Genomic DNA, 68,864 nt, shown 5'->3' with positions numbered 1-68,864 from the left:
AATTATAGAAATAACGTTGAGCGTTATCGTTCAACGTAGGTCTGTTTTTCTATGTGTAGGTTAGGTCCCAATTGAGATCCTGAGCATTGACTTCAGCATCTATTCAAGATCCCAAACTCAACAATGTTTGTATAGATTCTCTTTGTTGGTTATATGGCATGTACCTAGGTTACGTCAGTTTTGATATTTTGCTATGTTTCGAGGATACTAAATTTGAAAGTTCAGTATAATAGACATAATTACATGGAAGTAAAAATTGTATAAAGTTTATTTTGTGGTTTAGTATTGTATAAAATATGTATTTGTAAATGGTACTTGTGGATAGGAAGTATGTTTGAAGCCTTAAAGTTGATGAACTTATATGTAATTTATCATTAGTGTATAGTTGATTAAAGCATTATTATTCCAGGTAAATTGCATTATTTGGCTAAAAGTATGGTATGTTTATGCACATAAGTTAATTTGGATATTTACAGGTTGAAATTCAATTAGGAATTGCAGAAACAGTAAGTGACATCGTGACGTCAAATATATGTCGTTGCGACGAGAAATGACTTATAATGTCACGGCGTGACGAAAGACACCGTCATCTTGACAAGGCCAAAATAGTATGCCACGGCATGAAGAGAGACTCCGTCGTCTCGACGAGGCCAAAACAGTATGTCTCGGCACGACGAGAGACTCCATCGTCTTGACGAGGCCAAAACAGTATGTCACGATGTGACGAGGAATTCCCTTACGTTGCAATATCAACGTTATAATTTGAATTCTTTACAATTCAATCCTAAAATGATATTGGGTTAGCATTAGAGCTTTCATAAGCTCGTATAAGACCCAAGAATGATTATTTATCGTATTACTTGCTTATATTACTCGTATTTGCATGTATAATGATATGAATTGTATTTAATTTGGTCATAGTTACTTTGGCAATGAATGTGACACCTTGTAACTCAGACTCGGCGATCAGGTCGGATATGGGGTGTTACATGACACACACCTATTGTGCTTTTTTTTATATTTTATAAAAGTAGTTAATTTTCAGTTTTGGTCTTTCTAATATACTTAAATTTAAAATTTAATCCTTATAATTTAATTTCCAACATAATTTAGTCTCTATAGTTTTATAATATTATCAATTAGTTTAATATTTTTATAATTTAATTAATTAGTTCAAATAGTTAATATCCTGAACTTTTCAATCAAAATGTTACGTGGTTATATATAATTTGAAAGTAGGTTTATAAATAAAAATGTAGAGATGTTAAATTCTTGAAAATAAAAGTAAGTGGACTAAATTCTAAATTTACGAAATGGTGAAACTTAGAGTTATGGTTGTTTGAACCGATTGAAATATCGATTCGGAGAGAGGCATTAGACCAATTGACCTACAAACCAATATAAACTAGTTAAACCAAGTTTTAAAAAAAAACGGTTGAACTGATTTTCCATTTAAAAAAAAAACAAGTGGTTAGATCAGGTTGACTATCAGTTCAATTCTAAAAATCTTACTTAAAATATATTTTAAAATTTAAAACATTACTCTATAATTTAATAGAGATAAATAATCAACTCAACTTGTATAGGTGGTTATGTTGATTGAATAATAGAAATCGCAACTAGTAGTTGGCGTTGATGGCAAAATGTCCGTGATTCTAAAACGGGGCATGCAATGAATGTTTCACATGCATTTTCTTTTCCCTATTGCGCCAACTCTACGCTAGTCGTGATCCCTATTAATTTCCCAACTTTTTCATTTCTTTGGTACATAAAGGTCCGATAGATCAAGAACTTCACCCCAATCAAAATGTACGCTTCGATAATTATGATTCGTTGCGTTAAAAATATCATTAAAATAATAAAATTGCTATTGGTGGAATTTGAATCATATCTTTGTTTAAAAAACTTTGTTTTAATTTCAAATGGATTTTTAGGATGAAAGGTGAGATATAGAATTTTAAAAATGTTAATTGTATCATTTTAAATGATTGTAATTTAACTCAAATAATTTTATTCTATCATCGTATAAAGTTTTAATAAGTATCAACAAGTGTTGGTTATTTTTTAAATAGATGATACATAATCGTCATTTAAAATGAAAAGACAATGATTTTACTTTTAGAGTTACAACAATTGTAAAAAATGTTGCATTTTCTTTCATATAGATGTTGTGCAACCTTAGAATAAATTATCGTAAAAGTGTTGTGTTTTTTAAGCAACAACATCATAATGTTGCAATAACTATAAAAAATATTGTATTCTTTTTAAATAAATGTTACCTTTTAACAATAAATATTATTACTGGCAACATCACATTATTAAAAAGAAGAGAAAGAAATCAGCATCGCTTTTAAGTTTAGGTAACAACCATCGTTGCATAAACTCTAATACAATGAAATTGTCCGTTTAAGCAACAAGTTGGGAGCTTTACATAAAGTAATGTTTGTTGTACATTTTAAGAATGATGAACTCTAAAATAAGTGGCTTCTTTTATTTATGACCCGTAATTATTTAAACAAAAACTATCATTATTATTATTATTCCTAATTAATGACAAAAATAAATCAGAAGAGTCAAAACATTTAACTCAAAAGTGAATGCACATGTAATATACTCAAGCAATTACATTTTAAATTTTTTTCTTTTTTAATTCACACAATCATCTTACAATAACAATTAAAAATAAACTTCGAATTTCGGTACTTTTTGTATGATTTGATGGACCTAGTGAAGGAAAAACCGGCCTATGTCAAGGCAGGGACAAAGAGCAGAGGTCCATCAGCTGAGCTTTGGACTGACCTTTCTCCTACCTAAGCTAGCAGATACGGGTTGAATTGGAATAAATGCTAGACAACCTCTTTGCTTTTCAGTTTATTTATTCCATTTTCATATGATTGCAATATTACGATTTTTAGTATTTATTTTTTGATATAATACATAAAATTATTTATAGCCCTTCCTCAACCATTAAATAAGAGAATAATACGTTTTAGTATACTCAAATTCACGTTCTCTTATACTGACAATAATACCAACTAAACTAAAACTAAATCCGCTACTTTTCAGTTTTCTAATTATCACCCGTTGGTGATTAAATAATATTTTCTCATTTTATTTTATGCTAGTAATAGTTTATTAACTTATTCTCCTTTGCTCTCAAAATTCTTGCTATGTTATAGGCATGTCCTAATTTATTATTCTTATTTAAATCAATCTAAAACCTATTGTATCAATTATTATTGGTGGGTTGAGATATCATTCTCCTAAGAAGTCGTGAATCACACTGACATAAGTTGTCAGTTACAGTTTGATTTACTTAAAACTTTAATTTTGTCAATGCATGGACAACACTTAAACTTAGTTTAATAGAAAAGATCAAATAATAATGATGATGAAGATTTTGCTAATCTAACGTTAAGTTGCAAAATTAGTTTAATAAATTCATCATTATTCATCTCCATGCTTTCATTATTTTTCATCATGGGCAATCAAAATAAATGTAATTTCAACTTAGGTATTATTGTTAATAATTATTTTAATTTTAGTTATCCAACTAAAATTAGTGATCAAAATGAAAATTTATTAAAGTTAAGTTATTATAATGAGTGTACAATAACATTGAGTTAATGAAAGTGACACAACAAAAAATTATTAAAATTAGGTGACTAAAATGAAAGTAGTTGTTAATGGCAATACCTAGTTTACAATTTTTTTATGCTTAAAATAAAACTTATAAAATTAAGTAACCAACTATATAATTTACCTAAATAATAACCATCAACATATTTATAATCTCAAGTTTAACATTTATAACTTTTTTAGGGTAACTTTCTATTTTCTCATTTTCATATATCGTGATCTATACTACTATATAGCCCTAAGTACTTCTTTTCATGACAATTGTCCTTTCCTATTTTTGACATGAAAAGATTATGGTCAAATTTCATCTTTAATCCCTTTACCTTTTTGAGATTATATTAGAATGGTTAATTTCAATTATGACATTTATATTTAACTCAAAATAGAAACCAAATATCTATACTTTAGTTTCGACATAATTTGACACCTCAATTCTTAAAATGTCATTAGTTAATTTAAATACTTTATTTCAATTAAAAGTTTATGTGAATTTTAAGAATTGTTAACGCTATAAAATTCTCTATTAAATTCAGTCCATTATAGCGTTGTTTTTTTATTTGGATACCACGTGGGTATCTTTTTAATTTCAAAATGTCACAATAGCAAATTTAGCAAAAGAATTATAACAGTGTTAACAAATGGACCTAAATTTTAATTTTAAAATTAGAGGACTAGATTCTTAAAAAAGTATAGAGGTTAAATTCTAAATATACGATGGGTGCAATAATTTTTTCGGATAAATGGTGATTTTATTATCCAAAGAAGCATGATTCTACTACATTGAAACATCAAAAACCTTAAACCAACAATAACTCCTATGCAAACTACTCTAGTATATTCCAAACTGTAAATAATTGAAAACTAACTACAACTCTATCATGCTTTTACCATTAAGTCGAATTGGAACTAGAGGTGATCATGGGTTGGGCTACCCGGCCTGGCCCGACGGCCTGCCCGAAAAATGGGAGGGTTCGGATAAAAATATAGGCCTAAAAAAAGTTTTTAAACAAATATACTTTTTTGGTGTTGTAAAATTTAATATGGGCCGGGCTCGGGCTTAGAAATTTTCTTTCGGGTCGGGCTTGGACAAATTTTTAAGCCCATATTTCGGGTCGGGCTGGGGCTGGGCCTAGAAAACGGGCATAGAATTTTGTCTAGGCCCGGCCCGACCCTGCCCATGATCACTTTTAATTGCAACAAATTCCTTTATAGAATACAAGATTCCACTCTCATTCCTTTGTTACCCCCTAAATTGACTTCTGTTATGTTCTTCCCAAATCAAGTACACATACGTACTCCAAGCAGTCCTCAATATAATTGTAATGTGAGCCTTCCCTTTAAGCTTTGTATAAGCCTACTGTAATTCCCTTTGCCAATCCATGATCTCTCTATCAATCATGCATAATCCAAGAATAGATTTCCATTTGCTTCTTGAACATGAGCATTCAAATAAAATATTATTCCTGGTCTCTAACTCACTATTACATAACTTGCATTGTCTATCATTGATAATTACCCAACTGAAAAAGCTTGACTTTTGTTTGAATTCTTTCTAAAATGACTATCCAGGTAACAGCTGCATGTTTTGGGATATGTAATGAGAACCAAATCAGTTTATGCCATTGTACTTTGCACCTTTTCTCTCTAGCCTTATTCCAAATTTTACTTACTGAAGCCTTATTTGGATTAGAAAACATGTTTTTAAATTGAGTTGCTTCAGCTCTCATCTTGAAAAGCTTCCTCAAATACCTGTTAGAGTAACTGCTAAAACAGTTAATTAGTTAGATAGTTGGTTGATTGGTTCAGGTTAGTTGAAGTCTGTTTGAGGTAGTTAAGTACGTTACTAGCTTCTAATAATAGACTGGCTGTGTATAAATACATGAGGAGCGTTTGTGTTCAAGATAATGAAATGAATATACATCAAGTTCTATAGCTTAACATGGTATCAATTGTTCCATTCTTTTTCCTGGGATAGTTTCTTGAGCTTCTGTGATCTTCATGGCTCTACCTTCCAGTCCGTCTGTTGTACAGTCTACTACGCTAGTGATGGCTTCGAATTTTTCTGATAGAGTCGTAGACAGTTGATTCTTTTCGACCAAGGGAATCAGTGTTTTGCTTGATGACAATAATTACTTGTTGTGGTGTCAACAAGTTCTTTTAGCAATCAAAACATATAAGCTTCAACATTTTCTTGACTCTCGCACTATGCCTCCTCCTCGATAGGTTACGGATGACAATGGAGTTTTGCAGGAGAATCTTGAGTTTGCTCGCTTCGAACAGCAAGATAGTGCTCTGGCCTAATGGCTTCTCTCATCTGTAAGTACGGTCGTTCTACCACTCTTATTGGGCTGGATACTAGTGCTCAAATCTGGAATGCTATTATTACTTTGTATGGCAGTAAAACCATATCTCGATTGATGTTTTACAGATAGGTGCTCTATTCTCAGCGTAAGGGTGATCTTTCTATAAAAGATTTTTTAATGAAAATCAAAGGGTATTGTGATAATCTTGCTAGTTTTTGGGAGGTTATTAGTGAGCATGAACATGTTACTGCCATTCTTAATAGGTTGTCACCTGAGTATGAGTCGGTTATTACAATTATCACTACCAGATAGGTGCCTTACAATGTGCAGGGTGTAACTACTATACTCCTTGATGCTGAAGTACGACAACATATTACAGTACTTGAGACTTCTAGTTCAGCTAATTTGGTGTCTCATTAGTCTTCAACTTCTGCGGTTGACAGTATTTCTGCACTAGTCTATCGTCCCTCCTCAACTGCTTGAAGACGATGGCTTATGTGGATGACAGTATTTCGTGTATGGTTTCAAAAAGTAAAACAGTATCTAATGAATCACTTAGGGTTTCGTGCGTCGAAAGTTAATCTTTCATTATTTATTCGAACCTCCTCCAGGCAACTACTGCTTCTTATGGCTTATGTGGATGACATAGTTGTCATAGGTAGCTCAATTTCAGATGTAGACAAAGTGATCCAACAACTTCATGATAAGTTTACTCTTAAATACATGGGTAGACTTAATTTTTTCTTGGGCATTGACGTACAACACATGTCTAAGGGACTTTTGCTTGGTCAAAAGAAATATGTTCTAGAGATACTTCACAAAATAGGGATGACAAGAGCAACACCCACGCCTACACCCATGGTCAGCACTCCCAAACTAGTTGCGTCAAATGGTAGTCCATCATTTGTTGATGGTCATCTGTATCGGAGTGTTGTTGGCATGCTTCAGAATCTATGTGTTACATATCCTGACTTAGCATTTTGTGTTAACAAACTCAGTGAGTTTATGAACTCACCTAGTAATACTCGTTGGAAAGCTGTTAAGCTAGTGTTGAAGTACCTCATAGGGACTATGGACCATAGTTTGTTCTTCTCAAAATGACTGTTTGAGCTGGTGTGTTACTCTGATGCTGATTGGGCTGCTTCTGTTGAAGATCGACGCTCTACCACAGGGTATGTTGTTTATCTAGGATCTAACCCGATTGCATGGTGCTCCAAGAAGCAAGCCGTAGTGTCCAGGTCCTCATCTGAGGCAGAATATCGTAACCTAGCTAATTGTGTATCGGAGTTGCTATGGGTAAAGCAGTTGTTAGATGAAATTGGTCTGTCACCTTGTCAGATACCAGTGATCTGGTGTGATAATGCTTCTACAGTCACCATGGCTGCTAATCTCACACATCATACTAGAATGAAACATGTAGAGATTGATCATCATTTTGTTCGTGAGAAAGTCTTTGATGTTGCATTGCAGGTCAACTTTGTTCCGTCTGCAAAACAAGTTACTGATGTCTTCACAAAGCTTGTTCCACCAAAACAATTTACTACATTTAGACAAGACTTGTAAGTTCGTTCCAGTGCTGTTGATGATGTTGGCTGTCAAGTTTAAACATTCAAATAAAATCAAGAGAATGTTAGAGTAACTGCTAAGACAGTTAATTAGTTAAATAGTTGGCTGATTGGTTCAGGTTAGTTGAAGTCTATTTAAGGTAGTTAAGTAAATTATTAACTTCTAATAATAGACTGGCTGTTTATAAATACATGAGGAGCGTTTGTGCTCAAGATAATGAAATGAATATACATCAAGTATTATAGCTTAACAATACCAACTTATCTTACTTCTGCATTCAAATTGCCAAAAATCTGCATCTTTAATGATGTAATGTAACATCTCACACTCTACTCGGTCACCAAATTCGAGTATGTAATGTCACATTACGTTGACGAAGTAACTCGGGATAATCCATTTTGTAATCATGAAATTTGAAACATAACATAGCATTCAACCAGTTTAATCATCAACCAGACTCGCAACTATTCATTTGTAATGATTAAGTTTCAATTTAATTACTATACAAAGTTAAAAAAGGTCAAATGTAGAGTTAAGACTCGAATTCAAACTCAAATGTCAAATTTTAAATTCATGTCTAATCTTTGCAATAACTAGTCGACAATCTTTTTCAGTTAACTTCATAGTCACTAAAGGGACCCCCAAATATCTAATAGGCAACCTCCCTAACTTAAACCCAGAGATTCTCTAATATGTTCTGACTCTATGGGCTGAATACTAGTGACAAACAATTCACTGTTTGTTGCATTCAACTTCAAACCATAAAGCAAATAGAATTGTGATAACACACTTTGAACTGCAATGATAAAATCCAAAGTTCCCTTACAAAAAGTCAATAAATAATTTGCAAAACATAAACAAATCATCCCAATCCTATGACATTTAGGATGAAAATTAAAAAATTCCTTTTGCCACAATAACATCAAGAATCTTGGAGAGGATATTCACAAATGAGAAGACTCATGATCTTGATGAATATACATCTTTCTTCTTCAAAGTTGCTTGGTCTATTATTGATAAGGATTCCATTGAAGCTATGTGGCACTTTTTCTCACTTCACTCATGCTTCTTGCTTTTAATGTTATTATAATTATTTTTGAGTATAAAAACTTTAAATATATTATAATTTTTAAATTTTTATTCTATAATTTAATTAAAAAATAAATAATTAAATTAAAATCATACTAGCAATAATAACTGAGCCTATTATTTAAATAATCAAGCTTAGTCTTCAAGAATAAAAGACCTCAAGAATTGTCAATTTGGTCGGTGGGACAGAAATGTATATAAACCAAGTATATATAATTTTCCTTAAAAAAATTGTATAATTTTGCCAAATCCAATGTTTTGCATAAAATTAATCTATAAGCTTCGTGCAAGCTCTTACACCCATCCCCCAAAGCAAAGCAACAAGCACGTGACTCGTTTTAGCTTTTACCCAAAACATAGTTTGTGTATATATACTAATGAATCATCACAAATAAATTAGAATGTATTTCCCAAAACATTTAAATTAAAAATATTTAACCAACATTTACATAAAAAAGAAAAGAAAGTAAGCTCAATCAATCATATTGGAAATGATTCAGAATGATTACATAGAATCATTTATTTGAAGTTTCATTTAACATCTATATTTTATAAATCCATTTACTCATTCTCTTTTCCTTCAATCCAAAGCCATATAGCCCCTTGGAATTGGATCTACCCCACATCACAAAAACCAAGCGCATAAAAATAAATATAAAATCGGCTGTATTAGATTTATATTTTCTATATACACGTGTCAATCGGATTCAATACAAAGCTTGTCTGTCCTCATATTATCCACAAAAATCCAGGAGCCTCTATATGCCAATGTGGCCGGCGATTCTTTCCACGCCCAAATAGGATCGGTTCAACCACTCCGGCCACCGCGGCTTGAACTTGACGAAACGCTCCCTGAACTTCCGCTTCCATTGAGCAGATCCGACCAGTAGTTTCCCAAATCATCAGGGGTATATCTGACAAGTGACTCAACCCACATTTCTTTCCTAAGGTGCATTCCTCCGTACGTCTCGTAAAACTCCTTGTAGATCGGTACTATCCGTCTCGCCAACGAGATTTTGATATCATCTCGGAGTCCCGGGTCGGGTACGACCCAAGATGTTTGTTTCGTATAGGTTTCTTCAAACGCCAAATTAAAATTTCTGAAATGGTCTTTCACTTGATCGACTGGGATCTCAGCCGTTGGATTTTCAGGCAGTGAAGCAAGCACTTTGCTCCATCCCATTCTCTCGTAATTCGAACAGTACTGTTTCACTTTTAGTTCGTGCTTCGTCACCCATTCGTCACCGAGAAGAATCTTCAAGTTCGATTGTCGAACTTTCCCGACGACGTATTGGAGATTATTTGCTAAGAACAAATAAGAAAGCGAGACGTCTTTGTACATCGCGGCTTTCCCGTCGAGTTTACAAAGCATGAGGAGGATAAGCCAAGCTAACCGGACTGAAACCGGCGATGAAATGCTCTCCTCGTTGTCGGGGCTGCCGAAGAATGGCTCTGGTAAAGGTGATGGAATCGTTAACGGCCAATCTGCGACGATGTCGGAAAGAACCTCGGTGTAATCGGCTAGGAAAGAGATGTAATTCATGACGTAGCGTGTCAGAGGGTGGATCCCCCCGCCGGGAACCGTAGATTTGGATGGATCCTTTTGAATTGCCGTTTCGAAGCTCGTTAACATGGTTCTAACGGCGTCTCCGAGCTTGATTAAGGAGTTTACGGCGGTTGATCGTAGGGTTGAGGTTGATTCGGAGTTGAACATTGATTCAACCTCGGGCCAAAGATTGGAAACCGCTTCATATAAATCCAAGAAACGGAACATTTTCTCTGGTGTTTTCTTGCACTTGGCTACATTTTCCGGGAACTCAAACAGAGCTAATGCTCCTTCTTTCGAAATTTCTGCGAAACAAGATTCCCCCATAGCAGTGGAAATGGAAAACACTTGATCGCTGAGGATTCTCTCTCCGGGAAACAGCGTTTTAACAGCCACTTTAACAGCATGTAACCAATTCCTGATTTTAACCTCCAAAACTTCCCAATCCATCTTCTGAACTTTCTGTAAGTTCAACGTCCTGTCAACTCCGAGACCGTGAAGAGCTTCATCGACGAACGATTTCCGAATAATTTTATAAATTTTGATACATTCCTTGGCGTACCCAGCTTTTATCATGGCCTCTGCAATGGCTCTTAAATCCTCCACTGCAGCTAACGACACTCTCTGGGCTTCTGGGATTGAGTCATTCTCGTCCCTTGACTCGTTCTCAGACTCATCTTCTTCCAAGTCTGAAAAACTGGACCTGGAAGCCGATGGTCTAGAGGATGACGAGTGAGCAGAAAAGGATTCTGGGTCAAGATAAAACCGGAAAGACTTAAAAATCTGGTAAAACTCCTTCTCGAGCCGTTTCATGGCGGTTTGCATAAGTGCTTGAGCTCGGACAAGCATTTCGGAACTTGCTTGGTGTGAAACCAAGTACTGCATAGCTTTTTGCAGACCCTTAACGGAAGACAAATACTGTTTCGCCTCTTCCCTGTTGTCATCGGAGAAAAGGGAAGCGTTGCTAGAGGAGGAGTGGTTGTCGGAAGAGGAGTCCCATTTGGTGATGATTAATTCGGCAGCTTCGATGTTTTCTTCCATTAAAGACTCGGAAAAAGTAAGGTGAAGTGGAGAAGCAGGTGGAGTCATCCTGGTAGGAGAAGGTGATGATTTGAAGAAGATGGCCTTCATCCCTTTTCTTAGCGTACAATACAAACCAGCCCTTCTTCCAAACAAAGATGAATGGATGGAGTTCAAAATTAGACAGGGAAAGTGAAATCAAAGATGTTTGTTTTTGCAGAAAAGTGACGATGGGAACAGAGTATATGGATATTAGGGGGGTAATATAGAGCGGGAGCTGTAGGAAGGAAAGTGCCAAGATATGAGGGTTGCAAGGGCGGTTTTCAACCTGGGGGGATCAGAAGGTGAAACTGAGAAGGCGGCGATGAGTTAAGCATTGGACGCGGTGGAAAATGACATGTTAGATTTTGTATTGCTCGCTTTTCTTGTATTCTGAAATTTGATGCGTTTAAGAGGATGATAATGACCCATTCTTGCGTTTAAATATTTGTAGTTGAGAATCGTAGAATAAGCCAATAGTTTCCAGAGTTGAGGGGACTCAAGATCTTCGGATCTCTGGACAAAGGGTACTTTTCTTATTCATTTATTTGAAGTTACGAATTTAAGGAGTTATCAAACTCTGAAACCCGCGTAGGACTAACCTGTTCGCATCTAACTGGAATTCTGATTGAAGTTCGGAATTGGTAACTTTCTTCATCAGCTAATTAGGAATAAGCTATATGGAATGGTAATTTTCCTCATCACCTTTTTAAAAAAAAATTTCACTCTGAATCTATAAAAATCAACCTTGCCACACAAATTTTCAATTGAGCCCATTTATTATTGAATATTTATATACTCTTAATTTATTTCTAATTTACTTATGTAATATGATTTCTTATGCAACTTTATATTAATTGAAATATGATATAATTATCACTAATTTACATTTTAAGAACATGACATAATTATCACAAACTATATAGTTTACAATTATATTGATACACTATTAATATTTATCCATTTCAACAATGTTAATATTTGCAAATAAGGAACTTAATAAATTTGTTTATTTAAAATTTTAAAACATTCACTAATTAATTTCCATTATAGATGTTTTAATTCCTTGATAATAATGTTTTATTTCAATAATTTCACCCAATAAAAACTAAAGTAATATAAATAAATAAATACTTAACAATAAAATGTGTCATACTTTTATTTATCATTTTATACATATCAGTTATTACCTAAATTTTATCAAATATTTTTACATAAACAATTAATAGAATCAATTAGTTAAATCAATAACTACAAACAGCTATCAGCTACCGACCAATTGAAAGGTCTTACACGAGATTCATCACTCAGTCATACCGCATTGCTCGTTCATCCACCTTTTTTTTTTTTGTTTCCTTCTTTCGAATTTACCTGTCTTCTATTACTAATTCTTGATGAGTTGCAATGAAAATGAAAGCCATTTATTTAATTATATTCATCTTGTTCTTTTCTGGGTAAAGGTCTAGAAGATAGAATTGATAAGTATTTTGTTTTGAATGACTCCAAGGCAGAGGTTTTGTTTTCACTAATAAAATGCCAATTAATTTTGAAAGTTTCAATTTCATTTACTGGACCATGAAATTCAATTAATAAATCAAAGAAACAAATACCCCAGTATCTCGTATATTATGGGATTATATTGGATGCTTCGTTAGTATACGAGTCTTACATTAATAATGAGTAAAATAAGAAAAAGTCGAAGAAATTTCAATTGTTTTCCTAAATTAAAATAATGGTATATCAATTGTTTTCTTTTATCAATATCACTAAACACTGATTTATACCTTTTAATATAATATCTATTTATGTAATTTAAAATATATATTATTTATTATATACGTTTTGGTAGGTTGAATGCAGCTGATTTATAGTTTGTAAAATTCTCTTGTTCATTTTTATTTTATAGTTCATATTCGAGTTTCTAATTACCTTTCTTAATAATATCATCTTTAAAGTCATTAAAAATATACCATTTTTATATTAATTTCCCGATGTTGATTTGCCTTCAACTTGTGGAAGCATTATTTAGCACGAAAACTGAAAAACATCAACTTCACACCGAAAAGAAGGAAAAAAAAGATCTACATTCTCATGTACTGTAAATTTTACTTTAGGACTTTATATAAACAATAATATGTACATTAGGGTGGGAAATTTTGTGTATTAGTTTTCATTAATTAAAATTTATCTTTTATATAAATTTTATTATGAACTATGTTTCAATATAGATCAAATTTAAATTTATTTTATATTTTAGTTATTAACCATGTTTGTATATTATAATAATTAATTTTGAACATAAGTGTGCATATGTGTTGATTAAAATTGGAATTCTATTTTGTACACTATAGTAATGCGGATTTATGTAGTATAATTGTAATTAGACCATTGGTCTCCTAAGTACGGGACATTATCGTATTTTTCCTTTTCAGCCTCTTATTCTCATTTTATCAATTTTAGGTCACATCCAAACTCACCCAATATTTTGGATTTATTGATTCCATCCAAAAATTTGAATTAAGTAATGGCCAGCTGTGGTTACGAGGGAAAAAAAACCCTCTCTACGCGTTATCTTTTAAAAAAATTTCGAAATATTTCTATTTAGGGTTAATATAGAAATTGGCCTTTGTTCTTGTCTATTTGTAGCTAGTTGGTCTTTAATTTCTTTTTTGAATCTAATTGATCCCTGAACTTGTATTCCGTCAACTAAGTTTGTACCTCCGGACTAACACTGCTACTTGTATTAATGTGGTACTGCTAGCCAGTTTAGTGTGCCACGTGGCAAACATAAAATAAAAAATATAAATATAAAGTTTGTTTGCCATGTGGCATTCTAAGAGGATACCACATGGCACCTCCAGATTGATTAGAAATGCCATGTCAGCATAAACTAACGGTGCTAGTGTAGAGAGATCAACCTAGTTGAGGAAATACAAGTTTAAAAACCAACTAAATCCAAAAAGAAAAAAAAATTAAGGATCAACTAAGTACAAATAAACAAATTCAGGGACCTATTTGATAATATTGTTAGACAATTTTTGGAGTTAATTTGGTCATATATAATCATAAAAATAAAATAAAAGATATTTCATCAATTATTCCCAAAGTTGGAAAGCGTAGGCAGAAAGGAAATTAAAATGTCAGCATCAAAAGTATCAAATTGTCAATATTACGTATCTATTTTATTCCTATCATGAAATTTTGAAGAAAATGCATCCTTTTCTGTTTCCTCATTTGTTAAATGATATAAGTGCAAACAAAATCACACATAGACAATTTGAGGTAAAACAAATGAGATTTTGATTTACTACTTTACTCATGTTAGGATATTAGTTCGTATAAATAATAAATGCGTGAATTAATTATTTTATTTAATATTTGAATTAACTTTAAAAAATAAAGTATGCAGTAAAATAATTAGTCAAAAATTAAGACAAAATAGAATGATACGATGAACCTTTGCACGTCCAGTTGTTGGAGAATGGCCCAACCGCCCAAGCCATCAAACACAGCGGCTTGAAGCCATAATAGAAAAGGTTTAGTCTTGAATTTTATCCGAAAAATGAAAATTTAAAGCTTTGTCAGAATTGGACATAAATTATAAAATTGTAAAAATTAATCTATAAAACCACCGATTTAGTCATTTATAGATACATAATTATCAATTAATTATTTTTTATCCGTGCAGACTTGTTAAAGGTATTAGCTTAATTTATATTTATTTGCTACAAATTGAGTAGATAGTTTTAATATATCGAAAATTAAAAGATAAATAATAATTGTATAATTTAAGAATAGATAAATTATATATATTAATTTTATTCAAACATATTTTAATTTTAATACTAATTGAAACCTAAAATTAAACATTAAACATAAATAAAAAGACATAATTTAATTATTATTTATTGAACATTAACCTATTTTAAAATTAAAAGATTCAACATTTTAAATAGTTTTTAAATATTTAAATTTATTTAATGTTTAAAATTATGGGTTACATTTTATAATTAAAAATTTGTATTGCATTTTATTATTAAAAATTTGTATTACAATTTTATAAATTAAAAACGTGCATTGCATTTTATACTTAAAAATATGTACTTCAAAATTATATTATCATTTTTTCTATGTTCTTTAGTATTTTATTTCGTGCAGTTCTTTTTAAAAATAATATCGTAAAATTATCAATGGATTTTATATGGTTTTAATTCCGGTTACTAATTAAGAAAAGTTTATAACATTTATTCACAAAACAATAATTTTTGTTTAAATTATGGGGTTTATATTGATTTAATACATAAAATGTTGATGTGTCAAGTAAAGAACTATTCACGTGTCGTCGCCATCATCATCATATATATTATATAAAAGAAGTTTTTAATTTTGAGATAGTTATATGAGTTTCAAAATACTCTATTTTTAATTATATTTAAAGTGGGTTCCATTTCTAAAAATATAACTTCCTTCCCAATAACAAAAGAAAAAAAGTTTTAAATAATAAACTACTTTAAACATAATGCATTGAATTATAATTAAATTTTAAAACTAAAATCACAAGGATAAATCGCAAAATAATTAATTGCATGCAATAATAAGATGTAATGATATTTTCTTTTTATTTTTTATAAAAATATATTTTAAATCTAAAGGTTTTGATATGTTTAAACAACATAATTGACTTTAGAAGTCTAATCGTTAAAGTTGAAAATAACTCATTAAACTAAAATGACATCAACTTATAAAAGAAAATTGAATTATTTTTAAAAATCTTTTATGTAAAATAAAAAGTTGAATTTTTTATCCAAAATGATTTTTCTACATCAAAATTGTGTATTTATACCTCTCTAGCAACATGAATATCTTGTTTTGATTTTTTAAATATATAAACTTTTTGGCGTTATAAACTACATAACTACTGGAGACTTATGATATTTTTGGTATTAAAATTGAAAACATTTGAATTTTCTTGCATCGTATTAAAAGTCCCTATACTTAATGAATTTTTCAAATGAAATCAAATGAAAAACTCTAAAGAGCTTATGAAAATAGTGAGGAAATTGGCTCTTTCATATAATATATAATATTATATATCAATAATATATAAATAAATTTAAACTATAAGAACTCTCTCATAAATTTCTTCAAATAGATAAACTTTAAAGAGTTTATGAAAATAGTGAAGAAACTGACACTATTTGTAAAATAAAAATATATTGAAGATAGATGACATAATATTTTGTTATTTAAAAAAAGGATAATGGGATAAAATTATTCCTTTTTGCATCAATAATTATTCTTATTTTAAATTAATAAAAAATAAAAATTAATTAATTTAAAATAGTAATAATCCACAAGGCAAAAAGTTAGGTTGTTCACATTAGCTAGGGTTGAGACTTCCAATAAACATGAATTTTATAACTAAAAAAATAGATAATGAATATTTAACATAAGGCACATCATATATATATATATATATATATATATGAGGAAGAATCCATTCACATCGGTGCAAAACTTAAATGGTCTTACATCTTTTCGTAATTTTCTTAAACTAGATTTTGTAACATTCTATACTTAACTTGATCGTCGGGTTCGAGCTACAATGTGCCATATTCATTGCCAAAGCAACTACGATAAAATTTAATACGAATTCACATCATCAAACATATAACCATAAGAAATATAAGCAAACAATACAACATATAACCATTCTCAGGTCCTATACGGACTTACGAAAACTTTAGAGTTAACCCGAGATTGAATTAGGACTGAATCGTAAAAAATTCAAAAATACAGGGTTGACATTGTGACGTCGTTGCTTTCAAGTCGTGACGTCGCCAAACAGTTTGCCATGTCACGATGTTAAACCACTCGATGTTGCGACGTTACTTACTATATTGGCCTCGTCGAGACGACGGTGTTTCTTATCTCACTGTGACATTATAGGTCATTTCTCGTTGCGACATGGTACATTTGACGTCGCAACGTCACATACTGGTTTTACAATTCCTCGTTGTTAATCAACCTGCAACTTTACAATTCAACTATCAATACAAACAATTCATTTTCAACCAACACATGTAATATTTCCTAACATTAGTACATACACTTCACTACCTTATACAACATTATACTATAGCATCATCACCAACAAGCTAACCAATTTGTGCCATTCATTTAAAACCCACACATTTCTACCTAGAACCACAAGTCCCTAATATTACATCCATTTCCAATATTTAAACATATATGCAAAGGTTTCATAAACACATTATAACCATTTGGCCAAATATAAACCATAAAGTACCTAACTCCAAAAGATACGTGAATCTAAAAGCAACTAAAATTTGACTCAACTAGGTACATGCCAATTTAAAATAAAATGGAATATACAAACATTTCTGAATCGAGAATTGTCCTCTAGATGTTGAAAATCTACTTATTGCTCACTCGAAAGTCTACTAAACTTATGTATGGAAAACAAAACCGTACGCTAGTAGTAAATTTATGATTCAAAACAAATTAAATAACTTATGCAACATGTATACATTCAATTCTTAGTAACTCTTTAAATATAAGACACTTCCATTTCCACAAAGGCAATTATACAACCAATTTCACTTACTCACTTTTTTTGTTATATTTTTGTTATATATCTATGATTGTTCAAATTATTATAATATTTTATATGCTAACAAATTGATTTATGTAGATTTTTGCATATATTCATGTTGGTTTCATTTAATTATAGTTTATTGTAATTATTTAATTTCAAAATAATTTATTCTATATAAATTTTAATATATGGTATAGTTTTTCTATGTATATTTTACTTTTATTGTTATCAAATGTTTTTTTTTGGTGATATGGCTTAAATATTCAATATTTTACAAATGCAAGTCGACTTATAAATTAACTACTGGAATTTTCGGTGCAAGTGGTTTAATTTGAGAGGCTTAAACAAACAGAGTATTTCAAAGTAAAATGAAGAATGGGGAAAAAGCTTTTGATAATGGATATTTGATGTGTAAAAAAGAAAGAATCAATGGCAGTTAAATGGATATAGTATTTAGTTAGTTACTAAATGTTTCCTAGCCTGCAAAAGCATGAGATGAGTGGGAGAGGTGAAGTTGAGAAAAGTGATGGATTCAAATGTTAATCAGGTTGCAACTGAGTCTTCAAAAGCTAGCTTCCCACTCGTTGTGTTTCAAAGGGGCCGGCCCTTCGTCCCACTACCACGAGGCTAGGCTACTGCAACCTTCTGAATCTGATGGAAAACACCTCAGCCATTCCAAGGCATAATCATTGCACAAATCTAACTCCAATTCCAACACTCTGGATTGGCACTACATCGTATAATTGCCAACACTTTAGTACTATATTAACATAACGGAAAAGCTGAATTGAACATGTGTAGTGGCTTCCTCTGACCTGTAACTTTGTGGCAAATGAGGTGAGGGTTTCAAAACTGCTTACAACTGATCACATCTGTAGCAGCCGTCTGGATTAATTTATATGTATAAGATAACGAAGGTTTAGGGTAAAAGTATTTTTGTCAAAATTTTTATTTATTTGTATTGTTAAAAATGAGTGTAGTTGACGAAATAATTAGACAGTGACATATGGTGGGCCACGCGTATTTCATGCTGATGTATAAAGATCAGTTTTTAACCGTAGAAATTGATGAAATTTTTAACAAAAAGACTAATTTTTCCTATAAGCAAATGAAATTTGACTCCTAATACAGGTAACTCCATAATACTATTACAGATGATTTAGTTGTTTTCATCTCTCACTAATATTGCATGAAAATCTTCACAAATTACTGAGTTTTTTTTATGGACCATTGCTTTGTCTTGGCTTAATTGTAATCCCAGAATCCATAAGATACCATCTTTTTCAATTTCAACTTTGGTTTCCTTGAATATTTAGTAATGTATTATATTTCATAGACAAAAAGTCCAACGATAGTTCCTGGAAGAATTTGATGAATACTTTAACTGCTCAACATTTTATGCTTTTAACAAAGTTACAGGTCAGACAAGCATACGACAATGAAAATGAGAACAAATGAAGTGGCTCCTTTTCATTAACAGTCGTGCATAATTAGCTATGCATATGGAATTCAACTTGATTAATTTTTATCATTGTAAATTTGATGAAGAGGTTAGTGAGATTTGAACTCTGATACTTGTCACTCCAATTGTGATTATGTTGGCATAAAATTATATCATTTTAATTATTCAATGTTTTTTACATAGACGAATTAAAAGCAAAACTAAGCTGGGATTAGATTATGATTTTATGCGAACCCTTTTGATATCAACCTTTGTTGTAATCTCAAAGCTATGATTTTTGGCATAAATAAGCAAGAAAGCCATGTTTTGCTTTTCTAGTTTATGATTGGGGAATAATGAAATGAAGAGCTAGGTAGGCAAATTCAAAAGATATGGGGAAGCATTAGCATTAAAGATTTCAGAGACGGATACAAGCAAAGATAGCTATGAATGTTTAGTCTTTAGATATAATAAATCAATAGCCCGCCGTGGTCCTAGTGATACGGTAATCTTATTATACAAAGTTGAACCCATCTTAGACAAAAATTTTGCACCTAAAAATAATCACATCTTTAAAGGTCCAGAATTTAATCAAATATTTTCCAGGGAATTGATTAATCAACACTTCAACAATGGGGCCTAGCTAGCTGCTTAGTTCCTTTTCTTTTTATCCCCCTTTTTCTGTGCATGTCTCCCTCACCCACCTAGCTAGCTACTTTAAAACCATATTAGTTGGCCTTGTTATGATGATCCTTTCTTCCTATCTCTTATTTCTTCATCCATACTATAGCATATATTCAACTTAAGCGATACTTTATTCTCCCTCCCCTCAGTTCTCCAAACATGAAAGGAATGGATCTTTTTTGCGCTTCTCAAGCTTCAACAGCCATCTGCTCTAGCGTGGACCATCGCTCCATGGTCCGCCATGGTCATAGGCGTATTGATCGCCAAAATTCAAAGCCTTATGCTCCTTGTTCATCACAATTGTCTATAATCCCTAGGCCTTACCATGAAAAGAGTAGCAAGAACAGTGTTAAGCCAAGTGACGTACGTCGAAAAAGCTCTGCAGATATTCATGATCTAAAAACCTCTCCTGCTTCATCTACATATCTTCTAAGTGATAGACCCTTTATTGATTGGTTATCAGAGTCTGATCCTACTGTCTCAGCATTCGTTCCTTCTCAGCCTTCAAAACCTAAGCTGCATGTAAGCTCCGACAACAACAACAATTCTCCTGCTGCTTTAAAGTCTTCTTCATCTGCTCGGTCTCGCGACCAGGTTTGGTCTTTAATCTCTTTCTTTTTCATTTGCACTTAAGGTTGTCGGACCATGTCTCCTGTTTTAAATCACTATACCAAGACTTTTAGCATTGGTATCCGATTTCCTGTGGTATATGAAATAACAGGTGGTGGTTTTGAGGGTGGCAATCCATTGCAAAGGATGTGAAGGAAAATTAAGAAAACATATCTCCAAAATGGAAGGTGAGAATTACTGTTTTTTTTTTAAAAAAGAACCTTGGTTTTCTTTCTTGGCATCCTTTTTGTAAGCCAAAAATGGGCATAAAGCCCTAAAGAAATTGCAGTAAGCCATGGTTTTTTGCACAATTTGTGCAGGAGTGAAATCATTTAGTATAGATTTACCGACAAAGAAAGTGACAGTCATTGGTGACGTGACTCCCTCAAGCGTGTTAGCAAGCGTGTCGAGGGTGAAGAGTGCTCAACTATGGCCATCTGCAGCACCATCTCAATCTTCTCCAATGGTCAAAATGAATTACTGATGGAAAAAAAAAAAACTCCAGGGTTTTCTTCTTTTTTGAATGAAGTGTTTCACCTTGCTTAGATAGTAATCAACATTTGAACTGTAATATAAATTAATCAAATGTAAGCCTTTTGTTGTGATAAAATTATTATCCCTTTGTTTGATGCTCTTGTGTTTTCTGATCATTGCCATTATAAATGGTTATAGAAAGCGAAATCTGGTGAAAAAGAAAAACTCTGAAAAAAGTTTAATCATATATTAGACACTGCAGATCAAACAAAATAATTGGTCCCCAAGCATGAGGCCCTCGCGTGATGTGATGCACTAATGATAATGAGTTTAGGGTGACAAGTAGCGGAATTGTCTGAGCCCAGTCGTGAAGAAGAGAAATTTTCGGCGAAGACAAAATTAATCTATCCTTTTTCTTCTGTCTTCTGGATGAACCGAGAATCTAGTGGGTAGTTGTACATTGTTCCAATGTTTTTAAAGTGCCATGTCAGTTAAACTGGCTTAATATGAACTCAATAGTTAACATCTTACGGTTAATCGTGTATTCAATTAATTTGCATTTCACCGACCAATTAATTTTAAGTTATTAAAATGATAAAAGGTATCATACCATTCAAAACTACATATAATTCCACACCACTTTGCTTTTGTTGGTCAAACTGGGTTGCTAAAGGTTCATTTGTCGTAATTACTAGAGGAAATAAATATCAATAATAGCTTCCCTTTATTCTTGACAAAGATAGAGAAGGTATGAACCAAAAAAAAAAAAAAAGGGCAAGAGAAAGAGATAGAGAAGGTGATAGATTCAGCGATGGACCGAATGACAGCCATATATAACTGGGCTGATATATTTCCATACAGCCTAGGGAAATTTTTTGGGACCAATCTAAAACCAACCGTAGGAAGACAATTATATACAATAAAAGGAAAGAAGGTGTAATTTTTGGTGGTAATCCTGATACAGACCCCCGCCTTAAGATTTGAAAACCAGCCATAATTTGTACGTGCCTGCCCACCATAAAACTAAATGATGACTTCCCAAGTCACACTTTTGGTCGCATGTCAATGTCTATTTTCCCTTTCCACACTGTGGGTCTCACTCTACGTCTTCCCCTTCTTTTTTGTTTTATTATTTTTAGCAAAACTCATAAATAACAAAATTCCCATTTCAATCAAATATTGGGGTTTTTTTTAGATAAATAACCCTAAAAAAATTAAAAAAATATATAAAAATAACCCTAGTACTAGATTATTTAGAAAAATAACCTAGTTTCTAAAGTAATAATGGGTGTCTTCACTTTCCTAGACGGCACAACTCAAAAAGTAACCAAATTATTGCTTTATGATTTAAAAAATGATAGGATGAAAAAAAAATTAAATTTTTGGTGCCGTCACTTCCTAAGACGGCACCCATATAGTTTTTTTGTATTTTTATGTGTATTTCCATAGTTAAAAGGAAAAAAAATAAATATTTTTTATTATTTTTGGTGTCGCCTCCTTTAATAGAGGCACCAATAATTGTAAAAAAAAATTTCTCCCTGATGACTATATATTTTTTAAATTTTTTTGTGTCACCACTTCACATGGTGTACCCTGAATAGGTGCTTATATAACATATTAATTTTGGTGTCGTTACATTTACAAGCGGCACCTAAAAATTTTAAAAAATTTACCTGGTGCCGCCTGGTGTAGGGACCAGGAAAATAAATTTTTTATTCGTTTTTTATGACTTTATATAATGAAGTGGTGAGAAAAAAATAATAAAAATATATACTGGTGCCACCACATCTTTAGTAGGGATAGAGAAATTTTTTTTACTGTTTTTGGTAACACCACATGAAGTGACGGGACTAAAAAATTCAAATTTTGGCCACACCATGTGAAGTGACGGCACTAAAAAATTTTAAAAATAATACTGGTGCTGCCACATCTCATGTGGTCATTAGGGATAAATTTTTTTTTACAAATATTAATGCCTTCATTAAAGGAGGTGGCACCAAAAATAAAAAAAACATTTTTTTTGTTTAACTATGGAAATATGCGTGAAAATACAAAAAATTATATGAGTGCCGCCTTGGGAACTGGCGGCACAAAAAAATTATTATTATTTTCATCCTATAATTTTTGTAATCATGAAACAATGATTGAGCTATTTTTTGAGGTAGTGCCATATTGGGAAGTGGAAGCACCCATTATTACAGTAGAAACTAGGTCATTATTTTAAATAATCTAGTACTAGTTTCATAATTTTTAAAATTTTTTGAATTATTTATCTAAAAAACCCTCAAATATTACAATTGTACGTATATTTATTATTCAAATTAAAATAAAATAAACCAAACATTACCATTTTGATTTAACTTTTTTGTATTTTACCTTTACTACCATCTAGTATGAAGTGGATATGAGTAATTGCATGCATCGTTGTTTCTACCTCTTCATATGGTCATTATCACAGGAAGGGACAAAAAGGGAGTTGAGATAATTGGTAAGGTGTGGAAGTGAGATAATAAATTCCAAATTTCTCATCACATTGACGGTTTGGAATTTTAGCTACTTTTTCTTTCTTGTGCTCTTAATGTTTCGATAATCTTTTTAAACTAATTTTGGACGGCTGAATAAAGAAAATACAAGGGGAAAAAAAGTCAAAAAGGCTTCACATAGCATTATTTTAAGATTTCCTTTTGCTATATTTAAAAACAAAATTTGAATTTGGATTTCATTTTTGATTGGCATATCTGGCAAGGATTGAAAGTTTCTTTTGATTGTAAGTAAAAACATTTGGATTTTTAGCATTAACTATGCCAAATTTCATTGTTTTTATTTTGATCATTTTAAATTTTATAGTCAATTTAGTTATTTTAATTAAGATAATTACTCGAATTGGTCAACGCCTTAATCCACTAATAGATTATTGACGTGACATTTTTTTTACTTTTGACTAATACTAGGACCTCTCTATAATTAGTCCAAAATATTTTTCTTTGGTTTATTTGTAACATAAGAACCACCATTCCTCATTATCGCCAAACACCCACCATAAGAACCACCAATTCTCATCGCCGCCCATCCCCTGTTCCTCTATTTCTATCACTCCTCATTCCACCATCCCGCATCATAAGAGCCACCTTACATTTTAATTTTAAAAATTTTTCTTAAAAATTCACATTGAAACAAAAAAAAAATCATCATAGCATAATGATCTATAAGGATGAAAAATCAAAATTATACCTTTAATTTGAGCATTATTAAGGAATCAAAACTATAATTTGGACCTAAATAAGAAACACTACAAATTAGAGATTTGACATCCATTTGAGAATTGAGATACTTTCATATCAAGCATAATGTCCGAACTAACAAAAGTAGGTTTGCCATAATTTAAGTAGTCAAACCATGTTCTTATCAAGGATTCAGATCATACAAACACGAAAAGACATGCTTAAATATGATTACCGTAGCACATTAGAGCAGAAAAGAAAACCCCAAAGTAGCAAATAAGACATCGCACACAATAGTCATGAAATACGAACTCTTTTCGAGAATAATATTGGTTAAGTAGAAGGCACTAAGCTTCACAAAGCAACAACGGGAAAATAACCAAATCATTAACATAAATTAAAATGCAAGGTTGTTCTTGGGCGACGGAGTGAGTAGTAATAGAAAGGAGCAGGGGATGGACGGTGATAAAAATTGATAGTTCTTATGGTGGATATTGGGCGATAATGAGGATTGGTAATTCTTATGTTGCAAACAAACCAACTAAAAGCGTTTTGGATTAATTATAGAGAGATCTTTAACTTTAGGAAAAAAAATGTTATGTTAGCAATCGATTAATAGATTAACAAAATTTTTAACATCAATAACTAATTAGAGTAATTATCTTAATTAAATTATACATGATAATAAAAGGATTTCAAAACGGTAATGGGCATACCTTGGAAAGTGTAGCGAGGACATATCATAAAGGGACAATTAATCATTCCCTATCCACATAAATTTTGTGATTTGCAAACTAAATTTGGGTTTGGGAAATACAGAATTCGAATAATTTATAATTTGGGTGGGGAAAATTTCATTTAACAAAAAGATTTTGTTTGTCAAAAAACGATCCTCAGGCGGTCGTGAAAAGTATTTTATATCAACATATATAAATACGATTTTTTTTTACTTATTAAATATTAATTCAAGTGAAATGAAGCAAACTTTAAGTTGAAAAACTATTTAAAGCCTAACGTTAATTGAGTTGAGTGGAACAAATAATCTGGTGCTTGAACAAATTGACTTTTGATGATTAAGAACCCAATTTCCATGAATGAAATACCGGTGTTGTACATGTGATTGACACTGATGGCATGGGTGTTTAGTCCTTGGAGGCATGCAATGCTTTTTATCTTTTGACCCCATACCCCCAACATTTTTATGATTCCTCTGTCTTCTCTTCACCATTCTTTTCTTCCCCTTAGAACATGGCTATTGGCCGCATCCATTAAAACCCACAACGGACAATGGTCTAAATTTCATAAGTCACTGTCAAATTTAAATTCACTCCAATATGTCTTCAAAGTTCAATGGGTTAGCTTTATCTCCTTACCTTTTTCTGGCTTGCCTAAGCTGATCTTGAGATATAATAGTTCACACTACTAACTTGTAAGGAGAGTGCTTTTTTCAACAGAACTGTAAGGAGACTACGTGAAGGTTGATATGGACCATGAGATGATGACACGGTGTCACCTCTGTATGATGGCCTGCTAACATGGGAACCATCAACAACAATTTTTCATTCCCTTTGGGTCATTAACAACAACGGTAATAACAATTTGATCACAAATGGCAAAGCACTCCCATTCGTCACCGCTAGTCAGCTCCCACAAGAAGCTACACTACAGAACACTTCCCATGTACAATCGTTATCAAAGGGTATTTTACTCACAAAACAGTTCCATTTTTACTGGTATTTTCGTCCCTAGCACACCTGTATGGGCTGGTACTAGATCACAAACCTTGCAGCCTTCCCAGAGGCCTAATGTAAAATGGGAAAAGGTTAAGTTGTAAATGTAAAACAATGCTCAAGTAAATTGTGAGGAGTTAGAAACGTGAAGAAATGGGCATACCATGGATGGGTGTCTTAAAATGGAAACATTGTAGGTGTTGCTCCCACGGTCACAGGAGAGGAAAAGCCTTGAATGTGGAATGCACTTCCAGCTATCTCCAAGAGCCGGTTTGGAAGACCCTCCCTCACCACCTACCGTGTGATTGATAATCTATAATAAGAAGAAGAAGAATCTTAAGGAATAGTTATTCCAAGGGGCATAGTTATATTATATGGTCAGAACTGCTACTAGATTTAACTGATGGTAATCAAATTTGCATTTTTATTAGTTGAGCCATACTAGCACAGAAGAAACTCGAGCAAAGCTTACAAGTACTGCAAGATTATGCTGATGTGCTAGCTTTTTAAGCAAATATCCAGCAGATGTCATCAAAGCCCGCCCTGTATCCATCAACTTTGAATTTATGACTCCTTATAAGCATTAAGCAGTATATGATATATTCAGTCCTATGAACAAAAAAGAAACATGGGAAACAGAGAAAACCATTTGTTTTCATTTTAACTAGGAAAAAACTTCTATCTAAACATTCGTCAAGAGCCTCAGCAGATGAGCATAATGATGCATGCATATATACCCAGTGTGCTAGAGCTTCCAAGAACAGGGGAGATCAGCGATGATATTGAATCAACTATTAGCAATCGCATCTGACAACCTCCTCTTCCGTCCTGAATCAATGTTCACTTCGCCAATAACACTAGAATATCATAGTCAATTAAAGCATAATAGTATGTGTGCTTCGTTTAGATGAAACCTGACATCTCAAATAAGATTCTAGCTGATGTAGCACGTCAAACATTGCAAAGATGTCAAACACAGAATGGCATGATATGTTGCTCATTACTTTTTGCAGAAATTGGTTTTTGGCCTACACGGTAATAAACAAGCAGAAGCCAACATCAGTTACTGTTTTAAGCAACAATCGGGGTGAAGGATATAAGACAAGGAAACTAACATAGCAATATAATACAAGAGTGATGAAATGTTTGACCTGAGCAGATGAGGGACTAATGGTCTTTCCTAGGAAGTAGGCAATGCGTTGAGGTGAAAAAGAGTTGCCTGTATCTAAGTACAGCACCATATGATTCCTTGCAACATTTGATGCTGTTCGCAAGCAAACCTAAACGTCACCCAGATTTGAATCAGATTTTAAAATAGCCGCTCTTCTGGTCTCATTATGAGAACACTTTCGAGATCAAGTACAACCTGATTGATTCACCCTAGTCCCCCTATAAAACAACATACTTTATCCTAATGTAGAGACATAAAAAGCAACATTTTGAGGCGACGTATAGGCAAGCCTCAATATTATCACCCAGAAGTAAATTTGTAAAAAAAGCAGCAAAAACAACTGCGTGTAATCATTAAATGAATAGACGTGGGGTATCATTCTGCAAAACTCAAATACGAATTTATTATTGTGATTATGTATGCCTTGTAATATTTCAACAAAAACCATTGGAAAAGAGCTAATAGTACATATGGCTCTCACTTCATAACGTACTGTATTGGAGACTCCCACATGATTAGTTACATTCAATATCATGAACTCACGCAAAGAGCCTACATAGATAAAATCAAACACATCTCATTTTCAGCATCGGTTTTAAGTTTAACTCAACCTATCAGCAGCACTTCATCAACAGCGAAAGAGGGCATTCAGCATATAAAAACCAGGGAATAGTTCTTACTTGTGTTTTACCAGAAGATGATGGTCCAACTAATTCAGTTAATTGGCCGACATGGATCCCATCTCCGAGCAACAAATCAATCCTACATTAACAGTATTTAATGATGATAAAGAAATCAAACTTCCCAATGTAGGTTACAAATTAACATAGCAAAAATTGACTATTTTATACCCTTGAATTCCAGTAGGAAAGACATGTTTATTCCTTTTAGCATCTTCCAACAATTCCATTCCATTCAACCATGGCTGATGCATGTCATCTATGATAGATAGAACTTGAGCAATTCCCTATATGACCCTCACCCCCCAAAAAACCCCAAAATAGTTAGCTACAATTATAAAAAATAAACAATATAAAATAAGAGTTTCCTTGATTATAATTACCTCCTTTAATCTCTCAGAAGAATCGTTTTGTTCCGCAAAAGCAGCTAACATATAGAGATCATGAATCAAGAAATCTTCAACTGAAAACAGTTCGCATGAAAATTTAAATAATTAGAGACCAAAAGTGGAAGAAAACAAAGGTTCTTTTTCCCTTTTAGCAGAGAGAAATAAACGGACCTGAGAAAATGCCATGAGAAGCGCAGAAGTTTCGGACAGTGGAATCTAAAACTGGATACTCAGTCTCTAGATTTGCCAATCGTGCCATTGTTTTTTGGTCTCAACTGGATAGACAAGGGCCGTTAGGGTTAATGGCTTTTTGTTAGGTTCATGAAAAAGAACACGGGAGGAAGAGAAGAAAAATCAAAAAATGTGGCTGCTGGGATTCGAGCCCAGGTCTCTACGGCCACAACGTAGAATTCTTACCACTAAACTACAGCCACATCATTGATGGGATTGGATGTAAGTAAAATTATTAAATAAAAACATATGGAGCCACGCTCGAGAACTCGGCATATACTTGTTTATTCACACTTTTCCAAGTTTCCTACATGTTACAATTTTTTTTTTCTTTTTCTTTCACATAACAAATAAGGAATAAAGCATCTTTAATCCCCGCAAATTTTTAAAAAAAATTAATTTCTAATTTTTTTGGTCAAATCCATCTTGAAATTTGATAAATTTTTTCTATTCAAATTATGTCGCACCATCCGTTGAAAACATGGCACAATATTAGAATCTCATATTGTCATACTTCAACAAAATTTAAGTTCAAGTATCAAATTAAAACCAAATAATCAAGTTCTAGGACAAATATGGACCAAGAAACAATTCAAGGACCAAAGTAAGAAACTACCAAATTTGGATACTAAATATTACTTTATAACTGGATTTACTTGAAAAAGAAAAGGATTTAAACTTCAAATTTTAATTTACTGAAATTTCTTCCTTGAATTATGTGGAATTGTAAGAGCCAAAAAAATTGTTTATCACATACTCTAACTTTTCAACTGACTTAAGCTTTGTTTGCCTCTTTTCCTCTTTCTCTTTTTTTGTGTTCAACTCCCTCTTTTCCTCTTTCATATGTTAATAAAAGGCCTACAATCATATGCCTGAGTAGTTGCATATACATCTAATTCCTTTTGCTAAACAAACACCATTCTTGTGCTTCACTTGAAGTGTGTAGTTTTTTTCATAATCTCGTATCCCTGCAGAATAATGTATCTGCAGCTTGGATTTCATAATATGTTCAGACCCCAGTCTTGGAGGGAAGCTTCAGAATGCAGCTTTAACGTAGGCAAATTCTTACCTATATAGAATTAGATGCAGCAACTGGTGTGAAATTTGACCGGAAGATATTAAGGGATCCCCTTCACGGGACTAGGAGCTCCGTCCTGCATTGGTTGCAGAGGAGGGGGATTTGTTGATGCTTTTTTCAAGAAGTTTTTCGAATACAAGGAGCCAAACACAATTACCTGATCAAGGCATCATATATATATATATATATATATATATATCAGGCTATTGAATATCGACAAGAATGTAGAACAAATGTAGTTGAGACTTACCGCCCCAATCCACTGTTCCCAACTAAGGGGATGGCCGAACCACACACATGACAGCATGATGCTCACCAGCTTAAAACAACAGAGTTGCAGGTATCACCATTCATCCGAAATATATCATTAGGAGAAAATGATACATTAAAACTTTATTGTTGAAGCTTTTGACTATACCTGTCTTGTGGTCATTACGGCAGCAAATGTAAGGGCACCAAATGTACGTATCGTGTAAGAAATGAAGAATTGACTGACTGTGGCTACCTATAACAGATAAAGATAATCCCTTAAAACTTCAGGGTCCCAAATTAAGGCCTATTAAACACTAAAACAGAAGCGTGAAGAGCACTTACAGTAGAAAGTAATACAATATCAAGAAAACAATCACTGTGACGATAAACAAAATCTATTGCTGAAAGTAAATGTCCCTGTAATAGAAGGCCTAGACCAAACAGAAAAATGGTCAATCACAAGTAGTAACCAATCCATGAAATGCAACACAGACAAATCTTAAAGGTAAAACAGAAGATATTCCTGAAGAGTATGTTGAAGGAACTTTTACCTGTCAAGCTGAGAATACAAGAACATGATGTCGTGTAGAATATTTGATTGTGTATTTCCATATCGTATCCTTTAAATAATTTATCTTGGAATGTGCTTGTAAAACCATCAAACCTGTTAAACGTATAAAAAAGCATTTAAAACCTTTTCTCCCAAAACCATTCAGAATAGCAATGCTAGTTGAAGAAATATTTCAGCCTATAAAAGCCTTCATATGAAAGAGCAGTTTTTCACTAATATAATTGCAATCAATGCAACAAATGCTAGTAATAGTAATAAATCAGCAATTGAGAATTTAGACCTATCATGGTGCATATATCACTTTGTGTTTCGAAGATACAATTACAGAAAGGATCAACAAATATCTTTTATCGCGAGGGGACATAAGTTTCAGATTGATACCCAAGATAACCAACCATCAGAGAAATGCCCCAAACTGTACTTTCTCTTCCTTTGCTGTAAGGACTAACGTCAGTTCCTGCCTATAGTGAGAGCTGAGTTAGTATTATCTATAATAAAATCAGAGCATAAGCTACAGCAGCTACTCTGCAATAAATTAAAATTCATATATAGCAATGCGACATGTATGACAGTAACCATGGAATAAGCAAGTTAAACAAATGTCTATGCATAATATTGTGGTTCAAAGCCTCACAATTTTTGAATATACATCCTAAATTAGCCCCTTCAATCCAACAATCAAGCTCTTTTATAAGCTAAAGTAAATCATGCACATGACAATCTCATTTGTCATTCAAGGCATAAACAACCAGAAGGAAAATAATGAAAGGAATAAACATTAGTTGACAAAGGACCAGAATTTTACCGGAAATAGTATAAATATTGAACAACCTAGGGTCACCAGAAACGCTACCAAATAGTCAAATCCCTTATATGTCTTCTGCATAATGAAAGTGCCCCAAATCTATACAGAAAAAAAAACGGAACACTTAAAGACCCATTTGGATAAATAAGGGGGTAACATTAAGCATCCATTGGATGAAATTTAAGAGTCCAAACCCTTAAAGACCCATTTGGATAAATAACATACATAAACCTCCATAATTAGTCATGCAAAACTAACTTACCATTACAGGTATCATTTTCGCACACTTAGCAAGGGTCTGAATCGGAAAACTGACATACTTTAGGGCCTGGACCACAGAAATGTTATCATTATTAAAAGACTATTCAGAAAATTTATGTTCAAATACAAATATTCCGCAGATTAGAATATCTGTCAAGAGAAACATAATTGTATTTCTATTGATATAATGTCCAGCTTCACCTCATACTGACATGTTGTGGTAAGGATGTTTGATGCTGATATGAGGCAGTACTTATAGATTGGAGCAACAGGAACCAAGGCTTTCTTACTTGCCTAGAAAACGAAAACAGAAGCAAATGAAAATACCGAAAAATATGTTGGTCAAGCTTGCCATCTTTTATATGAGATGGTTCATCTCTTGGGTGTCATAAGGTTATAAGGCAAGAAAACTCCTAACAATTTAGCCAAAAAGTAGAAAGACGAGTGATCTTCCTTTATCTCAAAGAAACTATTCTTATCCCCCCTCCCATTAAGGCCCATGGCAAATAAATAAAAACACACAACAATAGTACATAAAATAGCAGCAACTTTCCAGTAATAGTTGCATACCAGTAAAAAAACGGCGGAGACAGTAGATGTTGTTATGCGGTTGCAGAAAACGAGAAACAATGAGTACTTAAAATATTCCTTGTTCAGGCCATACGGTACTCTCATTATCTTTTCCTGCATGAAAATAAATTTTCATCAACACCTTAAAACAAAAGAACACTTGCAACTAAACCATTTCGTCAATGATTAAACAAAAGAACACTTGCACCTTAAAAGAAGAGTGAGGAGCTGCCCTTGTCTACATGATTCTCATTTGGAGGAAGATTAACAAAGTTGAGACATCCACGGCAAAACTGCCCTAGTCTACATTTCTTATTATTTGTTTTAGGCACCCTTTTACTAGAAAGACTAAACATAATTGCAGCTGGAATTAATACTCAAATCTCATCAACATAAGAGATTGAACTTGCAATTTTTTTAATGAAATAAACAAGAATCATTCTGATATCCGTCACCATAGCTAAAATTCATTCTTTACTTTTCATATTCCAAGTTTCCAAGCAAAGGGGTCAAAAGATCCTCCCAACAGAACTAGGAAAATAGTCAAAAAAAAAAAGAAGAAGAAGCCTTGGGCTTGTATATTGTACTAAAACCAATCTTGCTATAAGCTCAAGACAGACATTAAAATCTAGACTTTCTTTTAATAAACCGTTTACACTGAGAAGAGCCTTTGAAACTTATTTTCTAAACAGGAGACCCACATATTGAAGTTCTTTCGAGGCACAAACGATGCAATTGAAAATTAACAATAGAAATCATATGAAAATAAAGGTAAAAAAAACTGAAAAATAGAAAAGGCATAAGATTTATCTTTTATTTAGGAAGAAGAAGAAGAAGAACCTGTAAAACTCCATAGATAACAAGAGTAACCATGATTCCACTGACAGCAAAAATTCCTTTCCATATTTTGTGGTCCTTCACCCCTTTCGTCGTCGGCAAAGCTCCAGCCATTCAGCAGTAAGCCAAAACAATTTAATTTATAAAAAGTTTATTCCAAAGAAAAATAAAGAACTTCAGAAGGCGAAGAGATAAACGCCTGGAAATGTACGGAGGCGATCGAAGCAAGAACTTTTCCCTGGGACAAGTGGAGAAAGGAAGGGAAGGTGTGGGTTTTAAAAGCAGAGGATGAATCGAAAACTTGGGACCGAGAGAACATAAGAGTTGTCGTTTAAAGCTTTGGGCAGATCGTAGTTAGTGTCGTTTTAAGCCGCGGAGAGTTTCGGCTGCCGTCTCTCTTGGTTTCTCACTCTCTTTCACAGTCATCCGTGTAAGAGAAAGATATTCGGCTTTCTAGAGGAATCTACGGAGAAAGTGGAGAGATAGAAAGGTTTGCCAACGTCAGCATCCGAGGGAAATGGGCATTAAATGTAAGGCGAATGAGCGCGTGAGAAAATATCTGGTCTGGGTCAAGGTCAACATTGGCCTTTATGGAGAAAATAGTACAGTTTCGGCTTAAATTTTGTGATTAGGACGAGTAGGGCAGTTATTCAGAGCCCATTGGATCTTTATAGTAACTGAAAACTCTTATTTATATAAAACCCTGATTTCCCAGCAGATCCTGACGCCTCCTCTGCTTCTTCATTGACAGCTCTATTGGTAGGGTTTAGAAGGGTTTGACGCCAACAGCCACCAATGGCTCCCAAAGGTAATCTGTTTTGAATGTAGTTTTTTCTAATTTCGAACAACTTTGCTTTCACTGCCATTTTCATTTTATATTTGTAATGCTTGTTCTAGTTCTATCTTGCTTTTGATATGTGCAATGAGAATACTTCTTCTAACTTACTGTATTGCTTTATGAAGAGCTGAAATGAGCTTAAATCTTACTTTATTTTGTGATTTTTAGATGCTGTTGGCATTCTCTTGGTTTTATAAACTCTACTGTTACTGTTAACTCTGGATTTACTATTGTCTGATATCCGATTTATATGGAGGCAGACAATTAGTAGATTACTTGTGTTCTTTTACATGATTTTAATTTCATAGTTTTGGAAATTTGGAATCTAGATTGGAGTTTATAACCCATATTTGATTTGCTATTTGCATTGGAAGGGATATGAATTTGGTGATGTCTCTCAAGCTTAAAGTTTATATTCTTTGCTTTGTTGTGTAGTCTGTAGAATTGTATATTTGGGTTAGTATAGTTTATTGTTTGTGTTCTAATGAATCTTTTGAAAATGTCATCATTAGAGACACAAACAGGGTTTATTAGGATCAATGTATGTGATTTCCATTGTGTAGGATACGGTTTGGCATTGGAGTTGCATTGTAGGCTTAAGTTTCTACCATAATAAGACCACCTTTCTAATGATGGTATATTGGTATTTGTAACTTCATTTCATTAATTATACTGATTGTTGTATATTTTGCAGTTGAGAAGAAGGCAGATCCAAAGGCACAGGCCTTGAAGGCTGCAAAGGCTGTGAAATCTGGGGCCACTTTCAAGAAGGCGGCAAAGAAGATCCGAACAAAAGTTACATTCCACAGGCCAAAGACCTTGAAGAAGGATAGGAACCCTAAGTATCCACGCATTAGTGCTCCACCGAGAAACAAACTTGATCATTATCAGATTCTCAAGTTTCCCCTCACAACTGAGTCAGCTATGAAGAAGATTGAAGACAACAATACCTTGGTTTTCATTGTTGATATTCATGCAGACAAGAAGAAGATAAAGGATGCTGTCAAGAAGATGTATGACATTCAGGCCAAGAAAGTGAACACCTTGATCAGGTAATGTTAACAATTATTACTTTCATGAGCTGGTTTCATATATTTCCAGTAGCATCTATTTCATAGATCAGTGTGCTCTGTATTTGATTATTAGACATTCACTGGAGGTCTCATTTGTTATTGAAAAGCTTCATTCGAAGAACTGTAAAAAGAATGGTACACTAGTTAGGCATGTTATTGGATTGAGACCATATATTCCTCTTCCACTTGTATTGAGACCATATTTCTATGTTATGTTTCACTTGCTTATGATTGTATTCTCCATATTTGGTTTCTTGATGACCCGCTCATCTAATCACTTCATATTTTTCTTTCCTTCTCTTCTTATATGCTTATGATGGCCTGTGGTCATTCTTCGAAATCGATGTGTTTCTTGTGATTCAGGCCTGATGGTACAAAGAAGGCATACGTTAGGTTAACACCCGACTATGACGCATTGGATGTAGCAAACAAAATTGGTATTATCTAAGCTAGTTGGTTGCTACGTTGTTTTTGAGCTTCTTTTTTTTTTTTTTTTTATAAAGTAAGACTGTTATTTTGAGACTTTGAGCAGGAAGATATATTTTTAGCTTTTGAAGTTGTAATCTTGCTTTACTGCCATTTAACCTTCTGTGGTTAACTGAAGTATTTTTGTTTAATATGTTATTTCAAAAAAAAAAATTTTGTTTGACATTGTTCTGTGCTTAAATGTAATTATTGCTTCAAATTTAGAGACTTGATTTCTTTAGTGAAGTTTCATAACTCTTGCATATTGGTTTATCTAGTGCAGGTATATCAAAGTTCATCAAAAGAAAATTAGAGTGGTAACAGGTTTTTTTAGCTAAAGTCTTTACCAGTGACTGACAACTTAACTCTCTAAAAAACATGACAAATTACTGCCTTACATTTACAACCTTACTATGAATATTTTTGTGGCTAAATTATATCGGTATAATGACTTATTTGTTTTGTTTTGCCATGTTGACAAATGTAACAAATATTAACTTTTTCATTTATTTTGGGTGATTTGATAAATAAAAAAATACAACTTCAAAGATTAAAAAATGGAAAACTTAAATGGAGAAATAAAATATTTTTTTATAAAATTGGAAGGCTAAAAAAATTATTATGTAAAATATGAAATAATATATATAAAAACTACTTAACCGAAAGTTATAAAATAGAGCAAAAATGAGCAAATTACTACACTACAATTCAACGAGTTGATTAAATGAGACTAAATTAGAGTGACCAAGTACCAGACGTTACTGAACTTGTACATCCCTGGATAGTTAGTCTACACCATTTTATCTCCATGGATGTTGCCCTCTTTTAGTTACAAAAGCTTGAAAACCAATTATCATTGGAGAAGAGTCTTCCCTATCACCCCGATTTGGCTAAATGATTTTTAATTTCGACAACCTTAATTATTCTTCTTCCAAGATATAAAAAAACAGAAAAATATGGATTTTGAAAGAGTTGTGGGGCGGCCATTGCCCTTCTGAGCCGTCCAGATTAAACAAAGGCATGGATAATATTTAAAATGCAAAGGAAAAAGGGTTGTGGATGAGAAGCTATGTCATACATTAGTTTACACATTGTTGGACAAAATTAAACCGACCCATAATCCCAATTATTAGATTAAGAAAAGTATTGGTTTGATAACTACAGCTGCTTATTTATTCCATTTCAAAATTCCTAAAGTCCACCTTCCCCCCATACCTACTTCATTTTCAATTCCTTTTAACAACTAATTTTAGCCCTTTTTCTCATTCTAATCTAATCTGATTAATAAAACTGTTTAGAGTAACGTGATCACGTTATTCTCATTTCGTCCCATAAAAGCTGCAACCCCTTTAAATAATTTCCTAAAAACAACTTCTTTTGCTTAACTTGCGTTTTAGAAGGATGGAAGTAGATTTTATCTAGAAATCTGGACTCAAATTTTAAATATAATAACATTTTAATTTAATTGATTTCAACTATCACGTTTAAAAGAATTTACAATCTCCTCAACTTTCATTGTAAAATTTAATGATGGGAGTACAGATGAATTTGCAAGATCAAGAAGTCACATGATATTCCTTGGTCAGAGTGATAGATCAAAGGTGAGATTTACTTTTTAATGTCCACAAATTTGTTTAATGTGCAGAAATGAGTTTACAGATTAAAATAATCCAATAATTTTCTTTCATTTTCTAAATTTTGCTATTAATATCTGTACAATATGTAAGTTGTGGGTTTAGTCACTATACTTGTAGAATTTTAAAATTTTAGTCTTCACCAAATAGTTAGCTATTAAATTGATTACGTTAAGTTATGTTATTTTCAATTTTGAAATAAAAACATATTATTACACGTGTAATGTCATATTAATTTCCTACTTTTCACGTATTACTCACAAAAAATCAGTTAATAGATTTAACTATTGTCATTTATATTACAATTAAAATTTTGAAATTTTAGAAATATAGTGACTAAAAATGATTCAGTTGGGAATATAAAATAAATCTACAACTTTATGCATGATATATGACTAATAACATAATTTAACCAAACAAATTTAATTGTTACCATTTAGTCGGACTAAAATTTCAAAATTTGAAAAGTATAAGAACTGAAATTGATCAAATTAAAATACAAATACTAAATCAACAACTTAGGCAATGTACAGGGTCTACTAACATAATTTGACCTAATTTCAAATTCGCAACTAAAAGGGAAATTAAGGGAAAAAGAAGAAAAATGCACTTTTATATACATCCATAAAATCAAAATTAAATATCTTTTATGTATATTTTATTATCCAAACAATATATATAAAAGGAAAATCACGAACTCAAAATAAAATTATGCATAAAAAGATAGTGCAGCATAAGGTTTTTTAATTTTAAAATCATTTTGAAAGCGAAAACTTTTCTAGTACCAAACAATTCTGGGAAAAAAGTTAAGGTCAAAACACACTTGTTTAAGAACTTAAATCTTTAAATTTTTACGGTTTTACAGATAATAAACGATTTGGATTTACCCCTTAATTAATCTTGATTAGTCCATGATAATGGCTTAATGAGGCCAGCAAAGCTAACCACCATCGTCCACGTCACCTCGTTTATAAACAATCCCATGGTCGGTCAAGAGAAAACAACCAAAATCTTAAGAGGGTGGGAACCCAGTGCCGCCAATGTCATTCTCTGTCGATGATTAAAATTCTCCGCGCTCGGATTGGCCATCAAAGTCCACATCTACCGTACACGTGGCATAATAAGGGCGATTTGGAGGCCCTCCCTCGCCTACAATATTTATTCTTTTGTTGAAAATTTTGCTAGTTACCGGTTTTAAACCGGATCGTCCGGTTCATAGTCGTTACATTGGACCCCTATATATAATTACCATTGAATAAAGCTGAAGCAAGCGAGAGAGAGATAAGGGAATCGACGAATTGGCTTTTATTTTCTTTTTTAGTTTTCAAGCTCTAAGCCCAGCTAGATTTTCACTTTTCGGGTGGAGAATGCCGATTTCTCGAATTGCAGTAGGCTCCCCGGCGGAGGCTAGCCAATCCGATGCCCTCAAGGCAGCTCTAGCTGAGTTTATTTCAATGCTCATCTTTGTTTTCGCCGGTGAAGGCTCCGGCATGGCTTTTAGTACGCATCTTGATCTCTTCAAACCCACTTAAATACTTAAAATACATGTTCGGTTAGAACAAAGTTTGATGAATTTCAAGATGCCGATTGGCACTGTTTCATGTATAAGCCTAATTAACCAACCTCAACGTTTATGTGCATGTATCTTTGTGCAGACAAGCTCACTGACAATGGCTCATCAACACCGGCGGGATTAGTAGCGGCATCAGTGGCTCACGCCTTCGCGTTGTTTGTGGCGGTTTCCGTCGGTGCTAACATCTCAGGTGGGCACGTAAACCCTGCCGTCACATTCGGTGCCTTTGTTGGTGGCCATATTACATTGTTCAGGAGTATTTTGTACTGGATTGCTCAGTTGCTCGGATCCGTTGTTGCTTGCTTGCTTCTCAAGTTTTCAACTGGTGGACTGGTAAGGTTTCATATATACGTATATGAACTGAGATAAAAAAAAAAAAAAAAAAAAACCCGAAGTTTCAATTTAATGTTTAACCAAGTTGTTTATATGATGCAGACAACATCAGCATTTAGCTTGTCATCTGGGGTAGGAGCATGGAACGCAGTGGTTTTCGAGATAGTGATGACCTTTGGTTTGGTTTACACTGTATACGCCACAGCTGTTGACCCGAAGAAGGGTAACATTGGGATCATTGCACCCATTGCAATTGGTTTCATTGTGGGTGCCAACATCTTGGCTGGTGGTGCCTTCGATGGCGCATCCATGAACCCTGCAGTCTCCTTTGGACCAGCCGTGGTCAGCTGGACATGGGACAACCACTGGGTCTATTGGCTCGGCCCATTCGTCGGCGCTGCCATTGCAGCTATTGTCTATGAGGTCTTCTTCATCGCCCCAGACACACACGAACAGCTTCCCACTACTGAATATTAAGATTTATGGCCTTCTTCCATGTACTTAAACAAGGGTTTGAAAGTTGGGTGGATCACTTTGGTTTCATTGTTGTGGGTGTTTATTTCATGTTTGTATCTCTCTTTTGTTAAGTGCTGATTCCTGTGAACTTGGTTTTTCAATCATTTGATATTCTTCACTTGTGTTAAATTAACAGAATTTCATGTCCAAAATGCATTTAATTTGATAATTAAAATCACAAAAAACAGTATGAAAAAGAACAAAATCAATAATAAACATTAGTTGAAAATGTCAATGGCTGGACATTAACAATGGGAAGGTCTTGAGATTCAGCCTTAGACATAGCTGATTGCTCCGAAATCTTAGTATAGAAGATGAAAAACTCTACTGTCAAGGAGGTTCAAGCTGGTTCAAATTTTAAAATTCAAAGGAATATTTTTTTATTAATATTTACATACTTCCATGTAAATGAAACGATTACTGTGATATATGCAGGATGAGATAAGAAAAATGTTTATCAGAAAGCTTAGAGCAAACCCAATTATAGAGGCTTAAGAGTTCCCCTGGGAAATAACAGTATTAGATTTGAGAAACCAAAAGAATTCTGACTAGCCAGTTAAAGATGCCGTCCCATAAAATATTCAGAAAGGAATTTATTGGAGGAGAGAACATTTTACTCTCTTCGTCTTCAAAATTCATCTTCCAAAGTGAGTACCATGAAGGATAAAGCCATAGAAGTAGAAGAAAAGTTACAACCTAGTTCACAGATAAGAGGTTTCAAGTTTCATATTCATTGAGTTTTCTTGAGACGTATCAATAACTTTCCATATGTCATCGATGGATGGAGTACTCCTTTTCATCTTCGAATTCTGGACTATTTTCCCCTTTTAAAAGCTGCCGTGTGGGGCCTCCACTGTCATAAAAAAAACTTACTGTTCCAGTTACCGGTACCTAAGAAGGGCAAGGAATCCACTGTAGTAGCAGTAGTTTGATCGTCAATGATAATTCGAAGATGAAGATTATTGGGATATGACTTTTGTAAGCGAAGGAACGGTCCAAGTCCAATAAGTGTGGCGTTTACAATAACTCCCAAGTCCAAAGACTTGGGCCCCTTGGAGCTCATAATTGTTCTCGTGCACTACTGTTCTGAGAGATTCCAAAATTTTCTATATTTAGCAAATTATTTTTTGAATTACATAAGAAGATCGATGCCTTTTTAATTAAAAAGAAAACCTTTTTCGACTGGAAGTGAAAAATTGAAATTTACAAACGCATTAATCAAATCAATGATTTAAATCAAAATAAAAATTTATTATAATAATTATAAAATATAATTAAAATTTCTTTTTGATGAATAAAAATATATAAATTTAACACAAGAATGACTTAGAACACAATTATCCAAATTTTGATAAATAATGTAGAATGGAGTTGTCGACTTCACCCTTTGACATAAAACTTAGAGCAATTGGGTCCTCACATGACTCAAATGCTTGTCTGTATGCATCTCTTTTTATATCAAAACTTGAAAAATGTTCAACCTGACTTTGCACAGGAACATGTTTTTTTATCTTTGGACTTTTTTGCCCATTTTTTGGACTTCCGGCCAAGTTTCCCGCTCACACTTTATGAGACATTGATGCGGTAAGTATTTCGTGATTTAGATATAATATTAAACTAATTAAAATTTTATCATTACAAAAACCCTCGCATTATGATTTTTAAATTTTAAAATGATTCATTTTATTTGAATTATGAAAGTACTAAAATTTTCAGACATGTAGATGAATTTAGATTTAATATATTAAAATTTTTTGACATAAGTAAACACATGTTAATTTTTGATTTATATATTTTAAATATGCTCCACATCAAATTTAAGATGATGTAAAATCTACCATTAAATACATGTTCACATTTAATGTATCGATGACACTATATTAATTTGATATTGATATTTTAAGGATTCAATTTAAAATAAATTATATATCAATTTGAAAAAAATATTTATAATTTAAGGATGTCGAATGAAATTATCGTATCTAAAAGTATACTTCTTTTTTTTGGTTAAAATCTAAAAATATATTAAAACATTATGCAACTTATTTGAACATAGACCTATTTATGGGCCGGGCCACCTGACCTGGACCAGCCCGAAGGTCCATTTGAAAACTGAGAAGGTTCGAGTAAAAATATAGGCCCGAAAAATAAATTTGGGAAAAGAAATAAGACTCATTTAGAAAACAAACCGGGCCTCAAGTAATACTTTTTTTGACCTGGCCCGAATATGTTTTTTTTTACTATTTTTTACTGTTATTTTTTTATATTTTCTTGTTATTTTTTCAATATCTTACTACTATTTCACTATTGTTATCGGGCTAAACTGAGTTCGGGTCTAACAAACAGACTTAAAATATTTAATTAAAATCAACTCAACCCAACTCACGAACATCTCTACCCAAAACTTCCATTATCATCGGATCCTATTATTATCTCCTTAGATCACCAAGAAGATTTGGCCGCATCCAGTTGCAGATCACACAGCACCGTATAGAACTGTCGCCTTTCGATCCTCAATCTCAACCATCTGCCATGATTCCATTTGCCACGTGGATACAGGGTCCCACTTAAGTATTTCTCGTCTTTTTAAAGTTTTACCTCAACTTTCTATTCTAAAAACCAAATCAGAGGACAGAGTCGACAGGACGTTCATTGCCTTTCTTTTTATTTTAGACTCAAAAGTTGGGTCATTTGGTGTGGGCCTCTAAGAAATGATAAGTCAACTCATGATTTTTTTCTTTTGAATAAATTTATTTCCAGGAAATTTGAATTTTATACTCCCCCTGGGTCGTCTTCTTCATTGCATTTAAGGATATTACAGTCTTTTTCACTGCAACAAGCAACTTCCACTATTGAGTATTGACAGCTTTTATAATATCTTTCCTCCAACTTACTTTAGAAGGGATAGTACCCAAAATTATTGTTGACTATTTTTTTAAAATAATTAATATAATGGGAACTTTTTTTGAACTTCAGAAAGGTTATAGCAAAATGTTGGCCCAAATAAACATTTGATCCATAAATAAATTTTGTTCGTATTACCAAAAAAAATATACTTAGCCATTAAAAAATTTTTAAATCTCGGGTTAAAAAGTTTTTATTTGAGGAAAGGAAACTAAACTCCAAAGTTAAAAAGAGTATCATATGACTACAGTAGTCCTCCCCGAATAAGCTTTAACTGCACATTAAAATTTTAAAATATGTGCGGCAAAACGGCACCGTTTGACTTGGCGATTTGCAGATTTAAATCTTGATATATTATTATGTAGTACGAGATAAAATAAACTAGGAATTTGACAGTCAATGCTCGCAAGAAGTGAAGCAAAAAACAGGCCTTATTTGTTTGGTAGCTGTTGTCTGCAGCATCCCTATTTTGAAACTCTTCTCCATTTCACACACTCTCATCCATCTCCCTATAAAATCCAAACCTACCCATTTCTAGCTTCTTCACTTACTAACTTCTCCATCAGGTAACATCACTGTCTTCGCTCCCTCTCTCTCATCATAATTTCGGCTTCCTCTCCCGTCGTAATGTCTTATTCTCTTTCTTTTGTTGTTTCTGTTGTTGGGTTTCTCAGATAGAGAGAAGAAGAAGAAGAAGAAGAAGAAAGTGAAATGGCGGTCAGTTCTAGAGGGAAAATGACAGAGTTCGGGGGGATTGTTTCAAGGAAGTGGAATGATAGAGAAATAAGCCCAGAAAGAAACAAAGTCTGGATTGAACCCAAGCCTCACAACAAGTCTTCCCTCACTGAAAGAAAGGTTGCTGTTGTTTATTATTTGTCTAGGAGTGGTCAGCTTGAACAACCTCATTTCATGGAAGTTCCTCTCTCTTCTAATGATGGACTTTATCTCAAAGGTATGACAATTAAGCCCTCCCATTGCACTTTTCTTTCTGGGTTTTGTCTTATGGTGAAGAAAAGAACATCTAAATCTTTTTTGTTTCTCTACTTTCTTTGTTTCTATCTCTGTTGTTTGGTTTCTCAGAAAATTAAGTGTTCAAAATTTTGAATTTACTTTCACGTTCCAAGAAATGCCTTTTGCAAATTGGTTTTACCTAGCTATAGCTGCTGCCTGCTGCAGCTGACAAAAAGCGAATTTTCTGTTTTCCCTTTAAGAGAAAAATATATTTAAAAGTGCTCTTTTTCCCGGGAAAAGAAAAAGAAAAGAGTTAAGTTTAAAATTTCAAAAGCTTTTTATTTTTACTTTTGATCGGATGCTGAGAAAAGTACCTTGTTTTCCTATATTCCTTACAATTTTCAAAATCTTTTGCTTCAGATGTAATCAACCGCCTAAACCTCCTTCGAGGCAAAGGCATGGCTAGTCTATACTCTTGGTCTTCCAAACGGTAAAACGCTCACTCATTCCCAACCATTTGATCAGATTACTATTTCCCTTCACTGTCTGATATTAATAGTCCTGCCTTGATTGTTAAAACTCAGGAGCTACAAAAACGGATTCGTTTGGCACGACTTAGCAGAAAACGATTTCATTTACCCATCTCATGGCCAAGAATACATTCTCAAAGGATCGGAGATTCTCGACCACACGATCAACTCTCAAGCACTTGACATAACGTCGTCTTCTTTTCGATTACCAAAACCGGCGGAGTCTCAGAAGTCAGAGAACGAGCATGATTTTCCGTCAATAAGACGACGGAGGAATCAGTCTTGGAGTTCCATTGATCTCCATGAGTACAAAGTTTACAAGTCTGAGTCGAGACCCGAATCAATCGGGAGAATCGCTGCTGATGCGTCGACTCAGACTGATGATAAGAGGAGAAGAAGAAAAGCGTTGGTTAAGGAACCGGAAATCGAAGAGCTAGAAAGTACTGAAGGTCAAAGTCAAGAGTTGGAACTGAATCATACTACGGAGCTGAGTAGGGAAGAGATTTCACCTCCACCGTCGGATTCAAGCCCGGAGACATTGGAATCCTTAATGAAAGCTGATGGACGGTTGAGATTGGGCAACGGTGGTGGTAGTAACGAAGATAGCTTGAACCGTACGGCTGAGAGTTGCTCAAGTGGGAGGATTAAGGCGTCGTCCGTTTTGATGCAGTTGGTATCGTGCGGTTCGATGTCGTTTAAGGATTGTGGAGCCAGCTCAGAGAAGGATGAAGGGTTCTCGTTGATTGGACATTACAAATCGAGGTTACCACGCGGGGCAGGGAGTTGTAGCCAGGTGGGAAAAGAAGCTGGGATTGAGAGGGAAACGGGGAGCTTCTCAAGGGTAAGCTTGGAAGATAAAGAGTATTTTAGTGGGAGCTTGATTGAGACCAAGAAAGAGGAGATCCCTAACTTGAAGAGATCTTCTTCTTACAATGCTGATAGGTAATCCCCAAAATTCATTTGTGAAGCATTTTAATTATCAATTACGTTTTAAGTTTACTTTCATTGCTGCTCAAAATCTTATATTTGATGTATAATTAACTAAATAATAACTATATTCTTTACCTCCTTATAAAAACAGTAAAACTAATTTTATCTTGTATTTCGAATGTAATGCCAAGGAATCTAAGTAATTAAACTCTTGATTTAGACATAAACCCAATACTGAAGTGAAGAAGCACTGATGATGGTACAATGAGAAAATAGGTTTGAAGCTTTAGTTGTATAATGAACTGTTCCTTACCTGCAATGCAAGGAATGCCTCACCTTTCCAGGGATTTCAAGTCAGATTATTGGTTCTATTTCTGAATATCTGACCCTGCGGGCCTGTTTTATGTATTGAATGTAAAATTCGTACGGGTTTTGCCCGAAAGGCCAGCTTTTGTTACACATATGTAACTAAATACTCTTCATTTGTTTAAAAGTCTTTGTATTCAATGCTCGACATGTATTCAAATATGAGTGCCTGTGATGTTTTGAATTATATGAAAAATCTTTGAAATTTTGAATATAGGACCAATGCTTGACTTTGGATAACACAGCTGTCGTGTATGTGTATGTCTTCCATGGCTGTATTTTTGTTTTGGTATCAGCTGTATGTCTTAAGGAAGGACAGATTATATAAGAAGCTGGCCATTGACATTAATGATCCGTAACCGAATCCCAGGTGGTCCTGGAATTTAAATCTTGCGGTTGGGTTTTAATGTAATGAAACTTATTCGGCAAATGATTTGACTACATTAGTACTAGCTTTGAAGGAGGGACCAGGTAGATAAACACAATTTCTGTTGAGAATTTTAAGCTTAAATTCTTATTAGATGCTTGATCTGGTTCTGCTTTTGGTCTTTTAATTGGGTTAATTTGGGAACATTTTAATCAGCAGGAGATCGCAGCTGCAGCTGGCCGGAAAGGAGATGGACGGAGTGCGTACAAAGTGCATACCGAGGAAGCCGAGAACTTAGTGATGGAAGAAAAAAGTCAACACCGTCGCATGACACCAATGAAAGTAGAAGCTATAATTGACAGACGCGATGTCTAGATCTGAATTAGTTATGTGAATTGTAGTAATTTGTAGTTTCGTAACTAGACAGTGAGAACTATTGCGAATAACAATGGCAAATTATTTATAGAGCAAGCTGCTTCGCGGACGGTTTGCCTTCGCAATGATAGGAAGCGCAGGGTTGGGTGATTGGTGCCTTGGTTTTTGTGGGAGTGGCTAAGTCTTGTTGTCTGTGCACGGGCGATAACCTCTAGTTGTGATATGTCCTTTTTGACACTAATTTAGTTCGACTCTGAATTAAAACATAGGAAATGGAATTTCATCCTAGGTCTTATCGTCCGCTTTGGGCATTGGTGTCACTGACGAGTGTTCTTCATGGTGATTGGAGATGTGAAAAATTCACCAATCTCTACCAAGAAAGTTGCAACATTTACTTTGCTAATATTTTACTGACAATTTGGAATAGGAGTAATTTTTGATACATTGGTAATGTAGAAGTCTGTATTTTTAGGTAATTAGATGGTATGTCATTAAAAATTAGGTTATACCTAAAAAGTTTTGATGATGATGTGGTATAATTTAATTCATTAATGGTGTACAAACCATATATAGATCACCCGTTAAGATAACTAAAACTTCCAAATGAAAGCTTTTACTATTGAATGGTTACTTGGGTGAAATACTGAGTAAAGTGAATTAGAGTTAGGTTGGAGTTTCATTTTTAAAGATTGAATTTAAATTGAGATAAAATTGATTTCTATGCTTAACTTCACTTATAACTCTAGTTTACACTTGACGCCCTATGCCTGATGATTCAGGGCCAGTTTTTAATTGCTTTTGAAAAGTACTTTTGAGAAATGCTGTGGAAAAATGTTTTTGAGAAGTACTTTTAAAAAGTTTGGTTTAAAATTTGAGTGTTTAGCATTGCTGTCAAAAAGTGCTTTTGAGAAATAAAATGTCCATTTTAGACATGTTATTATCAAGTAACAAATATGTATTTAAATAATATTTAAATTAGTTAATATTATTATATTTTAGTAATAATATAAAAAAATTATTATAATTTGTTGTTAATATTTTAATATATAAAATATTATTTTTAAGCAATAAATATTAATTATTTATAAAATTTAATTAGAATATATAAACTATATTTTAAATATTTAAATATTTGTAATTAGTATTTTAAAAAAATATTTTTTAATTTTAATTAATGATTTTAACACAATTGTAATTAAACACCAAGAAAAAAAAAGAAAAATACTATGTTATTGGAGGGGTGAAAAAGTAATTAAGTATTAAAAAATACTTTTGGGAGGGAAAAAGCTAAAATTTTTAGCTTCTCCTTCTCAGCTCCTTTTCAGAAGTGCTTTTGAAAAGGACTTTTAAAAAGCTAAAAATTTCAGCCAAAAACAGCTTGTTCTTCACAGTTTTTCTTTCAAAAGTACTTTTGGAGTCAGAAGTATTTTTTTTAAGCAATGAAGAACTAGCCCTCAATATTTGAAGAGTGGGGGGCGCGGTATCGGTTGAGCAAAATGCCCTTGCTAGCTAAGCAGCCAATAAACCTAAGATGAATTGTTGGACTTTCCTTTCTATTTAGACAAGTTTAAAGCCCAATTTCAACAGTTTCAGTGTAGTTAGTACTGTACAATATTAATTTCCCAAAGGGCCCAAGAGGCGCATTGCTTCCTTCCGCCAAACTTTACTTACATGATGAAAGGTAAGATAGATATGATGTGACCAAAAACAGAAGTGAAATTATTAAACTTTACTTATTGCAAAGCAATAAATTGCAGTTTTGTTATGCAGAAAATCTGGCTGCTTTTCAACCAAAAGAAAAACCATCATTAAAACTCCACAACCCACTATCCTATACGCATTTAAACATATATACATTAATAGGCAAAGAATATTAACATTCGATTTCCTAACCTCTTATAAAGACGAATTCAAACATATGAACTTTGTATGTAAATGTATAAAAGATGTAATACTTGATTTTTTTTTCTTAAATAATTTGATCACATAAGTAGAAAATTTTGAAGAAGAAACTGAAGTTTTAGTTTGCCAAAAATTGTGATGGTTGTTGCAAATAGATTAAGATGATTGGTAGTAGTAAGCAAATAAACTTGTTTCATTGCGTGTTAACTCAGCTTTGTTTTTGTTAAACCATATGCATAATGACCAAATTAGCCACGAAGAGCTACCTTCGGATTCTGACCATTTACAACTGAATTTCGCCCCATTTACCATTTCATGAACCAAATTAGACCAGATGGCGTTTTAGTCATTTTAATTGCAAAATTGACCTTCCAATTCATATATCATCCCATATATACATTAGTACACTAAGGCATGTTAAATTTTTTTTTTATATATATAAATAAATATATATACTCTTAAATTTGAGAGAATCTCTCTAAAAGCTCTACGCAAAGCCCTCTCTTTTTCTTCCCAGGGAAAAAAAATCTGAACATGTTTCAGTAGGTTTTTATAAAGAATAGAAGATTGTGTCTATTCGCATGTCGATGTCGTTTGTTTTGTGTTGGCACATTGTCTAAAAACAACACACTTTGAAACTTCTTTACTTGCCTGTAGATTTTCTCATCAGGTAACACATGAACAACTATCTACCTGCTCCTTTTCTTTTCCTTCCTTATCTCATCGAAGCTACCATTGAACACAAAGCTGTTTGTTCCTTTCTTTGTTTAGTTATTGCATATTAGTTGCCACTATTCCTTGCAGGATCCTATTGTTTATGTTTTTCTCATGGTTTGTGATATATATATTGGTGGTGTTTATAATTAATGGGTTTTGCTCTTTTTGATGAATTGTAACATAGTTATCGTAATTCTTGTTTTGCTGGAGTTAGCGGGTTTTGTTTTTAGATTCAATTGGGTGTCTTTTTTAGGCTGATGGGTCCTGTAAGAGGGTTAAAGAAAAGAAGAAAGGTAGAGAAGAAACCTGAAGAAAATGCCTCTGCTTCTTCTGAGATGGAACGGTCTGTTGATTGGTGGGATGCGCTTTCCAAGAGGATGAATGGTATGTTTTCTTTTAACAGTTTTACTGTGTCTGACTCTTGAACATTTTCTTTTTCCTGTTTTTATTGTCTTTATTTTGAACTGTTCTTTTTGGTTACCGTGTATTGGTATTTGCTTTAGTTAGTCATTCATGGCATTGCAGATATATAAACTTAATAGTTGACAGATTTTCAGGTCATGGCTGAAGACAAATTTGACTGGCTTTACAATTTATATCGTTTTCGATTTATATATGAATGCATAGGAAATACATTTAGGACCATGTATGCAGGATCCCTAATCTGACTTTCAAGTGGTTCTGTTAACCTAACACTCTTTTTTGTTAATGTTATTAAATGGGGAAGAAGATTGGTTTAGTTGTTAACAGATAGCTAATGAAGTTGAAAAACTGATTCTCATCTTACATTTGAAGTTTGTGATTGGATTTACTTTGAGGAAAGCTTTAAGTTATTAATGGAGACTCTGCAAGTGAGAAATGGAGTTGTAAATAAAAGGGGCTTGTTATTAGTTCTTTCTAGATGACTTTTATTGTTTGTGAAAGCAGATTGTAGATAACTTGACTATACATTTGTAATAGCCAATGTAGGTGAACAAACAATCTTTTTTCTTATTCTTCTTCCTCGTCCTTTTTATTGATTTATCTTAATTCTTTATCCTTTCATCTTGAAGATTCTTCTCTTTTGGTTTATGTTAAATGCTTTATCCATTGGTCCTTTTGAATATTGTTCTTGTTCTGCCAGAAACATGCCATCAACAGAATGAGTGGTCTTTCCATTTCTTGAAATATTATCTTTCACATATATGTAGTCCTTACTTGTACAGTCATTACATGTTTTGATTGAAAATGCTACAGAGCAAGTAAATCCAGAATAATAAGATCTTTAACATGAAAGGTTACTGATAAGATCAATCAAGTTATTTACCAGGTTATTAGGCAGGAATTAATTCCCTTCATATTCTGCATTCATGAGTTCAACCTGCAACGCCTTGTATCATTCAAAATAACAAGGGTTTCAACTGGTCAAACTATCGCTTAATGTGTTCTGATAAATATGTCACTTCTTGATGAGAAAGTGCTTGTGTTCAGAACACTGAATTCTTCCTATTTTTTATTACTCTTTGTCCATGTATCTGTTTCCCTTGTTTTCTTTGATTGTCTTCTCAGTGCTGGCTTCTATATGCTGGTTTAATATCTTGTGATTCTTGTCGTTTTACATTGAAATTCAATACACCATGCAAGGGCACATTAGTTTTAGTTACCTGGAAAATGTTAAAGAAATGGCTGATAGTTACTTTGAACATGTTAAAAGAATGGCTGGTAATCCTATGTTTCACTTACCAGCAAGTTCCATAGGTTGAAATTTTTTATTTCTCCCATTTTCAAGCTATACACAGATGATATTTTTTCATAACATTTGTTTTTAGCTACGGTTCACAATTCAGTAGATTACATTGACTAGTGTCAGTTGAAAAACAATGGGATTTGTCAATGAGGAGAGATTAAGAAAGAAGACATAAGATAAGAGTTAAAGAGCTTGACGCAGGTCAGTAGAAACTAAGCTTTGATTGGAAAAGTAATTGCCAATTAAGCTAATGTGTATGCTCTAACCAATCCAAATAGTCCTCTAATCAAATTCATGATGTTGGTTGCCCTTGTTCCATGAGCCTTCTTTTCTTGGCTCTACCCGGATAAGACGAAGAGGACCGCTCTGAATTTAGTAACTTATCTTCCTTTTTCTTTCTCAACAAGATGTGAGTTGTCTTTACGATGAGGAGTAATAGGAGAATGTAGTCATCTTGTTTAATCAAAGCTTCTGCATTGGTATTAGCAGTCTGTCACATTGGTTTCTACCAGTCCCAACTGTAATTGTTGCAAACTAGATTCAACAGACGCTGTCATGCTTCAACTTTATGTGCATCATTTACCTATTTAATGTTCCAATTATAAAAAACTATGCATGTCTACTCTATATTTTCAATTCCTATGGCTGTATATTGTTTAATGAAATGAGACTAAGAAGGTTATATTTTTCTCATTGATACAGTAATCCTGATAGTTGAAATAATGTTCAATAGTTACTAGTGAAATCCCATAGATCATCTACTCCAAGTCTCCAACCCTATTGACCCATGCTATTTGCAGGTCTTCAATCGCCATCTAAAGGTCTGGACAAGTTCAAATCAGTTTTCAAAATTTCCAGAAAAACTTTCAGCTACATATGTTCACTTGTGATGGAAGACATGATGGCTAAGCCAGGAAATTTCACATTTTCAAATGGAAAACCTTTGTCTTTCGAAGATCAAGTAGCTGTAGCTTTGAGAAGGCTAAGCTCTGGTGAATCACTAGTGACAATTGGTGATCTGTTCGGGCTGCATCGCTCTACTGTCTCGCAATTGACCTGGCGCTTTGTAGAGGCCATGGAAGAAAGGGGTCTTCACCACTTGCATTGGCCTTCCACTGATGCAGAAATGATGGAAATAAAGTCCAAATTTGAAAAGATTCAAGGACTTCCCAACTGCTGTGGTGTGATTGACACTACTCATGTTACGATGTGTTTGCCTTCATCAGACCCTGAAAGTAAGGTGTGGCTCGATCGTGAGAAGAATCATAGCATGGTCCTGCAGGCAATTGTGGACCCTGAAATGAGGTTCAGGGACATTGTTACCGGTTGGCCAGGGAAGATCGACGACTGGCTGGTGTTTCAGAGTTCAAATTTCTATAAACTGTGTGATAAAGGAGAGAGATTGAATGGCAAAAAAGTTGAGGTGTCTAAAGGATCAGAAATAAGGGAATACATAATCGGAGACTTAGGCTATCCTTTGTTACCCTATCTTGTTATACCATACAAGGGGAAAGAGCTACCAGAGATTAACACTGAGTTCAATAAAAGACATTCGGCGACTCGGCTGGTGGCACGCAGGGCCTTGGCAAGGCTGAAAGAAATGTGGAAGATCATCCAAGGGGTGATGTGGAGACCTGACAAACATAAGTTGCCCAGGATCATCCTGGTTTGCTGCTTGCTTCACAATATTGTTATTGACTTGGAAGATGATGATGTGCAGGATGAAATGCCTTTGTCTCATGACCATGATTCGGGTTACCGACAACGGATTTGCGAATCTTTTGACATTGAAGGTGTCCACCTGAGAGAGAAACTTTCTGTCTACTTGTCTGGGAAATTACCACCTTAAATTACTTTACCATTTCTGATTCCTGATCGGTAGTTTATTGACATAGAAAAAGGTAAGGTTTAAAATAGGATCTTTGGCAGACAACCATTTGATTGAAGTTGGTTTTCTTTTTGTTTGTTCGATTTAAAATTGTAAAAGTTAACACAATCAAGTGCATTTTTGAAGCAGGCAGGCTCCTCAAATTATAAAGGGAAGACGGGAAATTTTAGATCGCTCAGGGAACGAAATAGGCATGCTTGCTCAATTATACTGGAACATCCAATCCATCCTTTTTAACTTGTGACTTGCAAAACAAGTTAAACGACTGAATATAGTGTTTCTCTTCTGGATTGTTAAGCGTGTTTTCCTTTGCAAGCCCTTTATCTTAAGCCATTATCAAACTCAAAAGAAAACAAAAGAAATCTCATTGACACACACAAACCAAAGCCTCCAAACCAGGGATCATCATTTTGGTTGCAAAATAAACACAATCTGGCTAAGAGAATATACAAAATGAACACAAAGCTATTATATATATTTGAACATCACAAAAGTAACATATTAACTTCTTGAACAAGCAATGTAAGAAACCTAAAATAAAATATACGTCCGAGAATTAAGAAGAGAAGATTCCTATTGAGTTGTGTCCGACAACTTTTAGCATGCTCACCGGTGACAAAATGTGTTGAAGCTATTCCACAACTTAAATTTTAGTACTTACTTTTAGTCGTAGCCTATTCGAACCTTTAGACCGGTGGAAAAATGTATTTAAACACACTTAAACTCGTGTCTTTCTGGTTATTGAAATAATAAATTTACCTATTGAACTTAAACTCAATTAGCTATTTTCTCTGTCTCAATCTTGTTATATTTTGACTTTTGATTATAAAGAATATTTGATATTATTTTTTATTTTAAAAATTTTTAATGAATTAAAATTTAAGATAATATACTTTAAAGACTTACAATGAAATAAATTTTACAGTATTTAATAACTAAATAATTTATATAAAAAAATTTCAGAAATTTCTACTGTGACTGACTGGGACTTACAAACACCAGTTCTTACCTTACCTAATAGTTAATAAAATCTGTATAACAACTGTCAAAGCTTTATTGGCAGCTGTAGTGGACTTTACCATATTTAAGCCATTAAGAACTGGACACGTATCGATAATTCCCTTGAATCCCCACCTTACACCGCTCGTTCAAGATTCTCTTTCCATAAACAAGCCCAAGAAGAACAAAATCGACGAAATCCACCCTTAGATGAAGTTAATCACAAACAATCGACAGCAAGATCCATCGCTGGCAAAACACGTGTACGTTAATGATGTAGGTAACCGTGTCGTGTGATAAAGCAGTTGTAGTCTAACAATTCTGATAATTCTTTTTCACGAGGAAAGATCCGGTGCTCCTCACTCACAAAGCAACAATTAACTCTCTCTCCCTCTCGTTCTGTTCGCCGGTAAATTCATCATAAAATCCTCGCTTTTTTCCGGTGGCGAAGCAAGGTAAAGGTCTCCGAAAATTGAAGGAAATGGAACACTTTTTCTTTAAATTTATTTTTAGGGTTTTTCTATTTCATCAGTTTTATGAAGTTTTTTCTTTTTATCCATTTCATTATCTGGGTTTCTACTAAAACTTTATGGATGTTATTTTCTTTTAACGAAAAATTTCAGGGGAAGCTTTGAATTAGGGTGATCTAAGCAGAGATTATATGCTTTGATTGAGAATTAGAGGAGGAGAAGAAGAAGAAAAGGGAAGTGTGTCATCTCCAGTTGAAGTAGTGGGAAGCTGGAAAGAAATGGTATATCATTTTATCTTCTTTTATGACAAAAAACGGATGGTTATTATTTATTTTCCATTTTATTGTCGGTTAAATTTGCTAAATATTTGAATTTTTTTAACTTAATGAAGTGTGTATGTTTAGCTGATTTATTCTTTTCTGATCTTTAGTAAGTATATGTAAATAAACTTTTTAAAATTATACTAGCAGTGCGAATACAATAGATTTTATATACAATTAGTTTTGCTTTTGCTTTTGCTTTAGAATGATTAAAATGCAACCTTTTTGTTAACGTGAGAAGTGATTGTGTGTGTGTGTGTGTGTTTTCCCAACCCTTAACCATGCTTTGTTGGTTAATGGATCATTGAAGTGTTACAAATAAGCAACTTCTGAGTGATTGTTTCTGGCAGTCTTTTCAGAATAAGAGTTTTTGGATGGCAAAGGGTCCTCCACATGTGTCTGATGGAGATGTAGCATTCGATAATCCTTCAAGAATCGAACCCAAGCGATCACATGGTTGGTTTGTTGATGCTGAGTCGCAGCTGTTCCCTAACAAGAAGCAAGCTGTACAAGCTGCAAACAACAAATCAAGTTCAGGAATTTCTAATTCAAATGTTTCGCCTTGGGAAAATGTTTCCAGTTTTCAGTCTGTTCCTAGCCATTTTATTGATCGGTTGTTTGGTTCCGAATCTGAAAGGTCTGTCAGTTTCACTGAAAGGAACATATCTCCCATAGAAGCAGATAACATCAGACGAAAAGGCATTGAAGATCATTTTGGTGAAGATGCATCTTTTGGTTTGTCGATATCTCCTTCAATTGAAGATCCTGAAGCATGCTTTAATTATGGTGGAATTAGGAAAGTTAAGGTCAATCAAGTTAAGGACTCCGATTCTGGTATGCATGATCCAAAGGAACTTAGTTTTAGTAGGGAAAGTAACAGTGACATGTCTAATATTGAGGCGTATAATGGGGAAAATGAAAATAGTTTCATTTCAATGGGGCATAGCTATGATAAGCAGTGTGATAATGTTGCAGTAATGAGTCATACCTATAACAGGGATGATATGCGTATCACCACTCCTGCCTACAGTAAGGATAATGAAATTCCAATATCAATGGCCAACAGTTATGTTAAAGAGGATGCCAATATTCTTTCTTTCGATGGCTTTCATGAAGAACATGAGATTATCCCTGTGGGCAGGCCTCTTGGTAGCTTTGACCCATCATACTGTCAATCTGCCAATCCAACACTGGAAGACAGTTCCGGAAAACAGCTGGACACATCAGCTGCTAGTTCCATTCCAAGTGCAACTCAAACTGCTAAACTAAGATCTGAATCTGCTGCAAGGACTAAGCCAGAGTTCAAATCATCAAAGAAAGACGCCCCAAACAGCTTCCCTTCAAATGTCAGAAGTTTGATATCGACTGGTATGCTTGATGGTGTACCTGTGAAGTACGTATCCTTGTCACGGGAGGTAACTGGATAGTTCTTTTTTTTCGCTCTATTTAAGTTGCAATTGCTTTCTACCTTACTGTTTTATCCCTGTATGTAATAAGGAGCTTTGTGGAGTTATAAAAGGTTCTGGCTATCTTTGCGGATGCCAATCATGTAACTTTTCCAAGGTGAGCCATCCTATAGTTTCAAAATTGGTGAGCTCAACTTTTTGCTTTCTCATCCATGATTTATATGATTGTGCTTTAGGTGTTGAATGCATATGAGTTTGAGCGCCATGCTGGTTGCAAAACCAAGCATCCGAACAATCACATTTACTTTGAGAATGGAAAGACCATCTATCAAATAGTACAAGAACTGAGGAGCACACCTGAGAGCCTGTTGTTCGATACAATTCAAACCGTTTTTGGTGCACCGATTAATCAGAAATCTTTTCGCATTTGGAAAGGTAAATTAGATTTTATTTAGCTGTCTCATAAAAAAAAAAAAAGATTTGATTTTGTGATTGTATGAGCATGAAAGAATTTTTGCTGCCTTAAAAGAGTCAGGTTGCAATACTGACTCTCTTTTTAACTTCCCACCTTTCCAGAATCATTTCAAGCAGCAACTCGCGAACTACAGCGCATTTATGGGAAAGAAGAATTAAACCTATAGGTTGTTATTTTCCAAACAGGGCCCTCTCTACATGTAAGATAAAGCAACAATCTCTTTGGTGAATCATCATGTGCATAGAAAAATAAACTAATTTAAGACTAGTGTATTTTATGAGAGTGTTTGGGTAGACATGTAAGTGTAAATAAGAATGCAAGTGGAGCTTAGATGCTCATGTATTTAGGTTTTACGTATATGGTGTTATTGGGATTGCATCATATCAGTTTCTCTGCCTAATTTAGAGTAACTGAATCTAAGAGAGAAAATTTAAGTTGTATGGAAGTAACGATTCAGCCGAATTTATTCTGCTTAGTTTTCAAGACTCCTTGCTTCCTGTGGTAAGATTAGGCGGGCATTTATAACTAAACGGAGATGGAGAAATTATGGGTTAGTAATATAAAGAAACCACTTCCATTTTCCATTTCCTTCCCTACCAACAAATGAACTAGTCTTGCAAGCAGTCAGAACTTGGGCTTCCTGACATGAAGGAGCCGAGAGATGGGGAGAAACAGAAGGTTATGTTCTTCACATGACACAAACAATTATAAAGAAAAACACTACATCCTCACACCCTAAAACAAGTTATAAAGAATGACAATAAGAAAATACAGGCACTCATCATCCAGTCACCACAATTAGTTTTCTCTTTCCCCTCCATTTTTTGAAGAAAAGTAGTTTTTAACATCCAATACGTGTCCCACCAGGTTTGAGCTCCCTTAGGTTGAACCACAGCATGCCGGTCTTTGTGCAGCTTGACCAGCCCCAGCTGCCTGGTCAGGTTTATTGATCTTAATTGTTGAAGGCTACAACGATACAAAAATTCACAATCACATTGCAGAATAGGCATGATTTCTAATTATATGAGCCTCAGTTGTGTAATTTTTATTCAAGATAAGGCCGGCCATGTGAATTACCTCAGCCTTTAAGTCAGTATCGACGAGTCTTTGCTTTATGTCCCTTGCTATTGAAAAGAAAACTTCCTCCACATTTAGGTTAGTTTTTGCACTCTGCATGACAATTTGTTTTCAGTATTTAGCATCTCTAATTCAACTAGCAACCACAACCAACAAGCATCACTTACTGTTTCGAAAAATTTGATTCCATACTCGTCCGCAAGAGCTTGTCCCTTTGAGGTTGGCACAGCCTTAAAAAGAGAAAAATGTAGACTAAGATCAGAAAATAGATACATCCATTTAACAAAATGCAAAGCGAGAAATGGGGAAAGAGGTGGGGGATGATATTAGTGCTTTTGTATCATAAAAAATGTGATCAACAGGTTGAATATCACCTCCATTCCTCAGTCCCGAAATCAGGAGACTTGGGAATGAGGACTATGCAAAAAGTGCACAGATCCAGAAACACACTTTGGCTTAGCAAAGACATCTACTAAAATCTTATGGAGAGAAGAAGTATACCCTTTTGCTTTCATCCATGTCTGCCTTGTTTCCGACCAATATCTTGTTAACATTATCTGATGCATGCTGTTCAATGTTGCGAATCCAATTCCTAATATCTGCATGGAGAGAGGCTCTCTGTAAGAGATTTAACATAAAAACCAAGTACTAGAACAACTAAAACAAGAGCAAAGCCTTAATATTTAGCTCATTAATAAAAGACCACCAAATTTGCAAATTTGAATAGAATAAGTTGAAATGTAAGGTCAAACAATTAACTAAACTAAAACAAGAGAATAAGGGATTTACTGTTGAACGAGGATTCATCCGTGACATCATAGACCAGCAAGATGCCCATGGCTCCACGATAGTAAGCTGTTGAAAAGATTGGAGCTAAAAATTAGGCAACAACAGAAACCATTTGCAGGAATGCAACATATGGAATATACATATATAGATCAATGTTAGACAAGTAGCCTAAGATTTAGGTTACCAAAAATCTCGTTAATACTTAATAAGAACATTATTCCATAAGAAAACAAATTGAAAATTTTGAAAGATATGCCCAGACCAGGAAGCAGCATGCCACACAACCATGGTAAACCTCCAATAAAGTTAGATTAAGACCAAAATGCGTCCCACTCCAGGTGGTAGGCATACGACATAGCATTATCATTGTGTATCATACACTGATTTTTAAACCCAAATCTTAAATCCTGAACTCTTGACTTGTTAATCTGGTCTAATAGGATCACAACATTGACTGATAGGCGACATTTCTGGTTCCTTAAATTTTCCTGTAGCATGTGTAGTGTAGGAGACCTTTACTTGAACTAGCTTCTAGGCTTCTTAAACAGGTCGTTCCTGCTCACACATTCAGCTATTGGTTTGTGGCAGCAGAGCACTGCCTCTAAGATATCCTTCTCCCCTGAAAAACGCAGCTTCTTCCCACTCCCCAGCTTGTTATCAGGAACATGTTTTCCAACAAGACTAACCCAACTCTTTTCTCCCCAACTTAGAAAACATGGAATGTTTTCAGCTAAATTGATAGACTAGAAATCTCCATGGTAGATGATGGCAGGGCAATGATTCAACCATATCATTTTCCTCATACAAGTAATATGACCATCTCGGTAAGATTGAAATGAAAGAAATATGCTAACTAAAACACTCACCAGTTGTGATTGTCCTGAACCGCTCCTGCCCAGCTGTGTCCCAAATTTGGAGCTTTATCCGTTTGCCATCAAGCTCAATGGTTCTTATCTTAAAATCAATACTGCAAGTGGATTAATCACGTTGTGAAAGTCATTCATTTAGATAAAATAAGCTAGACAAAGGGTTCCATTTGAAACTACGCACCCAATGGTGGTGATAAAGCTGGTCGTAAAGGAACCATCTGAGAACCGTAAAAGTAGGCAACTCTTACCAACACCTACAAATGTAAATAACATTAGATATAAAGGTCCTAGCAAGCCTTGAATGCATATCAGAGTATCAAAGTTCTATTTTATAAAGGCATCTAAATTTCACAAGAAGGGAAACACATTTCATGAAAAAGAAAATTATTTTGGGCAAAATCTAGAAATCAGATTAATTATAAAGAAATTATGAAATCATCAAAATCATTAACTTCAAATAACCAATTTTTATCGAAATTAAAATACATAGATCTAACTGCTGCTCCTACCTAATCATATACAGCAAAACCGAAGGTCAACAAACCAATAACTACAGAAAAAAAAATTGCTTCTTCGACATTCTATAACTCGGAAAATCTAAAACTTAGCCCAAGGAAACTCATTGAAAGAGATTTGGAGAAACAAAACAGAGAGACACGGAATACATTAAAATGTGAGCTAAATCTAGTTAAACGATAAATTGTTTCGAGAAAAATGCATGGCAGAATAAATCTAAGTGAGCGGAGAAAGGAGAATTCCAAGATCAGTTCGGTTATAAGGAAAACGAGAGATTAAATTGGAAGAAAAAAGAAAGTTATTGTAGAGATCAACGTACCACTGTCGCCGATCAATAGAAGCTTAATAAGGTAATCGTAATCAGCTCTAGCTCTTGCTGGTGGAGCAGCCATCGAAATCCTGCAAACAAACAAAAAAAATCTGAATCAATAGTTCACATTTCTACACTGGAATTCACGTAATTAAATAAACAAATTGATGAAGTCGAAGATAAAACAGGAAAAGTACCAGATCGGATATTGAAAAAGAAAATCAAGAAAAAAAAAGAGAAGTTTCCAAAAAAGGTCAAATCTTAAAGACCATGGTAACAAAATTCAAGTTCTTTTCTGTTTGGCTGGTTTCTTATACTGATTTCTTCTATTTTTTGAAAAAATATAAAAAATAAAAAGCCAAGGAAAAAATTTTATTACCCGCAAAATAGATCTTCTCCGAGGAAGATGGATAGCTAAAATCTGCAGTGTCCGCTTTCCCTTCTTCCTTTTCGTACTTTTTTTTCCCCAACTTTTCAATTCGTTGTATGCGCCGATCACCCCTCGCGCATGCTAGCAAATCCACTAATATCAACGGGAAGAGAAAGTGTGAAAAGACTCTTGTTTTGATGATTTCCTTTATAAAGCAGTGAAATTAATTAATTAACTAATAATCTAAGTATTTTCCCTGACAAACCAAGTAACAGCGCGTGGCAAATGCGTTTTGACATTCTGGCAATTTCCACGTGGCTTATCCTTATTGATGGATGGCTGGTGTGGGCCATAGGGAACCAGAGCTGAAGAAGTGAGCTGGCATCCTAATCATCCTTAGCCTTTAAATACTTAAATTAATGAATCACTTGCAGCTGGGTTTAGAGCAAAAGATCCAGTGTTTCGGTTCATAACAATACTACACAGCACTGCAATCAATCAATCAATCGCAGAATGATCGACGGTAATGAAAAAGATGGGGTCGCCCTTTGATAAATGGATGTGGGAACCAAGTCAAGCTATCCAGTTGGGTTGGACCAAGTTCCTCCCAATTTTCTGCCTTCTTTGTTAAGTAAAAAACAATAAAATTGTGTCTGTCTCGTGCTTGATTTCATGGTAAAGTTGGATTCAATAGTTGACTTCAATTATTAAATGTTTTTATCGAGTCGAATGTTAGCTTTTACTGGATCAAATTTTGTCTAAAACAATTTTACGTGTAATATATTTATGGTGACAATTTTTTGTGTTTTACTTGCAAGACATGAATTGCGTTGTTCTGTCCCAATGATCAGAACTTTATACAAACTGACAGCTAATATATGTAAGGTGTAGTCTTTTTTGATGCCTGCCTGGATCCTGCGAATGGAGACCATCTTGACAAGTAAAAAAGATGGCAATGATTGAGTATATTTAATACTCCAATTACCATTATTAGATTCAAATTCGATCATAAATTCCAACCCCTTGCTTGTTAGTTGAATTATTCTCAAATGATTATGTTAAATAGCCTAGTATTAGGTATATAAGGTTGGATTATCTCATAATCGAATTCTAATTTTATATTAATATATATCCCCTTCCTAAAAAGGTCATTCTCATACGAAAGTGTAGAGAGTCCAGAGAAGAATGACATGGCATAATGCAATAGAAATTGGAAAAATCAAAAGCCGCTAATTCCTAGAATTTCTGGTTTGTAACAAGCCACCACATTCCCCATTATAATCATATTAAAACAAACTAAAGTTTAAAGGAATATAATATATAATAACATATGATGGGCTAGAATGTTAATGCTTGAAGCATATGCTTGGAAGATTCTTTCCCCACACACCAGAAGAATTTCCTTTAAAGCATACAAACCTATCCTTTACTCTTTCTATTTCAGAGACCATTCATTGCCTCAATCTTCAACTGCAATTTCTTCACATGTTTGAGGTCGACGGTGACGGCGGCATCAACGGTGACGATGAGGATGGGGATATATCATGATCGTTGAATAGTAGCTGTTCAATCAGTTGGGCAACTTAAGACTCTTTTGGCAGTTCATCAAGAATGGGGATCATTGTGGCTCAATCCAAGCGTATAAATGACCGGATAATAGTTAAGTTATATTCAGCATTTGCCTGTACTATTTAGTATTTATGCCTGAACTTGAGCTTTCAGAAATGAAAGTGAAAACATTAGTGGTTGAAACTAATATTATTAGAGCTCTTTTTGCACCTTAATTCTGCCGGAAATTATGTTGTTTTATGTTTCATATCAAGGTTGATTATTCAAAAGCCGCAAAAGCATAATTATAGATAATTTAGTACAACCGAAACTCATTTCGAAATGACAAATTATCCCTACGTAAAATCATTATTATTGTCCTCAATTAAAAGGTATATTCAAGAATCCTATAAACGGATTTTTAGGAAATGGCTTCCTAAGTTTCAACCAATTGTCATTATGGGAGAATATCATTAGAAAATAAGAATACACGCGTAATCAAAAGATTTCCCATGACTATCGCAAGCATGGAATGAGTCAATCATCCACATTCTTCCATTTCATCAACAACTTCAGTTATTGGGAAGTAATAGAAGTAAAAGGTTATGTATACATTTTCAAATGAATGATTTGAACATCTATTGCTTCCAATAACTGATGGCAAAGTTAAGTCGTAAAAGTGGATCTCAGCATGTCGAGTCTTGACCAACTGAGGCTGTAGTATATTCTAAGGTTGGTAGTTCACCCAAAAAAGCCGTACATGAGCATTAGGAGGACCTTTTCCTTGTACAAGTAGACAGCGAAGGACACACCTCTGCCTCTGGTGTACTAATTCTGGTGCTGCGTAGCCAATTGCATATAGCAAAGCAACAGTTCGGAATCTCAAACATCATAACCAAAACATAAAAAGTATAATCCCCAAATATAAAAAATTAGATTTGCATAAACACTGATTGACAAGAAGTGCCAATTCCAACATTAAGAGAAATCAAAAATGAAAATCTCAGAAACTTGGTCTCAATAGAAGAAACCAAGTACTTTTCCACCAACATTCTTTCTCCTTGCTTCTTCATGGTCCATAATGCCAGCCGATGTGGTTAGTACAATATATCCGAACTGCAGTGAGAATGCATGTAAATGGCATAGGTTAGCGCTCCCATTTTCGATCGGTTAAACCTTCCATTAGCAAATACAAGACATACCACAATAATGATTTCTTAACCTCGGCAAATACTACTTCATGCAGAGAACAAACACCAAAAGTTTCTAAGCTAACCTATCTTGAAGGAAGCAGCCTGGCGGTCCAACCCTCAATCTCTTTGACTCCAACATCAAAACGAGGACTGATCACCCCACACTTATTCAGTCTCCCGTTCAGTTCAACCACAATTTTGCCAGCTCTGTGATCGTCAACATACTCAAACTCTCCAATATAACCTGCAATGGCAATCGCATTTTCATCTTTACCAGAGATAAAAGTTTTAATTAAAAATTGGTGGAGAGAATAGGGAACAAACCATGCTTCTGCATGACCAAAAGGAACTTGATGATAACTTTGGAGGAAGGCCGGATCATGACCTGTCGTTTTCCCCTCTTCTCTGCATTGTACATGCTCTTGAGTGCATCATTCAAAACACTGACTCTCACCATCCTTTCCAAAATACAAGCTGCTGCGGATTTTACAGTGAATGACAAATAAGCATTTAAAGTTCTCTTCTTTTTTTAAAAAAAAAAAAAAGAGAGTCTAAACAAAAGCAAATGGAAAGCATACGATTCTTTTAAGTTACATGCATTATCTTGTAGCGAACACTAATTCCCCACAGTTATATATCTCCGTCCCACTCTCTTATTCAAACAGACTTGAGAGTTACCATTACCATTCCAATCAAAACCCAACTTTTCTCTCGAATATTACAATTAATCTTAGCCGATTTTTATGCTAACATATAGGCAAGCAAAAGAAACAAAGCAACAACTGTTTTGGAACATATAAAAACAATCGATTCCTAACTTGCTCAAAATACTAAAAAAATCTTTCAGTTTCATTTTGTTTTGTACAAATTACAAAATACAGAGATGAATAACTAAACCAAGTCAATTACGATAATTTAAATCCAGAAAGTGCCTATCTGATTTCAATTGAAGAAATAAATAAATAAGTAGAGCATAAAATTCATAACAAAGATGAAATTTAAAGAGCTGACTTGATATACTTTACCTGAAAGCAAAATTAGCGGCCGCGTCTGTGCTCCGAGTGAGGATACAAAAAAGAAGGCGAGCTAAGGTTTTGGCATGGTTTACAAGTGACAGCGGTTATGTATTTTTAGGGCTGGTGATTTAAAGTTGGCAGTTAGGGGAACATGCAGCTCCAGCTACTGGACTAACACAACCATGATAAGATAGCCCAATAAGATAATGGTATGATGATTTATTTAGCCTTCTAAACTTAAACAAAAAATTATTTTAGTCATTCATTTTATTTTTCACTTCTTTTACCTTTTTGACTTTAGTGTTTTTTTTTGTCAAATCACTCTAATATAAATAAAAAAGAAAACAAATATTAACTTTGCTGACATAGACTTACACATGAATTGCCATGTCAAAATTTAATTAATTTTAATATATTTTTTAAAATTATAATATTTTTACAAAAATTTAAATAATTTTAATAATTCTCTCTATTTTTGAATTTTAGAAAATTATTTGATGTGACATCTAGATGTAAGTTTTGTCAACTTTCTATACATTTTAGAGTGATGTGCATCAATTAAATCAAAAGTGTTTGTGAACTGAGTTTAGACTTAAATTTTCAATCATGAATAAATCTTATTCAACCCGTTTTGCTATTTAAAAATAATGAAAATTGTATATTGATATTTGTATTCTTTTGTAATGAATTTTAGATATAAATAAGAGTATATTATTTTATAAATAGTGAATCGAACTATTTGAAAGCTTGAAGAGTCGGGCTTTAGTTTGAACATATAATTTTTAAATTTTGAAGCTCCACTCGAGTTTAAATACATTTAATTAGATTGATTGATGTGGCAACTTTCTTTTATTTTTCTTATAAATTATATATATAATTATCCAATTATTGATAAGTTCTTTTGCCACCTAACTATAAAAAGTTATAAAATGATCGTTTAATTATTCAATTTTTCTTTCGTGGTCACCAACCATTAAATGGCCAATGAAAAGATGACGTAATAACTTTCTAATTGGCATAATAGCAACTTTAACTATCAACATACATACATACATCATGTCAATTAAATCATGATCCTAAAATATTTAACCCTTAATGTTTACACATTGTGTATTTTGGTCTTCTTTTTTTCAATTTTTCTTTTCTTTGTAATCCTTTCACTTACAAAGCTAAAAAAAAACCTATTGACTAAATTTGATTGGAAATATACCAAAATATAAACACCAAAAAATTCAAGATAATAATTGTCATATTTTCTTATTATTTTAAAATTAACCCTCGATGTTACAAAAAAAGTGAAGTCGTAAAAAAATAGCAATATACACAATGTGCAAATGTTGATCATTAATTTTTAGAATCAATACTAAATTGTCATGATGATAAATGTTGATGATTAAAGTTGTTATTATGTCAATTTTAAAAGTTGTCGAGTTATTTTTCCATTAGTAATTTAACGTGTGGTGACCAAAAAATAAAATTTTGAATAGTTGGGTGACCAAAAAAGAATAAGCCAACTAGTTGGATGATTATTTTATAACTTTTTATAGTTAAGTGACGAAAAAAGAAATCTACTAATAGTTTAGTTACTACCAATATAATTTACCCTTGTTTTGTTTCTCCAAGGATGTTGAGTTGATGCGGTGTCATCCTAGTCTCGATGTAACATAATTCTATAGAAAATAAATTTACATTATTTGAAACTTTTATTTTTTAAAATAAAATTCAAGGTTTGTTAAATACATTTCTGGTGAGGTGAATGGAGTAACAGATAAAATTGATAAATTGGCATATGGTGATTCCTTGAACTTGGTGATTATTAATGATATATGTAGACCCACCTACTGAGTTGGTAATGTTGTTAGAGAATGATGGTACAAGCAGTTGAGTTGATGTGGTGTGATCTTGCCATCGGTGTAATGCAATTCTATGATTAATTTATTGACTAATTTTGATTGAGAATATACCAAAATGGAAACACAAAAAATTTCAAGATGATAATTTTCATATTTTTTTATTTATTTAAAATTAACCCTCGATGTTACAAATAAAAAGTAAACGTAAAAAAATCAAATTACACAATGTGCAAATGTTGATGATTAATTTGTTTGGGATCAATATTAATTTGACATGATTAAAAATGTTGAGAGTTAAAGTTATTATTATACCAATTTTAAAAGTTGTCGATTTATTTTTCCATTAGTAATTTAATGGGTGATGACCAAAAAATAAAGCCGATTAGTTGGATGATTATTTTATAATTTTTCATAGTTAGATAATGAAATATAATTTACCCTTATTTTTCTTCAAGGATGTTGAGTGGTCCCAAGGTAACGTCATTCTATGAAAAATAAATTTACATTCTTTAAAACTTTTATTTTTTAAAACAAAATTCAAGCTTTATTATATACATTTATGATAAGGTGAATGGAGTAGCAATTAAAAATGCTAAATTGGCGTATGGTGATCACTTGAACTTGGTTATTATTGATTATGACAAGCCATCTACTGAGTTGGTAGTGTTGTTTGAGAATGATGGTACAAGCATTTGAGTTGATGTGGTGTCATGTTGTCCTCAGTGTAACGCAATTCTATGTTTAATTTATTGATTAAATTTGACTAGAAATATGTCAAAAATGAAAACACCAAACAAATCTAATATAATAATTTTTATATTTTCTCATTATTTTAAAATTAACCTTTGATGTCACAAATAAAATGTAAAATTGTAAACAAAAAAAACTAAATTACACAATGTGCAAATGTTGATGATTGTTTTTTTTTTTGAATCAATAATAAATTGAGATGATTATAAATATTGAAGGTTAAAGTTGTTATTATGTCAATTTTAAAAGTTTTGAGTTATTTTTCCATTAGTAATTTAACGTGTGGTGACCAAAAAATAAAATTTTGAATAGTTGGGTGACCAAAAAAGAATAAACCGACTAGTTGAATGATTATTTTGTAACTTTTCATAGTTGAGTAACGAAAAAAGAAATCTACTAATAGTTTAGTTACTACCAATATAAATTACACTTGTTCTTTTTCTCCAAGGATGTTGAGTTGATGCGGTGTCATCCTAGTCTCGATGTAACATAATTCTATGAAAAATAAATTTACATTATTTGAAACTTTTATTTTTTAAAATTAAATTCAAGCTTTGTTAAATACATTCCTGGTGAGGTGAATGGAGTAACAGATAAAATTGCTAAATTGACATATGGCAATTCCTTGAACTTGGTGATTATTAATGATATATGTAGACCCACCTACTGAGTTGGTAATGTTGTTTGAGAATGATGGTACAAGCAATTGAGTTGATGTGGTGTGATCTTGCCCCCGGTGTAACGCAATTCTATGATTAATTTATTGACTAAGTTTGATAGAGAATATACTATAAAAATAGAAACACAAAAAAAATTCAAGATGATAATTTTCATATTTTTTATTTTAAAATTAACCGTCAATGTTACAAATAAAAAGTGAATTGTAAAAAAAAAATCAAATTACACAATGTGCAAATGTTGATGATTAATTTGTTTGGGATCAATATTAATTTGACATGATTAAAATGTTGAGGTTAAAGTCATTATTATACCAATTTTAAAAGTTGTCGAGTTATTTTTCATTAGTAATTTAATGGGTGATGACCAAAAAATAAAGCCGATTAGTTGGATGATTATTTTATAATTTTTCATAACTGGATAATGAAATATAATATGCCCTCATTTTTCTTCAAGGATGTTGAGTGGTCCCAAGGTAACGTCATTCTATGAAAAATAAATTTACGTTCTTTAAAACTTTTATTTTTTAAAACAAAATTCAAGCTTTATTATATACATTTATGATAAGGTGAATGGAGTAACAATTAAAAATGCTAAATTGGCGTATGGTGATTACTTGAACTTGGTTATTATTGATTATGACAAGCTATCTACTGAGTTGGTAGTGTTGTTTGAGAATGATGGTACAAGCACTTGAGTTGATGTGGTGTCATGTTGTCCATGGTGTAATAGCCCGATTTTAGGCCTAGTCGGAACAGTGGTTTCGGGACCACAAATCCGACGAGAAAAAAAAATGTAATGGCCTGAATTTTCAAAGGTGTCGAAACGGTGATTTGAGATCACTAAATTCGACAAATGGGTAGAAAATATTATTAATTTAGTAAGTATAAGTTAAATGTGAAGTTAGGAAATTTTTTGAAATAGTGAATAGTGCACTAGAAATAAATATTAAAATAATTAGAATCGAAATGAGGTATCAAGACCTCGGGGATTTTAAACCGAGCCATAAATATTTTATAAATATTTATGGAGTGTTAAAAAGTTAGTATTAAAGTTTCGTTAAGAAATTTTAAAGTTCGATAATTAATTGAACAAAAGGACTAAATTGTAACAAATGCAAAATTTTGGGAAATGATTAAATAGCTTAAATGATAAAAGGAAGAGGGCTTAAAAGGCAAATAGACCCAAGGTCTATTTGGGCTGGACAACAAAGGCATGAAATCAGCAAGAAAGTAAGAAGAATTAAGGGTAAAATTGGAATATTGCAAAATTTTTTGAATAAAGTTAGGACCAAAATGGAATTATCTAGATTTCTCTTCATTTTCTGAATTCTCATCAGCTAAAACACCATGGAAGGGCTTCTTCAAGCTGGTTCTTCATATTTTTATTACAAGTAAGTTCAATTCTTGACTATTTCTTGAAATTTTGTATTTTTATGACTTTTACAACTAGGCCCACTTGTTAAATTCATTAGTTTTTGATTTTATGAAAGAATTTGAAAGTTGATATGAATATGTGCTGGAATTATATGATGATTTATAATGAAATTAGAGCTTTAAATTGTTCATATGCTGATTTTATTGAAAGCATTGAATAGAAAGTGAATGTTTGGGACCTAATAGTAAAAGAGTTTGAAGATAGAGTTATATGTGGAAATTCTGAATTTTAATAGTTGTGTAATAACTTATAATGTCTAGGTAAAGTATTAATTGAGAAAATTAGATTAATTGAGGGGTTAATTGAGAAAGGACCGAATTGTATAAACTGTGAAATTTGGGGCAAAATGGAAATCAACATTTTGCACTAAAGCAGTTTTGGACAGCAGCAGTAGTGTAACTTTGAAAAATCACCAAAAATTGTAGAGATTGAATTAGAGGATGAATAAAATATGAAACTAAATCTTATTTAGTCTAGTTTCTTATAAAAGAAACGGTGTGAGCAATGGAATTTTAAATCGTGAGATATAATAGATTTTGTGAGACAAGATCAGAATGAATTCGGGTTCCCCTGTTCTGACTTTGGAAAATCATTAAAAATTGTACAAAAATGATTATGAGTTATAGTTTATATGGTTATAATCCTTAATGAGTCTATTTTTATAAGAAACAAATGAAAACATCATCTGAATTCTGTACAATGAGATAATTAATTTTTAGTGAAGAGTGGTCGGAACTATTAGACAGTAAACAGGGGAACTTTAAAGAATAAACTGTACTATTTGGCTGAACCAAAAATTCTGAAAATTTTATGGTATGAAGATATGTGAGTTTAGTTTCAGGTAAAATTAACGGATCTTAATTTGGAGCTCTGTA

At 33.3% G+C, this 68,864-nt stretch overlaps 10 protein-coding genes, 1 non-coding gene and 1 pseudogene across 22 annotated transcripts; 6 read left to right on the top strand and 6 right to left on the bottom strand.

The window, feature by feature from the left end:
- Positions 1–9,048: 9,048 nt before the first annotated feature.
- Positions 9,049–11,754, bottom strand: LOC105770566 (exocyst complex component EXO70H1). Its single transcript, XM_012591824.2, has one exon. The coding sequence runs from the start codon at positions 11,272–11,274 to the stop codon at positions 9,406–9,408; it is 1,869 nt and encodes a 622-aa protein (XP_012447278.1). The 5' UTR covers positions 11,275–11,754; the 3' UTR covers positions 9,049–9,405.
- Positions 11,755–19,957: 8,203 nt separating this feature from the next.
- LOC105770996 (protein SODIUM POTASSIUM ROOT DEFECTIVE 3) lies at positions 19,958–21,184 on the top strand. The gene is made up of 3 exons (XM_012592383.2): positions 19,958–20,540; positions 20,668–20,743; positions 20,876–21,184. The coding sequence occupies exons 1-3, from the start codon at positions 20,106–20,108 to the stop codon at positions 21,037–21,039; spliced, it is 675 nt and encodes a 224-aa protein (XP_012447837.1). The 5' UTR covers positions 19,958–20,105; the 3' UTR covers positions 21,040–21,184.
- A 4,110-nt stretch (positions 21,185–25,294) lies between these two features.
- LOC105769130 (DNA repair protein RAD51 homolog 4) lies at positions 25,295–28,593 on the bottom strand. Of its 3 annotated transcripts, none has more exons than XM_052631795.1 (10): positions 28,392–28,593; positions 28,215–28,258; positions 28,003–28,118; positions 27,832–27,913; positions 27,132–27,260; positions 26,895–27,008; positions 26,718–26,808; positions 26,423–26,523; positions 26,144–26,293; positions 25,295–26,052 (listed from the first exon to the last, which is right to left on the bottom strand). In XM_052631795.1, the coding sequence occupies exons 1-10, from the start codon at positions 28,477–28,479 to the stop codon at positions 26,020–26,022; spliced, it is 948 nt and encodes a 315-aa protein (XP_052487755.1). In that variant the 5' UTR covers positions 28,480–28,593; the 3' UTR covers positions 25,295–26,019. The 3 variants fall into 3 exon arrangements, with proteins under 3 accessions (XP_052487755.1, XP_052487753.1, XP_012445031.1); XM_052631793.1 differs by having other exon boundaries at positions 28,215–28,294; positions 28,392–28,591; XM_012589577.2 differs by having other exon boundaries at positions 25,790–26,052; positions 26,453–26,523; positions 28,215–28,294; positions 28,392–28,585.
- Positions 28,583–28,654, bottom strand: TRNAH-GUG (transfer RNA histidin (anticodon GUG)). Its single transcript has one exon. It is a non-coding gene; the product is annotated as a tRNA-His (tRNA).
- Positions 28,655–29,123: 469 nt separating this feature from the next.
- On the bottom strand, positions 29,124–33,299 carry LOC105769129 (UDP-galactose/UDP-glucose transporter 5B). Of its 3 annotated transcripts, none has more exons than XM_052631490.1 (12): positions 32,829–33,299; positions 31,989–32,102; positions 31,620–31,712; positions 31,420–31,485; positions 31,158–31,256; positions 30,734–30,813; positions 30,333–30,445; positions 30,124–30,212; positions 29,948–30,034; positions 29,780–29,848; positions 29,521–29,605; positions 29,124–29,435 (listed from the first exon to the last, which is right to left on the bottom strand). In XM_052631490.1, exons 1-11 carry the CDS (start codon positions 32,937–32,939, stop codon positions 29,570–29,572), a joined length of 957 nt encoding a protein of 318 aa, XP_052487450.1. In that variant the 5' UTR covers positions 32,940–33,299; the 3' UTR covers positions 29,124–29,435; positions 29,521–29,569. The 3 variants fall into 3 exon arrangements, with proteins under 3 accessions (XP_052487450.1, XP_052487447.1, XP_052487449.1); XM_052631487.1 differs by having other exon boundaries at positions 29,521–29,686; positions 32,829–33,293; XM_052631489.1 differs by having other exon boundaries at positions 29,124–29,605.
- Positions 33,300–33,467: 168 nt separating this feature from the next.
- On the top strand, positions 33,468–35,425 carry LOC105769131 (60S ribosomal protein L23A). Of its 2 annotated transcripts, XM_052631492.1 has the most exons (4): positions 33,468–33,633; positions 34,358–34,715; positions 35,100–35,200; positions 35,244–35,425. In XM_052631492.1, the coding sequence occupies exons 1-3, from the start codon at positions 33,621–33,623 to the stop codon at positions 35,182–35,184; spliced, it is 456 nt and encodes a 151-aa protein (XP_052487452.1). In that variant the 5' UTR covers positions 33,468–33,620; the 3' UTR covers positions 35,185–35,200; positions 35,244–35,425. The 2 variants fall into 2 exon arrangements, with proteins under 2 accessions (XP_052487452.1, XP_052487451.1); XM_052631491.1 differs by having other exon boundaries at positions 35,100–35,425.
- Positions 35,426–38,101: 2,676 nt separating this feature from the next.
- LOC105765853 (aquaporin TIP1-2) lies at positions 38,102–39,361 on the top strand. Its single transcript, XM_012585122.2, has 3 exons — positions 38,102–38,335; positions 38,491–38,741; positions 38,844–39,361. Exons 1-3 carry the CDS (start codon positions 38,203–38,205, stop codon positions 39,216–39,218), a joined length of 759 nt encoding a protein of 252 aa, XP_012440576.1. The 5' UTR covers positions 38,102–38,202; the 3' UTR covers positions 39,219–39,361.
- A 3,201-nt stretch (positions 39,362–42,562) lies between these two features.
- Positions 42,563–46,122, top strand: LOC105769779 (protein SOSEKI 5). 5 transcript variants are annotated; one of them, XR_008195914.1, is made up of 6 exons: positions 42,563–42,727; positions 42,836–43,113; positions 43,533–43,602; positions 43,697–44,584; positions 45,309–45,409; positions 45,525–46,122. XR_008195914.1 is itself a non-coding variant. In XM_052630760.1 (5 exons), exons 2-5 carry the CDS (start codon positions 42,873–42,875, stop codon positions 44,824–44,826), a joined length of 1,233 nt encoding a protein of 410 aa, XP_052486720.1. In that variant the 5' UTR covers positions 42,563–42,727; positions 42,836–42,872; the 3' UTR covers positions 44,827–45,152. The 5 variants fall into 5 exon arrangements, 3 of the variants coding, with proteins under 3 accessions (XP_052486720.1, XP_012446092.1, XP_012446091.1); XR_008195913.1 differs by having other exon boundaries at positions 45,522–46,122; XM_052630760.1 differs by lacking the exons at positions 45,309–45,409; positions 45,525–46,122 and adding an exon at positions 44,793–45,152.
- A 1,923-nt stretch (positions 46,123–48,045) lies between these two features.
- LOC105769780 (protein ALP1-like) lies at positions 48,046–52,305 on the top strand. Of its 3 annotated transcripts, none has more exons than XR_008195991.1 (4): positions 48,046–48,252; positions 48,553–48,683; positions 50,826–51,926; positions 52,040–52,305. XR_008195991.1 is itself a non-coding variant. In XM_012590639.2 (3 exons), the coding sequence occupies exons 2-3, from the start codon at positions 48,557–48,559 to the stop codon at positions 51,872–51,874; spliced, it is 1,176 nt and encodes a 391-aa protein (XP_012446093.1). In that variant the 5' UTR covers positions 48,046–48,252; positions 48,553–48,556; the 3' UTR covers positions 51,875–52,038. The 3 variants fall into 3 exon arrangements, 1 of the variants encoding a protein (XP_012446093.1); XR_008195990.1 differs by having other exon boundaries at positions 52,043–52,304; XM_012590639.2 differs by lacking the exon at positions 52,040–52,305 and having other exon boundaries at positions 50,826–52,038.
- Positions 52,306–53,066: 761 nt separating this feature from the next.
- LOC105768725 (hypothetical protein) lies at positions 53,067–56,066 on the top strand. The gene is made up of 6 exons (XM_012588849.2): positions 53,067–53,367; positions 53,536–53,663; positions 54,053–55,117; positions 55,200–55,265; positions 55,345–55,543; positions 55,685–56,066. The coding sequence occupies exons 2-6, from the start codon at positions 53,661–53,663 to the stop codon at positions 55,747–55,749; spliced, it is 1,398 nt and encodes a 465-aa protein (XP_012444303.1). The 5' UTR covers positions 53,067–53,367; positions 53,536–53,660; the 3' UTR covers positions 55,750–56,066.
- A 77-nt stretch (positions 56,067–56,143) lies between these two features.
- On the bottom strand, positions 56,144–59,695 carry LOC105768727 (ras-related protein RABE1c). Its single transcript, XM_012588850.2, has 9 exons — positions 59,524–59,695; positions 59,154–59,233; positions 58,500–58,572; positions 58,316–58,416; positions 57,450–57,515; positions 57,162–57,259; positions 56,828–56,890; positions 56,661–56,753; positions 56,144–56,549 (listed from the first exon to the last, which is right to left on the bottom strand). The coding sequence occupies exons 2-9, from the start codon at positions 59,224–59,226 to the stop codon at positions 56,463–56,465; spliced, it is 654 nt and encodes a 217-aa protein (XP_012444304.1). The 5' UTR covers positions 59,227–59,233; positions 59,524–59,695; the 3' UTR covers positions 56,144–56,462.
- A 1,884-nt stretch (positions 59,696–61,579) lies between these two features.
- LOC105768728 (40S ribosomal protein S15a-1-like) lies at positions 61,580–63,448 on the bottom strand (annotated as a pseudogene).
- Positions 63,449–68,864: the final 5,416 nt, after the last annotated feature.

The sequence above is a fragment of the Gossypium raimondii genome, chromosome 5 (assembly GCF_025698545.1).
Source record: "Gossypium raimondii isolate GPD5lz chromosome 5, ASM2569854v1, whole genome shotgun sequence".
Lineage (NCBI taxonomy): Eukaryota > Viridiplantae > Streptophyta > Magnoliopsida > Malvales > Malvaceae > Gossypium > Gossypium raimondii.
This window is presented reverse-complemented; position numbering and strand designations above follow the sequence as displayed.

Coding starts and splice junctions, on each gene's coding strand:
- LOC105768727 (XM_012588850.2), bottom strand. CDS start 59,226: ATGGCTGCTCCACCAGCAAGAGCTAGAGCTGATTACGATTACCTTATT. Junction 58,573..59,153: donor TCTATTGATCGGCGACAGTG/GTACGTTGATCT, acceptor TTACATTTGTAG/GTGTTGGTAAGAGTTGCCTA. Junction 56,550..56,660: donor ATACTGACTTAAAGGCTGAG/GTAATTCACATG, acceptor GTATCGTTGTAG/CCTTCAACAATTAAGATCAA.
- LOC105769779 (XM_012590637.2), top strand. CDS start 42,873: ATGGCGGTCAGTTCTAGAGGGAAAATGACAGAGTTCGGGGGGATTGTT. Junction 43,114..43,532: donor TGATGGACTTTATCTCAAAG/GTATGACAATTA, acceptor CTTTTGCTTCAG/ATGTAATCAACCGCCTAAAC. Junction 44,585..45,521: donor TCTTCTTACAATGCTGATAG/GTAATCCCCAAA, acceptor CATTTTAATCAG/CAGGAGATCGCAGCTGCAGC.
- LOC105765853 (XM_012585122.2), top strand. CDS start 38,203: ATGCCGATTTCTCGAATTGCAGTAGGCTCCCCGGCGGAGGCTAGCCAA. Junction 38,336..38,490: donor AGGCTCCGGCATGGCTTTTA/GTACGCATCTTG, acceptor ATCTTTGTGCAG/ACAAGCTCACTGACAATGGC. Junction 38,742..38,843: donor AGTTTTCAACTGGTGGACTG/GTAAGGTTTCAT, acceptor TATATGATGCAG/ACAACATCAGCATTTAGCTT.
- LOC105769130 (XM_052631793.1), bottom strand. CDS start 28,479: ATGGCACGATTGGCAAATCTAGAGACTGAGTATCCAGTTTTAGATTCC. Junction 27,009..27,131: donor TTAGTCCCTCATCTGCTCAG/GTCAAACATTTC, acceptor ATTACCGTGTAG/GCCAAAAACCAATTTCTGCA. Junction 26,809..26,894: donor AATCTTATTTGAGATGTCAG/GTTTCATCTAAA, acceptor ACATTGATTCAG/GACGGAAGAGGAGGTTGTCA.
- LOC105768725 (XM_012588849.2), top strand. Junction 55,266..55,344: donor AATCATGTAACTTTTCCAAG/GTGAGCCATCCT, acceptor ATTGTGCTTTAG/GTGTTGAATGCATATGAGTT. Junction 55,544..55,684: donor ATCTTTTCGCATTTGGAAAG/GTAAATTAGATT, acceptor CCACCTTTCCAG/AATCATTTCAAGCAGCAACT.
- LOC105770566 (XM_012591824.2), bottom strand. CDS start 11,274: ATGAAGGCCATCTTCTTCAAATCATCACCTTCTCCTACCAGGATGACT.
- LOC105770996 (XM_012592383.2), top strand. CDS start 20,106: ATGAAAGGAATGGATCTTTTTTGCGCTTCTCAAGCTTCAACAGCCATC. Junction 20,541..20,667: donor CTGCTCGGTCTCGCGACCAG/GTTTGGTCTTTA, acceptor ATGAAATAACAG/GTGGTGGTTTTGAGGGTGGC. Junction 20,744..20,875: donor ACATATCTCCAAAATGGAAG/GTGAGAATTACT, acceptor CAATTTGTGCAG/GAGTGAAATCATTTAGTATA.
- LOC105769131 (XM_052631492.1), top strand. Junction 34,716..35,099: donor AAAGTGAACACCTTGATCAG/GTAATGTTAACA, acceptor CTTGTGATTCAG/GCCTGATGGTACAAAGAAGG.
- LOC105769780 (XM_012590639.2), top strand. CDS start 48,557: ATGGGTCCTGTAAGAGGGTTAAAGAAAAGAAGAAAGGTAGAGAAGAAA. Junction 48,684..50,825: donor GCTTTCCAAGAGGATGAATG/GTATGTTTTCTT, acceptor TGCTATTTGCAG/GTCTTCAATCGCCATCTAAA.
- LOC105769129 (XM_052631487.1), bottom strand. CDS start 32,939: ATGGCTGGAGCTTTGCCGACGACGAAAGGGGTGAAGGACCACAAAATA. Junction 32,103..32,828: donor TTATCTATGGAGTTTTACAG/GTTCTTCTTCTT, acceptor ATTTTCATGCAG/GAAAAGATAATGAGAGTACC. Junction 31,713..31,988: donor TCTCCGCCGTTTTTTTACTG/GTATGCAACTAT, acceptor TTCGTTTTCTAG/GCAAGTAAGAAAGCCTTGGT.